We start from the raw sequence: 71,756 nt of genomic DNA on the forward strand, positions 1-71,756 counted from the left end.
GAAACCTCGCTTGGAGGAACCTTCTTCCACTTACTCACCGCCTCACAGCGTGAGTGACGTCCTTCTCGCCCGGTAGCTCCGCCCACTTAGTCCCCGCCCTCTTGAGAGGGGCGCGCGCGGGTGAAAGAGCGCGCGAGCGAACGCCGGTGGGGGGCGTGGCCGCGGCGCTGAGGGGGCGTGGCCGCGGCTATTTGACCCGCTGGCCGCTCGCGCCCGTTCTCTCTCTTTCTTCGTCTCCTCGCCGTTCCCCCTCCTCCTCCTGTTTTTCGCCGCCGCCACCACCGCTGCTCTTGCCGCGGCCCCTGCGCGCCCAGCCATGCCCAACATCGTGCTCTTCAGCGGCAGCTCGCACCAAGATCTATCCCAGCGCGTGGCCGACCGGCTGGGGCTGGATCTGGGGAAAGTGGTGACGAAGAAATTCAGCAACCAGGAGACCAGGTGAGGCGTTGAAAGCGGATTGGGGATGTTGGGGGGGGGGTGGATATGTGGAGGAGGAGGAGGAGAGGCGAGCTGGCGTAGGCGGCTCAGCGCCTCCATTGCAAGCCATTTCCTGTGCCCCCCCTCCCTGAAAGCAACAACAACTGAGGCCCTGAATCCCAGCGTCGTGGGTTCGAGCCCCACGTTGGGCAAGTGACTCCTGCATTTGCAGAGGGTTGGGCTAGATGACCCTCGCGATCCCTTCCAACTCCTGCGTTCGCCCTGACTGGGGGCCGCGTAGAGAGGGACACGGGCGGGAGAAGATCTTCCTGTCTTGAGAAAGCGAGGGGTGAAAGGACGGCCATAGTGGGATTGTGGGGGCGTGGGGATGCGGGAGAAAGAAGCCCCTTGAAAGCTTAAGCGCGCTTTCCTCTCCGTTGCGTGTTTTGTGTGTGTATGCAAAGTATGGAAAGGCTAATGCGAACTGGACACTCTCCTGTTTGCTCATAAACCTGCGCGGGAAAAGGGCGTCCTCTGTGTCGCAGGATAATTAATTGTTCTGCCCTAAGCGGGTGGTTTAATATATTTGTCTGAGGCCTACAAACTAGATAATAGATACTGTAGATAGATATCTGAGGCCTCGAGTGTATGCTTAGCTCTGGCCACGCTTTCATTGCCCCGTTTTAGGAAGAACAAAACAAAATGTACTCTTGTCGCTTTTCTCTCTGCATGCTTTATTTCTCAGGGCCCCCAATTGTAGATTCAGCAGGCACTTGTAGCCAGGTGAAGCTACTCAGAAGCGTCTGTTACATATGCCTTTGCATGTGGTTTTCTTTTTCTTCCTTTGCTTTTATAGCTTAATGTTTGGACTAGAGGTGGTGATGAGGATGATTTACATTTGTCCATAGTGGGGATTTGAGGCATGCATTCTGGGCCTTCACATCTCTAGTTTACACATGAAATGCCTTATTCACGTTTTAAAACATAATGTGTGAATTATTAGCCTGTTGTTTAGAATGATTGCACCAGTTCTTGGCTCTCTCAAAGTGTGCCTAAATGCAGAATCTGAAAGTCCACATGCCTGGTTGTACTATTAACAAATTCTGAGTAACTACCATATCTTAGTAAGAGTACCGTCACTTGTTAATCTGATTGTGAGTCTGCACTTCACCGATAATCTGTGTTTGCCTGTAAGCATGTCTTGAAAGCCTATAGGCTGCCCTTTTCCTCCACTCTGACAACCTTGATCGTGACAGGACAAAAGAGTGTTTAAAAGGCCCTACTGATCATAAATAATCTAGAGTTAAGGCTGAGCAGTGAGGTGGCCATGTTTGCTTACAATAACTGCCCTAAATTGTTAAAGAGAGACTAAAGAGCTCCCAAGGGATCTGTGCAAACTGACTGAACAAGCAGTAAAATGGTAAATGCAATTTGGTGTAAACTAGTGTCAAGTACACACATTGGTGCCAAAAAATCCTCTCCTTAATTTCATATGCACTTATAAGGTCTGAACTGACCAAGAATGAGACCTTGGGGTCTTAATAGATAGCTTAGTGAAGATGTTGACCCAATGTGCAGCAGCTGTGAAAAAGGCAAATTCTGTGTTAGGAAATAATTAAGAAATCAATTAAAAACTGAACTGCCAATAGCATATTGCCATTATGCAAATCTATGGTGTGGCTGTGTACAGTTCTGGTCACCTCCCCTCAAAAAGGATATTGTAGAGTTGGAAAAGAGCAACCAAAAAGAGATGACATGATAGAATTCTATAAAATTTTGCATGGCATGGAGAAAGTGGATAGAGAAAAGTTTTTCTTCCTTTCATAACACTGGAACATGTGGACTTCTGACTAAGCTGAACATATGAAGATTCCAGACAGATAAAAGAAAGTGGTCCTTCATGCACCTTTGGTCCTTGAATATGAAATGTGGTTTGATCAGTCCAATAACACCTTTCATATTCCAGGACCAAAGCTGTTTACGAGCTGTCCTAGATCACACATACATATCCTATTCCTCTCTCTTTCCCCTAACTCTACTCTGACGTAGAACAGTCTGTTTCTCTGTTGCCTCTCATAAGACATAGGAATGTGGCTGTTTCTCCTTGAGATGGGAAAGTTAATCACAGCTTCTATAGCCTTTCCTGATTGTCTTCCATTGTAGAGTATCCAAGATCTCTTGCCTGAAGTGCTATCTCATTTTCCCAGCACTTTAGAGCCTGGGTAGATATAATTATTTCTGTCAGATACCGCTTACCATTTCAGATGAGTCTGCCATGTAGTTGTGGCTGGTAGAATGTCACAGGAACAGAAAAAAAGATTTTCTGCTGCATGCATACCAACTCAAGAATGCTTTCTAGAATCAGGGTTTGGGTTTGGTTTTTTTTTGTGAGGGGTGTCTGCGTTGTTTGGCTTAGTTCATAGAACTCTTCGCTAATTATACCTTGGCAAGAAATGTAGCTAAGAGGCTTCTCTAAACTTGTTAAGAGACTAAAATTGGACACTTTATAGATGAAGACTCCTATAGAATCATAGAGTTGGAAGGGACCCTCTGGGTCATCTAGTGCAACCTCCTGCAACACAGGAATCTCAACACACAAGTCCTCTATCCAAATTAAAACCATACTGGACCCTGCTTAGCCAAGTTTTTATTTAAAACAGGAAGCAACAGGATGGGCAACTCTATGGTTTTCTTCTTTGTAGCAGGGCATTCTTCCCTGTCATCCTATATTCTTTGTCCCTAGGCCGAATCCCTAGCATCTCCAGTTAAAGGGTTGGGTAGCAGGTGATTCAAAAGGCTTTAAACCTGAACAGCCATTTCCAGTTAGTGAGCAGTGATGTGCCAGGTGAACCAAAATATTGTAGCTTATTCATGCTGCTGTATATAGAAGTACACACGAGTTTATTTCAGGGAAACTGAACACTAAGTTATGCCTGAGCTAGAAGTGAGATGCTACTCTGTGCAAGAGCTGTGGTGGTTGGGCTGTATCCCTTAGTATATACCTAACTTGGGTCCTTAATTAGTGCACTAATTAAGGACCCAAGTTAGGTATATACTAAGGGATACAGCCCAACCAGTCCCTGTGAGGGACAAGGGATACAGGGAAGTCCCTCCCAAGATACTTAAGCAAGTCTTGGTTTAGGGATAAGTATGCCTTTCTTGTACTGCTTGTGCATGAAAGCAAAAAAAAACATGCTCACAATAAGTCAAAGGCACAAAGAACTTTGTATCTCATTGATGCTCCACTAGAATGGAGAAGTGACATCAGTTTAAGCAGGCATCCCCAAACTGCGGCCCTCCAGATGTTTTGGCCTACAACTCCCATGATCCCTAGCTAACTAGTGGTCAGGGATGATGGGAATTGTAGTCCAAAACATCTGGATGGATGCCTGGTTTAAGGAGTTCATCCTACGGAACTGCAAACATTCACGTTTAAAATGAATAGCACAGTATGGATGCTATGACTCTCTTGCACTCCTGATTGTAACAGTTCATGCTTGGAAGTAAGCCTCATTGACTTCAAGCATACAAGCTAAACATTTTAACCTTAAGCTGTCCTAAACTGACTCAGAGGACCACAGCAACTCTCTGTTGTTGCTGCTGCATTCTCTAATTTTCCAGCACGTGATCTGGCCTGGGGCTTAGAACAAGCACTGTGTGCACTCTAATCGCATCTGCTTCACGTGTGTAAACAAAAGAAGCTTATTGCTTGTGTTTCTTTACACACACACATACACACACCCCACCAATGCTAGTGATGGCTCTTGGTGTTATTGGGTTAGTTGTGAAAACAAAAAATAAAATAACATAAAGTTGAAATAACTGAGCTAAAGTGCAAGTTCCTTCATTGATTTGTTTCATTGATTTAAATTTGTGTAAAACTGATTTTAGTCCCTTTGAAGTTTCATTCGTATAACTGCTTTTTGCTGCTCAAGAGCTAAGTTCTATTTGGCTATTTATTGCTGTCCCTTGTTTCCTGGCGGGCTGTGCCACTAATGCTAACACAGGCAACGCATGCATGCATGTGGGCTCGTTGCAGCACATTCCGCGTACACGAACAGGTTCTAACTATGCATTTAAGCTTGTTGCTGCGAGACAAAATCGTAATTCTTAATGTCTCTTGTTTTGAATATATTTGATTTCCTGGCATTGCAAGTCCACATTCAGTCTTTCATAGAATCATGGAGTTGTAGAGTTGTAGCGGACTCCCTGTAATGCAGGAATCTCAACAAAAGCATCTGGTGACAAAGGGCCATCCAACCTCTGCTTAAAAACCTGCAAGGAAAGAGACTCCACAACTTCCCAATTGACAGCTCTTTCTATTTCCTGCCACTAAAACAATTTAGCATTTTTAAGTTACTGTGATTCTCTCCTCTCCTTTCTGATGAGATATATTTCTTTAGCAGCTTTTTTTTAAAAGCACTTTGAATATCTTCTCATTCAGAATGGGACCTAAATAATAATTGAGAATGTTGAAAAGACTGCATTTGCTTGGGATGGTGGTTGTGTAATCCCATCGGTGTGCTCAAAGTGCCATTTTAACTTTGCAACTATCCTGTGTTCAAGTTAGTCTGAGAGATACTACCGGTATCTTAGTTGACCAGCTGTTTGGATTGCGGTTTCCCCACATCCAAGCACAGCACTCAAGCACTGGATCTATGACCAAGTTGACTTCAGATATTTGAGCAGGCTGAGAGCAAAGACTTGACAGTTTAGTAGGGAATGATAAGGTGCTGATCTGTAGCAGGGGTGGGTGGTTGACATTGTGCCTTGGAGTGCCTTGTATGTCATCAAACACACGTTTTTCTGCCACATATTCACATGTCAGGAAGTTGCATGTGACCTGGACAATAAATGCAGTGGCTCACATACGTTAACTCCCCCCTCCCCCCACAAATATAGCATTTAAATGCTGTGTGTCTGTCCCTTTAAATGTGTGTGAAGCATTCCGTGTTTTCTGCCAACAACATTTAGAGCTGCAGCCACCCACTGTGGTTGGAAAAACAAATATTGCTTGTGCAATTTAAGTGAAAGTATTCTTGTTTTTGAACACAAGCAAAATATGAGTTTGGCCATCCAGATTAATATCCCAACAGGCCTCGCAGCATTCTTTTTTGTTCAGTGCTTATTGCAACAGTATCGCTGGGAGTTTGCAAGTGTGTGCTCAGCATTACGCATTAATAGAAGTGAACAATTAACCAATTGGCTCAGTATTAAAATATGGTAATCCTCTCCCAGAAAAGCCCTGAGGCAAATGCCTGTGTACATTGATAAGCCTTGCCCTGAGGGTCAACAAACTCTTGTTCTGTTGGACCAGCGTAGGGGGCAAGTTCCAGAGTCAATAGGCTGCCAGCGCATCCAGCCCTCCTAAGCTAGGCTGCCAAAATTGCACATAATTGCATTTGAGCTGTTACGTTCAGGCGCAGTAATACAATGCATACAAATTGAATGGCGTGGTGTACATCCCAAAACTAGGGGAGGGTATGTGGGGATAGCATTTCAGTGAGAAATATTGGTATTACAGCAGTACAGCATTAAATGTAAATGGTTACATGGTGTACAATGTGAAAGTTGCATTTCCCAATTAAGCAGAAGGAAAGAATCTGCCTTCCCTATCCAGATGCAGCCCATAAATAGGTGATTGGTGCTGCAGCAGAGGTTGTAGGGCTCTGCATGCAGGCCCAGCCTGGGAAGTTCCTGCTTTCTTGTTCCATTCCTTCTCTCGGGCCAAAGCAGTTGCTTAGCTTACTGCAAAAAAGGCACAGCTTATTGCCTGAGTTTGGAGCGTGGTGAAGTACAAAGATTGCAAGCTTAGTGGACGTAAGTCAAGGATATCAAGTGTAAGCAAACCTTGGCCATCACTACATTCAGCTTCTCATGGCAGTGAGTCCCAAAAGTGCATTGTTTCTGTTTGAACCTCTTGTCAATCACTGTGTGGATCCTGAGCTCTGGGATAATAGGTGTAGTGAACTCTCAACTCTGCCCATGGTAAAGGAGCCTCAGTCCCATTTGCCCCAAGCAATGGTCTGAGGGCAGATAATACAGCAAGTTGCTGAAGCAGCTGTTGTTGTTAATTAGTTAAATTTCTTACCCACCCTTCAGTAAAAGGTTCCAGAGCAGATGATCACAATTTAAAAATACGAAACTAAAAGTTTCAAATAAATGATAGTCAAGAGAATAGGGTGGGTTCTAAAAACACCCACTGGATTCCATAAGCCTTTGTGGATGGACCACCCCTGCAGCATGAAGTAGCCACATTCAGCCTAAACCTCACCAGGGAGTGAGCCATACATGACAGCAGGCTCACAATGAGGCCCTCCCTCCCATCCATTTTGTGGCAATGACCAGGTCAAGCTATGTCCAGCTACATGCACCGTACCAACAATGGACTGAGATATCCCCATGGTTGTCATGGAGGCCACGAAATCCTGCAATTATTGGATATTGGAACAGCGTTCGGAATTCCCATTGTTCTAGACGTGTTTTGTGACGGAATTTCGTTGGTGCAAGCAGTTTCTGAGCTCTGGGTGCAGTACTGCGCCTAAGATTTCTGATTAAAACTGCAGAGTGGAAGGAAAGGAGGGGCTTTTTCTGCCTCCCCACTCCCAGCCACTCTCTGAAGACTGGAGAAGAGACCCTCTTAAGAATATTAGGGGGGTGGGCAGGGGAAGGACTAGACCAGGGACGTCCTACTCCCAGTAGACTGCGATCTACTCGCAGTATTAAAAAACTGGTAGTGATCTACGCATTGTCATAAAAAAATCTAGCAGTGATCTACCCAAAGTTTTTGAGCTTTCTTAGGAAGCAAGAGTTGTTTAGCTTTTGTAGGAAGCCAAAGTTGTTGTTGTTGTTGTTGTTTTGCTTTTTTTGCTTCTTCTAAGGAATCATAGAGTTGGAAGAGACCACAAGGGCCATCCAGTCCAACCCCCTGCCAAGCAGGAAACAGCATCAAAGCATTCTTGACATATGGCTGTCAAGCCTCTGCTTAAAGACCTCCAAAGAAGGAGACTCCACCACACTCCTTGGTAGCAAATTCCACTGCCAAACAGCTCTTACTGTCAGGAAGTTCTTCCTAATGTTGAGGTGGAATCTTCTTTCTTGTAAGATCGCTGGGAGATCGCTGGGGGGGGGCAGAGATCAACCAGGATCTACCAGGAACACCCCGTGATCTACCAGTAGATCACGATCTACCTGTTGGACATGCCTGGACTAGACCCTGTGAAAAATGAACATAATATCTTAGCGCTGTTCATTCATTTTCAGCTTTGTATTCTTGTTATAAAAAAGTGTGCCTAGACATTCCATCCTGTAACCTAGGTTTAAGGTGCCATTTAGCTCCTGGCTTTCATATCTCAGTTTCTAACACTGATATTGAAATTCCCCAACTTCACATCTGAAACTGCCTCCACCAGCTCAGCTAGGGAAGTTGTAGTGCAGCAGGCTGGATAGTATACTTATCAACCTCCCTCTTCTGTCTCTAGCCTGACACCTCAAGCCATCTCCTTGAACTCGGACACAGTTCAGATTGGACTTCTGAGGAGAGAGATGGCATTTTTATGAACAACTAGTGTCATTCAGCCCGTTCAGTAAACGGGCGCTAGCCGGGCGGGAACGGAGGGGAAGCCCTGGGACCGCGCAGGTGTCGCCTCCGTCAAGTGCCTGAGGCCCACTGGCCCCTCCTCCGCCTCCTCCCACTGTCCCGAGTGGTGACGGCCTCCTCCACCTGCCTTCTCCTCCTCACCTGAGGAGAAGGAAGAGGTCTCTGCCGCCGCCTCCCGCAGCGCACCTCAGTTAAGCGCGCCGCCCCTTGCTCTCCTGCCGCAGCTCCCGCTCTCACCCCACCCGCCGGCGAGCGCCTGAGGCCCACCGGCCCCTCCTCCGCCTTCTCCCGCTGTCCCGAGTGGCGAGGCAGGAGAGCGAGGGGCGGCGCGCTTACCTGAGGCGCGCTGCGGGAGGCGGCGGCAGAGGCCTCTTCCTTCTCCTCAGGAGAAGGGAGGTGGAGGAGGCCGTCGCCACTCGGGACAGCGGGAGGAGGCGGAGGAGGGGCCAGTCTCTGCCCTCCAAGTCTCTGCGTCCAATCCCTGTGTCCGTGGGGCACATGCGCAGTAGCGCAGACACAGGGACTGGATGCAGAGACACAAGGACTTGATTATATAGGATAGCAAGCCTACTCCTCTGACCTTGACAGGTGGTGCACCAAGTACCCAGGTGGACATAAACTGAGCTAGCTTAATGTCACTTAGATCATCCAACTAGGTCTCAGTAGTGGTGGTAATAGTAGTAGTAGTAGTAGTAGTTGTAGTTGTTGTTCAGCTGATCTTCCCATCTGTGTACATTTGCTCACCTCTGTACCTTCCCCATCATGGAGACAGTAGCTAAGCATGTCTGGCTCAGATCAGCACCAGGCTAGATCACCTGGGAGTTCTTTAGCATAAGAAATGTCCTGTGGGCTGAAAAGAGAACCCATGGGCCTGTGTGGTGAGTGGGTCTGAGAGAGAATTGTGCCTAAATTGTTTTAGAATACTTGCATGAGGACCTCTACCCTTTGGACAAAGAATCATGTTGCCACACTGAGCCACATTCGATAATGTTCTCTCTAGGACTTGGCGTGGGGGGGGGGGGTTCGGCTCTTTTGGATACTGTGGATCAGGTGTCGGCAACGTTTTCCGGCTGTATGCCGGATCATTGCCACTGACGCTAGTCCGTGGGCCGGACACATCCTGGACATGCGCAGAAGCAATTTCCAGCTTCTGGGTATGGGCGGCGCGGCATCGGAAATCGCTTCTGCGCATGCCTGGACATGCGCAGAAGTGATTTCTGACATCTGGGCATGCCCAGATGCTGTTTTTGGCGCCACTCTTCAAGTCCGCCGGTTTGGCGCGGCGTGGGGACTTGCCGAGTGGGCAGCTCGTGGGCCGGATAAACGGCCTCCATGGGCCGGAGGTTGCCAATGCCTGCTGTAGATTAAAGGCCATGGCCATGTCCACAAATGAAACTTACATTAGCTGTTGGGCTTCACACCTATGAATCAAACAAAATAAAATATAAGTGTGTTATTTCTGTCATAGGTGAACGATACTCATAGTGCATTTGAGTCAAAGGTACCATGGCATAAGGAGGGTATAGCTGAAGTAATGATTTGTGTAGCTTTGATTCCATTTGGAATGTAATATTTTTTGGGTGGTGGGGATTTGTTGTGATAATTGTGCTGAAGTCCCTGCAGTGCATTTTATAAAATGGTGCAAATTCAAAGTGAAATAAGGAGGTTTAAAAGTGCGTCTTTGTGTATAAAATCTCAGCTGTCTAGTGGTTTGGGCACTTTGCACCAGTCACCCTTCGAACTTGAACCGAAAGTTCCAAATGGCTGGATTTAATAAATTGCATAAAACAAACATTGTTCTTCTGGGGGAAGATATAGCTTGATTGCCCTTTTATCCGTATCACCACAGCAGAATGATGTTTAACCTTGCAAGGGGGGTCGGAGAGATGGGGTGGAATCTTAATCGTTAACTAGTAGTTTTTTGTAACAGTGGATTTTTTTGTAACTAGGTAAATGATGCAAACTCCTGGCAGAATCAAGCCAAAATTAAGCCCTTTTATGCTCAACTGATTTCAGTGGGAATAATGAAGCATGTGCTCAACTAATCTTACGCTCTTGAGGCCCTGTCTGCACTATACAAAGTAGTACTGCACCACTTTAAATAGTCATGGCGTCCTCCACAGAATCCTTGAAACTGTAGTTTGCTGGGAAGCTGAGAGCTACACTTCTCAGAATGGCTTAACAATCAATTCTTCTTCCCAGGAGCTAGTGAGTTGAGACTTAACAGTATGCCAAGTAGTACAACACCCTATAAAGGCAAAGCCTGTGGTTAAGTCTATGATAACGCGTGAAGCCTCTGATCACATTGCCACAACTTGTTGGTTTTTAAGGACCCCTCTTGTCTGAAAAGCAATTTTTGAGTTTGGCGAGTAAGCCTGTGTCTGGTACATTATCTGCAGAGAGCTAAGCTGCTTAGTTACAATGTATTGTTTAGGAACAGAATTTAAGTATTACTTGTCTGCTTTATAGACTTAACATGCCCGGTCATGTCATCGTTGTGTCTCCATCTTTCTTTCCAGTGTAGAGATTGGTGAGAGCGTAAGAGGGGAAGATGTCTACATCATCCAGAGTGGTTGTGGTGAAATAAACGACAATTTGATGGAGCTTCTCATCATGATCAATGCTTGCAAGATTGCGTCGTCCTCCCGAGTTACTGCAGTAATCCCATGTTTCCCTTACGCTAGGCAAGATAAGAAAGACAAGGTAGGTGAGCGGTGGTTACTCTCTGAAGGTGCTTATCAAAATAAGAGTCATCCTCTCCTGCCCCTGTACAATTGCCCTGATTTGCCAAATTATGAAATGTTTTTAGAACCTTTGGCTCTCCAGATGTTGATTGGCCCCAGAAAGCAAGGCCAATGGTTAGGGATGAGGAGTTTAAGTTCAGCAACATCTGAAGGGCCAAATGTTCCCCACCCTCCGTTTAGACTAGACATCCCCAAACTGCGGCCCTCCAGATGTTTTGGCCTAGAATTCCCATGATCCCTAGCTAACAGGACCAGTGGTCAGGGATGATGGGAATTGTAGTCCAAAACATCTGGAGGGCCGAAGTTTGGGGGTGCCTGGTTTAGACTATTATGAACAACCTAGTGTAGTTAAACCTGCACTATGCAGAATTTTTAGTTAGAAGCAAAGTTTCCAGTGAAATTGGTCAACTTTGCTCCCAAGTAAATTTTGATCTTAACTGGCAAAGAGGATTCTTCCTCCCTAACCCATCATGGTGCCCCTGAGATCAACATGGCATATTTGGTAGTTGATACGGCAAATATTAATGTTGCAAATGAGAGCTGAGCAAATTCTACCACAAACACAGTTGAAAAATCCAAATGTAAGTACCTGTGGGTGTGATTGGCATAAAAATAGTGCAGCATAGTATGAAGCAAGGAATTTATTACTGTATGCAGTATAGTTCTCATTATTTTTCATGCTGAGATACCGATAAACAATTGTATGCATTCATGTCAATGTTACACATTTGCTTTAAAAAAATCAAAAGGATGCCTCCTAGCAAATCTTCCTATGCTGTGTCTTCTGCCTCAGTTTAATTCTTTAACTCAATTATGTTAATTGTGCTGTTTTCCATACTTTAGTAATGCATTCTTTTAATTATAGGCATTCTTGGGCTCAAGTGTTTGGCTACCACAATTTTTGCAGCTGCGAACAAATCAGTTAGAGGCATAACACATTCTGAAAAATATTGTGCTTAGACAACCACGTGAGATTAGTTTTGGGACTGAGAGATAAGTTATAATTAGTTCTAACCACACTCTTGGAATGACAGGGCAGGGAATGCCATGGGAAATTGCATCTCCAGTCATGATTTACCATTATAAATATTATGCAACTTGTTTGGAGTACAATACCCCACATCTTTATAGTGATCCCCCCCCCTTTTTAAATTAGATAAACCTGCTTCATTGTTCCATTTTGGAACGTTTTATTCTATTCATATTAGAATATTGGAGAGCTGATCATTCTTCCCCAGTAATGAAACTTATTTCTACTTAAGATCTCTTACAATAAGACGACAAGTTTTTGATAATGACCCTTTTGCTGCCTTAAAGGTTGGGGGGGGAAGATGCTGATCCAGGTGATCTCAGAGTTCCATTTTTTACTTTTATCATTTCGTATCTTAAAGGGAAGTCACTGAGGATGCAATATTCTCTTTAGTTCTTCAAATCATATGCAACATCCTTCTTTCAATATGTCGAATCTTACTACCTGATATTTAACCCATATACACATTCTTTTTGCAACACTAAATTTTTCACCGCATATGAAAGAGGTCAATGGGGATTCTGATTAAAATTATTTTAAAAATTTATCCTATTCTTGCAGATGAGAGAACAGGATTTGCATATTTCATTAATTGACTTTTGTTGTGTTTTCCTATATAGGACCAAGGTAGATGGGTAAGTGGTACTTTACAGCTATCTTGATTTAAAATGTACCATGGATTATTAGAATCTCGGCTGACCCATTTTGATCTCAACTTGTTGAGTTTAAATTGCATAATATTTTACTACATTTGAGCAAGCTCTGCCTCCCTTATCAAGAAAGGGGGGGGGACTGGGATTTTTGCATTTCCAGATAACATTACTACTTTTTGCCAACACAAGAAAGTTCATACTGAAGTTTATATCAGACCTTTTCCAAAGTAAACGAAAAATTAAGTAACTCAGAGCAGGAAAGTTTTAAATCTAAGCCACTATTTAAGACTTATGTGTATATATATATATATAGGATATTCACCACACATGCAGAGCAAATTCCTTGATTATTGGAGCAGCAGCATAAATTATTCACAGTTTTGAAGGAGAAAACTGGAAATTGGGTTGTGTAGGCATGACACACACACACACACACACACACAAACACACACACACACACACACACACACACACACACACACACACACACACACTAGAAACATATAAGCCAAAAAGTGTGGTAGACAAGTTCACCTGTCCAGACCCAAAAGTTGGGTATGGTTCTATAGGATGCTGAGAAAGTAACTGGAAATTTCCAGGTTTCAGATCTTCTAAAAATATTGATGTCATTCTGAAATATTTGTTGTTTGCGTTACATAAAGGAGCTGTGACTAATAGCTTTGTCTCTTGCTCTTCATCCTAAAGTGTAATTTGTAAGCAGAGAGCAAAATGTCCAGTAGTTAACTCCTTGAAGGTTCAAGGATTTGGTTTTTAGAGGGGTTTTAAAAAAAACCCCAACTGATTTCCAGATTTTATTCACGAAACATACAAGCCAGACCAGCACTTATGAATGGTTCTTCTGTTGGCTCATTGGGTTCCCTTTTGAAGCATTGATTTGCCCCAATCAGAAAAAGAAATGCTAAGTGGAAATGTTCGCTGTATTAGAGAAGGAACAACTTTTCCCCCCTCAAAGGTATTTCCCTGTCGGTCAGTTTAGCTAACAGCCCTCAAATTTTGGGCCTTCTTCCGTGGTGTGTGACTTGGCTTGTTCACTTGGGTGACTTGGGTTTACTTGCTAAGCTGTTCCCTGCAGGCACCTTTTGTCATGGTGCTCTTGGATTGGAGGCATGTTGCAATCTAGATGACGTGGAAGCCAATTGTGCAAGTGTCTCCTTGCCCAGTGTTTGTACTAAAAGGCGATCGCCAACATTGAACCCACTTGCCCTTTTTCTCCTCCACCTGCGTATCATCCAACCTTGAAGAGCAGGTTTTTGGGGAGTTTGGGGCAGAGATGGAGGAAAAATAATAATAACAACAACAACAATTTATTATTTATACCCTGCCCATCTGGCTGGGTTTCCCCAGCCACTCTGGGCGGCTTCCAACAAAATATTAAAATAGAATAGTCTATTAAACATTAAAAGCTTCCCTAAACAGGGCTCCACTTCAGATGTCTTCTAAAAGGCTGGTAGTTGTTCCTCTCTTTGACATCTGGTGGGAGGGCGTTCCACAGGGCGGGCGCCACTACCGAGAAGGCCCTCTGCCAGGCTCCCTGTAACTTGGCTTCTCACAGCGAGGGAACCGCCAGAAGGCCCTTGGTGCTGGACCTCAGTGTCCTGGCAGAACGATGGGGGTGGAGACACTCCTTCAGGTATACTGGATCGAGGCCATTGAGGGCTTTAAAGGTCAGCACCAACACTTTGAATTGTGCTCGGAAACGTACCGGGAGCCAATGTAGGTCTTTCAAGGAAAGAAAGGAGAAGACTATTGTGCAAGTTAGGCTGACACAAACTGGATGCCGCCCAGAGCGCTTACAATTTGGCAGCATCAACAAGCTGTTATTTGAAGTAAATCTTATGCTGGTGTGTGGATGTGGTTTTCTGAATATTCAAAAAGTGACAACATATTAATGGCTTCACACGGGAGACACCTTAATCTTCAGAAAGTGTTAATGACCAATTTTTCTCCTTGCTAATGAGAACCAGATAAATAGCTTGGATGTGACCTATCTACAGTTGGGCTTTGAGAGGCCAGAACATCCCATGAGGCAAAGTAAATACTTCCTACTAATTATCAGAGATGCCGTATCTGCGCTTGTCACACTGGTGTCTTAACAAGACGTAGCTTTTGGACCAGTGGTTGGGGAGATGGGAATTGTAGTCCAAAACATCTGGAGGGCCGAAGTTTGGGGATGCCTGCTATGCAGTCCCCCGTTCATTCATTGTGAGAGGTGTAAAACTTCTGGGCAAACTGCATTGCAATGAATGTGTACCATATGGCAGAAGCAGTTGGTGGATTGTGTCATGCGTGTGACTCTGCTATGCGTAAGGGGAAGCTGATTGCCCCATCTCAGTTAAATCTAACATGTAATCTAACAGTAATTCATATACATCTTTATTAAAAGCAGTTTGCAATGCATTAAACAACAGTTTTAATGAATAAACAACAACCCACACCCAAAATGAGCTCAGCCCCAAAACATTGCTGTCTGTGTATCATCTGTGCAGGTAGTGGTTTCTGTCGCAGTTCTTTCTCAGTTCTGTTGTTCTGCAGTTACTTTTATGTTCTGAGTGTCTCTTCTTTCTCTATCCCCTCTCGTCCATTTTCAGCCTTTTACAACTCTCCTTTCTTCTCCTGACTTTTCCCACTTCCTGCAGGCATTGCAACTGCTTTGCATCCTGAGCATTTGCATTTGTGTTGGAATTTTAGGACTAGCTTCCTAAAGTGAAATGTAAAAGAAGCAATCAAAAAGTTAGGGGCGTGGGGGTACTTGGAAGAATTGACCCTTAGTGGAACAGTTGCATTTCAAGTATTTTCAAGTGCTACATTTTAGCAAGACGAATTTCTGTAGTAGCAATACTGTATGTCCCATTCTGCCAAAATATTGCATGCTTGGTGAGGCAAACCTTTTACAGAGGAATCAACTTGTGACTGTGTTTTGCATCAAAAAATGGGGTGATCTGGAATGCATTCCATTCCCCCCCCCACACTTCTTAGTGTTTTCAAAGTATCTAAATGCCATTTTGGAAAGGCCTACTTCCCAGTTAAATCTGGTTCCTCATTCCTATGAGCTAAACTTCATCACATGGGGAAATGATGTCAGTGTTTACTACTTAAGAGGGACGACTTGTTCACACTGTTCAGTTCCAAAATACATGTTGCCTCAGTAGCCAAATGTTTCCAAATACACACTTGCTGAGGCAACACTTAATGTAATGTGGGGGAGGGGGGGCAAGGGTATAGGACCATTTGAAATTGGTTGGGGCGCTCGCCGCCATTAATAATACACCTTGAAAATTCTGCCCTGCTGGTTTCTCCCCTAGTTGTTCCGGGTACCTGAAACCAGATTTCCTTTTGGGGTGAAGGAGAATTTTTAAAAATAAGATTTTAAGATCTTTCATAATACAACACAATGCAATAACTAATCTAAACAAGAGAGAGAGAGAGAGAGAGAGAGAGAGAGAGAGAGAGAGAGAGAGAGAGAGAGAGAGAGAGAGAAGAATGCAGAGTCCTCTGTCACAAGTAGGTCTCTTGGGAGTCTCACAGCCTCCTCCCCTGGGAGATCTTTGGGGACCTGTGGTCTTCCGGGTGGATAGTTCAGTTGTTTATGGTGTGGTGCTGATAATTCCAAGGTTGCAGGTTCAATCCCTGTATGGGACAAGCTGCCTATTCCTGCATTGCAGGGGGTTGGACTATAGATGATCCTCAGGGTCCCTTCCAATTCTGTGATTCTATGAAATCCAATCACCCCCAGCCAGCATGGCCAGTGCTCAGGGGTTAAGGGAACTGGAGTCCAATAACATCAGTTGGGCCCCAGATTTTCTACCCTTGATTTAAAAAAAAAAACACTGTTGAAGTGTTTGTAGGGGACAACTAATGGGATGAGCTGATCTCTCCCCTGCCCCCAGATTATCTTCACAAGGCAAATGGGGTTTGAGTGCCAAGAAAAGCAGTTTTGGGGGAGGGAAGTTTCAGTGGAACAACAGGAAAGGCAGAGAAAAGTGGTTCATTGTGTGCAGGGTCTCTGCTGCAGATTGCCCCCCCCCCCAGTTGTTTTTCCTTATAAGAAGCTGTGGTTTTCAGCATGCATTTGTGTACAAGGTGGAGTTTGGCCCTGACTATATTAAACTAGTTTGGATGTCTGGAGTTAGCAAGTGGCTTAAAAAATATCCAAAGAGGTCTAAAACAGAAGCCCTTGCTTTTAGAAAAGCCAAACAATTGTGTCCAGAGTCCTGGAGTGGATCTACACTGACGTGTCTAACATTCTTAGGAGGGCATTGGGTATATCGTTCTAAAATGTCACAGGGCATACTTTAAATTTAAATCGTTTTTCTTACTTTGTTGTTGGTTTATATTCGTCAAAACGCTGCTGGTGGCTCTGCAGCGCCCTCTGGTGTCACATTTTAATAACGCATTAAGAACGTTAAAAGCAACGTGTAATTTTTTTCTCTGCGTTACCGCAACCCTTCCTTAACCCATTCCTACCGTTAAAAACATGAGTGCATATCTGCCCCTGGGTTGGGACAAGAATTGAGCGCAACAGCAGGTAACATTTGAAGTGTGTGAAGAAAGTGATTTGAATACTTGTTGCAAGCCTGAAAAGCACACATTGGGGACTGCTTACCTGGTGCCAATGTCTTCCTGATGCCAATGAGAACTGAGAATGCTCAGTGGATACTAAGAGCTGCAGGATGTTGAGTGTAAGGTATATAAAAAAGGCAACTGGAAGGGAGGCTAGAGGTGAAGGTGTGGCTGGCAGGCTGGAACCCTGAGGAGAAGCACTTCTGTTAGGATGAGGATACAGCTGCAACATTTTGTTTTATATAGAGAGATGCATAGATATTATAAGAAGTGTGGAAGAGCTCTGATCTCTGTCCACTTGCATCGCTTGAACCGAGAGACCTTATGACTTCCTTCTCACCTGCCCCACAACCCCAAAGTTCATAAAACCTGTCTTTTGTTCCCTCCAGAGCCGCGCTCCCATATCTGCAAAACTTGTCGCCAACATGTTATCAGTTGCTGGAGCAGATCACATCATCACCATGGATTTGCACGCTTCCCAGATACAGGTAATGAGGATTCCTTTTTCTCTCCTTCCTGTATGCTGCTTCCCTTTGTGTGTTTGTACTGCCATCAGGAAAATGTGTTGGGTTGTGTGCAGCTACGTAGGTCTGTGTGCAAGCAGAATAAACACTTGCTCTTCTGCTCCTCCCACCTCCAGCTGTCCACTGCATCGGTTGTGCAGTGTTTTTTGTTTTTTTTTTGGAGGGGGGGCATATAGGAGGCTGTAAATGGGAGGAGAGGAAGGTGAAATCCCATTGTGTGAGTAGAAGCTTGATTCCCCCCTTTGTTCTATCTGTCTACTAAAATTTGTGCCCCACCTTTGTAAACAAAAAGTCAGCTTGCTTGTGGAAGCATTAAAATGATAGTTTGAATGCTCACAGCATGTCTCCAGTGCCTACTTAAAAGTAGGCAGTATGGGCCTTCTCTAGGGATATTGCTGCATCATCTGAGTAGCACAACAGGCAAAGACCCTTTTCCCTCACCCGGCTGATAACAAGAAGGGTTTCAGAAGCTGAGTGCGGTTCTTTACTCGGTTCAAATGGACAAGCAATTCCTGAGAAAATATTTGTTCCAGACTGATTTAGGGCTTTAAAAACTAAGGCCACCAACCTGAGTAGAGCCTGGAGACAAGTTGGCAGCCCGTGAAGAGGATATATTCAACTGTCATCATATGATCCACCCTGCTAGCTGCTGATGGCACGATTGTTGAGCATCTGGACCAGGGGTCAGCAAACTTTTTCAGCAGGGAGCCGGTCCACTGTCTCTCAGACCTTGTGGGGGGGCCGGACTATATTTTGGATAAAAAATAGGAACAAATTCCTATGCCCCACAAATAACCCAGAGATGCATTTTAAATAAAAGGACACATTCTACTCATGTAAAAACATGCTGATTCCCGGACTGTCCACGGGCCGGATTTAGAAGGTGATTGGGCCACATCTGGCCCCCGGGCCTTAGTTTGGGGACCCTGATCTGGACCTTCAAGAACAGCTCTGCACTGCAGCGATCCATATGTTGCAGTTGACTCTACTAAAACTGAAGCCAGGTGTAGTGATTTCCTTTGGGCAATCCTGTGGTCTCCAGGGTTGCTTTGAAGCATCATGGGCTTTGTTACAGCAGTGGTCTGTTTAAATTCCAGGCTGGGGCATTTTAAATATGTAACAAGCAACTGCTATCTCTCCAGCTCTCTCTCATAAAGCCTCAGGTTGTTGACTGTCAGCTGTAGACAACACACACACAGTCTTGGAAGTTTTCTCAAGGCCAAGTAAGACACCTGCTTTTTGCTCCCATGGGCTTCAAACTCTTGAGTTTGCTGTGCATGTGAAGGGGGCGTAATCATGTAGGAAGGTCCAAATGGCTTCTTTCATTCTCAGAAAGTGACAGCTTTTTCAGTAGGAAGAAAGAAGTGAAGAGCAGCTCCCTTAAGTGACAGAATCAAGAGAGGCAGAGGACCAGCCTCGATGCTAATGAGAATTGGGATGCAGTTTATTAAAATGAACACCACCCACCCTTTTGGAGTCACTAAATTTAGTCACTGTCACAAAGCTGTGGCTGTTACATGGCTGCTTAGATGCAGGCTGAAATGTATTCCATAAGCTTTTTTCTTGCAACTGTTGGGGTGTCCTTGCCTCTCTTGTTTCAAGCATTTCAGTGAAACGGGCATATCAACAAGAGTGTTAGAGGCTAGACTGCATGACTAGCATCTCATTTAAAATGGTCAACCACAGCCATTTAGATGTTGCGCTTGGACATATATTGGAGCAAAGGTTGTATGTGCTTCTTCCCATGTTTGGACAGTATTTGCCTTTTGTTTTATATACTCTCATCAGGGTCGTGCCTTGTGTCACCCCTCACCAGCCCTGCTCCACACTTCCCTCAGGTGCTTTTGTCTGGCTGGAATGTGTCCTTGTTCTGGGACAATACTGTACCTCTAGTTTGTCTGGATAAAGATGTGTGAGCATATGGGAGCTTCCAGCTTCTACATGGCTGAAGTGTTGCCTGCGGTGCAAAGATAAGAGTCTCATCCATTGCTCTGCCCAGTTTCGCTTGTGACCCTGCCCACTTTTTTCACTGGTCCCACTCAATACTGGCTTACAATCCTCAGGAAATTACCTAGTGGCTGTGGCAGAGAAAGCTCCTCATTTGCTTATTTTGCATGAGTTTTTGGCAGTTGTTAGCCTACCTCTGCAGCTTGTTAATCGTATGAAAATCTGTATCTCCGTAAATTAATACCTGGCTGCCTCCTTTCTTGCAATCTCCAGGGTTTCTTTGATATCCCAGTGGACAACCTGTATGCAGAACCAGCTGTGTTGCAGTGGATCAAAGAAAATATTGTAGACTGGAGGAACTGTGTCATTGTCTCACCAGATGCAGGAGGAGCAAAAAGGTAGAATGCAATCTCCAGCTAACCTGTTGTATTATATAGTTTCTGACATGCAGAACCCACCTTTTTTCTGTTATGGAAGCCAAGGCAGCTTACATCCTTAGCTTCAGAAAAGTGCTGACCGCAGGAGCCTTCTGACCATATGCTGGGAGGAACAATCTCACCAGCATTCCTTTTACAGCGCAGAAACCACTTTGGCAATTGATGTTTATCTAAGTGATTGATAGGTTGCTTAACTTCTGTAGATGGAACATTTTTTTAAAAAAGGAGTGTGTTCCAAGCAGTTCACTGGCAATCTTACCTTCTTAAAATAATTTCTTTGTCCTGCTGGATCAGGACAAAGAGCCATCTAGCCTTGTTTTCACAGTGGCCAACCAGATGATTTTCAAGCTCTGAACTTTGCTTGGTGGGCAAGGCCCACTGAGTGCATCAGCTCCTGAATGCTAGGGATGCTTGTGTGAGATCCCACAGGAACATCCCAGTGTAGGAAAGGATTTAGACATTGGGAGAGGATATATTGTTGTTATCCTTCCTTGCTCACGCGAGTTCAGCAGAGTACCATCCTTTGCAGCTTAAACTTGGAAGCTAAGGCAAGGTTCATGTAACCTCCTAGAAACAATAATGCAGAATGCTTTAAGGCATACTGGATTTTCCCTGGTACTGCCTATTTCCTCCCCCTTAAAAACAACAATCGCACACACAGTTTTGTGAAGTGGTAAAAAATGTATTTACTTAAATAACCTCGGTCTTGAAGAAACAGTTAACAGTAGCAAAATGAAGGCACTTTTATAACGGCTATCTAAGTTACAAATGTACAAAATGTAAGTTCGAATATGGTGACTGGGCTGCAGAGCTCAGACATGCATGTGCCGTCAGCTTGAAGAAAGAGGAGGATGCCCATATAGGCAGGATGTATGGAGGGTTACCGCTTACTGCCAGAGCAGACAAAGGAAGTGATCTCTGGCAAATTTTACAGGAAAGCTCTGTGAGCCTCAGCCACTTCGTGTGACCATCTGGCAAAGCATGAAAGTGTTGGTTTGACTGCAATGATGTCCCGCATCCAGAACTGGAGTGCTGTGCGGGGCCTTTACCCCTAAGCAAGTTGGAAAGCCTAAAGCTCTTTCCATGCCAGGCAGGTCTGCTTGGGACCTGATTGGCATTTTGTTTGCTTGTTTATGTTTATATACCACCTTTTCCTCCAAGGAGCTCATGGTGGCAAACATGGCTCACACCCTTTGCATTTTATCCTCACAGCAACCCTGTGAGGCAGAAAGGCAGTGTGACTTGCCACCAAGTCATGGCTGACTAGGGATTTGACACACTAAACCCCTCTAAATCCATACTTGCAAAAGTTACCACTGTGACATCTGTAGAAACTGCTTTCAGCTGCCCAGTCACCAAGGCAAACGTGGATTAGGCCTTTGCATTTAGGTCTGGCCAGGCACCTGAAACTCGGGCACACTATACTGAAAGCACAACTCACTGACAGGAATTTTGCTTCTGGCTGATAGAGAACCACTAATAGTGCTTTTCACCCTGCCCCTAATAATGGTAGTGATAAACTTGGGATTGTTGTTGTTGTTTAGTCGTTTAGTCGTGTCCGACTCTTCGTGACCCCATGGACCATAGCACGCCAGGCACTCCTGTCTTGCACTGCCTCCCGCAGTTTGGTCAAACTCATGTTTGTAGCTTTGAGAACACTGTCCAACCATCTTGTCCTCTGACGTCCCCTTCTCCTAGTGCCCTCAATCTTTTCCAACATCAAGGTCTTTTCCAAGGATTCTTCTCTTCTCATGAGGTGGCCAAAGTATTGGAGCCTCAGCTTCACGATCTGTCCTTCCAGGGAGCACTCAGGGCTGATTTCCTTAAGAATGGATAGGTTTGATCTTCTTGCAGTCCACTTGGGATTGTACATACTCTAAGTTACTCTGGATACATGCTGCCCAGCAGCAGATGGGAAGCCAGTGCAGGTCTTTTCAACTCCAGCATCGTGTGTTGGTGGTAGTCTGTGGGTTACCAAAGCCTCCTTGAGAAATTAGCACTCTGGTTTTATTCAACACAGGCAGCAACGTGCTGAGTAGTCCCAACCTCCCTAGCCTTTGTGGGAAGAGCACAGAGGTCCTCTGTGGTCATGGGAGTCTTCACATACCAGAAGGCTTCCATCCACAGGACACGGAATCCTGCATGACTAGGATTCTGGGTCACAAGCAAGCTTTTACAGGTTCAGCCATATGCACAAAGACTTGGGTGCTAGAGGCAGGCGAGGGCTGCCCATCATGTGCATTTTGCCAGGAGAGACGTACTTAACAAAATTCTGCACTCTAATGAGCAAAGATTCTCTCTCGCTATCAAGCGTACCCATTATGCTAAATTGAGACAGCTAATGTGATCAAATGCAGCTAATTTTTAAAATGCTCCATCAAGCAAATCTAAGTCCTGATTATAAATGTCGCCCTGCCTTAAATCGAGGGGAGTGGGGGTTGAATTTTGCTTCATCTGCTGCTGTTGTAATGTTTTTATAGGTTCTAAAAAATTGAGTTGACTATGTTTTGCTCCCGCTTGATGCAGAGTCACTTCAATTGCTGACAGACTGAATGTCGAGTTTGCCCTGATTCACAAAGAGAGGAAGAAGGCCAACGAAGTGGACCGGATGGTCTTGGTTGGGGATGTGAGCAACCGCGTAGCCATTCTTGTAGACGACATGGCAGACACATGTGGCACAATATGTCACGCTGCAGACAAGTAAGTAAAAAACTGAGGGAGACCTTCATGCTGAAGAGAATCTGGTAGCAGCAGAGGTTTCTTTTGGGGGGGGGGTATGGGTTTCATTTTAGTTCAGGAAAAAGAGATCTTGCCCACACAAAACATTGGTTTCTCTGCCTGCCATGACTTAAGTATGTTTTTATGGGTATCTTCAATCTTAATTGAAATACACCGTTTTAGGAAATACCCTGTTAATTTACTCTACGGAGCCTACCTAGGTATATAGATGAAATTTGCAGCCAAGTCATCGTAACTGTGCAGGATGGGCTGTAACTGGTTTTTAACATTGTGATATGTTGGGAGGAAGAAGCAGCCAAGATAAGTGAGCAAGCCCCAAAGCCTCTGGGGCTCATGCAAGCAGGAGGGGCATCAGGGCTTCCTGCCTTCACCCGAGCAAGCAGGCTGTGTCTTTCCTTCTGGGGTGGTCAGTTGCTCCAGGTGGAAAGATGCAGCCTGCCCTCCTGGGTGAAGGCAGGCAGACGACAGGTGTGTAGTGTTTGGGGGAGCCACTTGGGGCTATTGCCCCTCTGGCAGCTGGGCAGGCCCTCTTGCTCCTCCTCCCCTGGCACGGGTGCAGCCATGTGCACACATGAACCTTGGAGACAAGCTCCGCCACTAGAGCATGGAGCCTGAGAAGCACGTCTCGGGCTCTGTGCGTCTGTCTGCCTTTGCTCGAGTGGGTAATTACTCTTGTAGTTTCCTGAAACTTGCACTCTAGATTCGTGCTGACATTCATACATCTCCCACTCTCCCCCTTCCTATGTTTTATAGATTAGTGTCTGCAGGAGCAACTAAGGTTTATGCTATTCTCACTCACGGGATCTTCTCTGGCCCTGCTATTTCACGGATCAATAATGCTGCCTTTGAAGCAGTCGTCGTCACCAACACAATCCCACAGGACGAAAAAATGAAGCATTGTCCCAAGATTCAGGTATGGTGCGCTGATTTACAGCAGCAGTTCATCTTTTTGAGCTTTACATAACAGTTTTACAAGCCACATTAAGGGGATAAAATAGTTGTGTGCCTGGGGACACCCCCCAAGATACAGTGGTGCCTCGCTAGACGAAATTAATTCGTTCCAGGACTTAATTCGTCCTACAAAAATTTCGTCTAGCGAGGCACCGTTTCCCATAGGAATGCATTAAACTGGTGGCGGCAGGCGCTTTCCTGAGCCAAGAGAGCAAGCGCTGCTGCTGCCAACGACAGAGACGGATCGGACGAAGCTTCAGAAGCTTCGTCGGATCCGGCTCTGTCGGGCGGGGTGGGCGAAGGAACGATCTTGCGCCTTTCCGCCACCGCTGCCAAGCCCCATGCCGGCTTTTCGCGGCGGCGGGGGAAGACCTTCCCCCGCCGCCGCCTCTTGCCTGCCTCCCCCGGCACGGAACACAACTTCGGAGGTCTCCGAAGTTGCGTTCGGTGCCAGCTTTTCGTGGCACGGTCCGATGCTCCACTACTCCCTCCCCCTGCCCGACAGAGGCAAATGCCGGATCTGTCGGGCGGGGGGAGGGACAAGCGGCTCTGAACCCCGGAGCCGAAGTGCGGCGGTGTGGGGGTGTTTTGCCGCCTGCCTTCCCCAGGCCAAGGGGAAGGCAGGCGGCAAAAAGCCCTGGCAATTTTTCGCTGCACGCTGGACTTTGCAGTCGGAGGTTTGTTTTTCTATAGAAAACCTCGTCTTGCGAGGCAACCTCCGATCGCAAAATCCATTCGTTAAGCGAGGCACCACTGTAGATCTTTTTGAGGGAGGTGCAATGAGGTGCTTCCTCACCAAGGCCAGATTTGCAAAGAGGGAAGTTGCACTCAAGTCTGGCTCGTGAGGCAGCTTCATTGCATGATAGTCCAATGCAGCTTGTTGTTTCATCCCATGACAGCATCACAGCCTCCTAGGCCTGGGCAGAGCATGGTGTTAGCTTCACTCGGTATATTGCTGCACCTGAGTCCTTCTGCTACCAGCGTGCCAAGGGAGAACAAGCTGCGTCCAGGCAGGGGGACTCAGTGAAGGGGGACTCCCTTGTACAGAGGGAGCAACATGCTGCATCGATGAGGCACAATACAGCTTGTTCCTCCCTCCACTTCTTCAAACTGCTTGGCTGAGGAGTGTGCCACTGCCCTTGCCTCAGCTAAGCAGTTTTACGGAGTCCCTGACCAGAAGTGCAGCGAGGTCTCTGTTAAACTGCTCCCCAGTTGGGGGAGTCCCAATCCTTCTCCTGCTTGCAAATGAGCAGGAGAAGGATTGGGGCTACGCAGGTGGGGGCTTCATGCCCTCCCTGGAGAAAGGTAGCTTGCCCGTGCAGGGCAGAGGCAGCTTTCCGAATGGAGCCTGAGTGCACTTGGCTGCTGTTACCTGGGATGGTAGGCTATGGCTGCACGCAAGCTGGAGGGGCGGGAGCAATGTCGCTCTGCCCCGCAGCACTGGGAACAACCTGTCATCCTGAGCAGCGGCTGGGGTCAATGCAGCTTGTTGTTTCAGCAGCACCAGACTACGATGTTGAAAACCCGATACCACGTCCGCTGGTATCGGCCACAGAGGGCTGGGCCGGTGAGGCTGCAGCAGGCTCCCTCCGCTCCTGTATAAATCCTAAGACTTGGCTTGGAGACTTGGAGAGAGATATAGTTATGGTCAATTCTACATTCTGAATACATATCAAACATGCTAAATCAGGTCCTAATTGATTTATGGCTTGTACTAGGCATCCCTGGTGACTCACCTAAAAAGCCTCTGCAGTGCCTTATTTGGGAAATGATTGCTTAAAACACTCTTTAATAAACCCCAAAGAAAGAAATGAGTAAGGATGCTGGGGCCCTAAATAAAGTTTACTTGGTATTTGTTTGTCTCAGGGGTGTAGTCTGGAGGCACATGAGACCAAGCACCAGCAGCATTGCGTCCTTCGATGGCACCTGGGGCAGACATGTTCACGGAGGCTAAACAAAACCCACTGCGCCAACCCAACCCTTGCCACTGGGTACAGTGCATGGGGGAGCCTGGCTGGCTGACACAGCCTTTGGTGGGCACTTCTGGCTCTATGCCCCCATCCCACACTGCACCCCTTCCTTGCGGAACACCACAAAACAAGTCTGGTCAGGGCATGGTTAACGCGACAAGAGAAATACTAAAAATTAATACTACAGGCCTTGGAGGGAAAGTGTTGTAAATATCAGTTCTCACTGCCCTCCAGTGGCAACAACTCTCATTGCCGTTATGCACAGTTTCTGTCTCTTACCCACATGTCATCAGTAGGGCTGGACGGTATATCACAACGTTGAAAAACAGATATCAGCAGCTAAATATGCTGATATATCACAATGTCTGTAATATATCTCTGCTGCCTCCCCACCTTAGGAGAGGAGGAAGCAGCCAAGATACATTGCCCAGCCCTTAGAAAGCCCCCATACTGCTATGGCTCATGCAAGCTGGAGGGGCTTTCTTGAACTGCTCAGCTGGGGGCAGGCAGGAAGCCTCTTGCCCCCTGGCTGAGCAAGCCCAGATAGCACTTCAGCTCACAGAGCGGTGCTTGCGCCTTCTCAGGTGCAATGTATTGCAATATGAACCCATACCACTCTTAGACAATTTATGACTGTATCCTCTACTAACTCTAGTCATCAGTCTGCAGAATGGCTGTTTTTGGAGTCTTGGGAAATGTGAAACTTAATCAAGATATTCCAGCGTATCTGCAGGGTCTTATGAAAAGAGCTAGTACAACAACACTGATTGGCGACTTTCCTCCCCCCCCCCAAAAAAAAAAAACACAATTGAGGTTTTGAATGAGACTCACTTTGGCATGTCCAGATAACAAAGTACACCACTATCTTTTCCTTGTAGGTTATTGATATTTCTATGATTTTGGCTGAGGCGATCCGAAGAACACACAATGGCGAATCTGTGTCGTACCTGTTCAGCCACGTTCCACTATAACTGCAAACCACCTTTGGCATGCTGCATTCGGGGGGCGGGGAGACACAATCAGATAATGCAGCTCATTATGAAGAAAAATGTCTACGAAAAGCTTCAGCTCAACCACACCTACGTTCCCTCTTTTAATATGGACAATAACTAAACCGGGCAAATATCTGTATTATTTTTGCTTACAACTTTTTATAAATTCTCTTTGGATTTTTAAAAAGAGAAAACTATGCTTTTTGCCTGTGATTTATTAAGATGTGCATATATCATATGAGAAAAAACAGTGAAACAATATTTTTGCTAAGGCCAGAAGTTAGCTCGGGGTTCGTAACCTGAGAGGCATGCACTTGCTGAGAGTTAACTGTGCCACACTTAGAACAGAAACATTTACAGATTTAGATTAAATGGCCCGCAAAATTCCCTTCTGACAAAATCTGTCTTAAGCTTGCAGATGGTTTGTGGTCGGGTAATAATTTTCTGCACCTCTTAAAGTGCCCCTGGCATTATGATGAACGTAGGCTGCCCTCTCATCCTGAGAAATCACTGCACCAAAATGCTTCTAAACAGCTATGACCTGGGATAGCATAGTACAGTGCTTCATGGGTTGCTGAGTTATGGCTGCTCTTGCAGCCATAGGAAACAGCCTTATTAGTCCATCCCACTCTGCATTGTCTAGACTTGACTGGCAGTATGATAGCCAGAGTTTCAGACTGGGCATTCCCAGTCCTACCTGGAGATACCTGGAACTTCTGCTTGCAAAACTACTGCTCCACTAAGCCATGACCCTTCCCCTCTTTGTGTCTCAGCCAATGAGGTACCTCAATCTGGAGGAGCAACACATGCTTAGCTCACTGGCTTGGACAGCAAAGGACATGCAGTTCTTTCAAAATGCACCCTTCTACCCTGCACACATACACAATCTGTAATAAACTGTTACTTCCCAATTCCAGCACTTTATTTAGTGCCTGGCGCTTCAGAATACTTGAGCCAAACCCTAAGGCAATGTATCAACTCTACAATTTTATTATTTTTATCCTTAAAAATAAAACTTTGTTTTATTTTTGCCATTCTGTGCTAGTGCCTCTGGGGGCCCTTCCCATGTTAATTCTGTGACACGAGAGCTGATGCAGTACAGCTGCCTTTGGCACCACAAACCCCAATATCACAAGTATTGCCTTGAAAAGCTTGGGGCAATGCTGACACAAGGAGGAGCTTCGAATATGGAGCTTCCAGCTGACATTACCTGAATGGTGTGGGCAGCGCCTGCAACAGCTTCTGTGCTGTGAAGGGGGCCAGAGTCTCTAATTCCCAGCTAACATTTCATTTTCAGTGCTAGTCTATGTTATAAAAGGGACCAATCCTAAACCCTCACAATAAGCCTCACTTAAACTCTTAATAGTTGTTGTGCATTAGGGAAGTCTGTTTGAAAAGTGCAAACATGAGCTTCCTTTTCTTCCAGTAATCAGTTGTCCATTTATTATGCAGAAGGCAAAAAGAAAGACATTTAAAAACATCTGCCTTACTGCATTTTCCTTGTATAAAATAAAATTTGGTGTGGTTTTCTTTGCTTTTCTTTCCAAAACCAAGATTCCCACAAGACCACGTGTACTCCCCCATCTGCAGGGGAACTGAAACAATCGTGTACAAAACTTGGTTGTGCAAATTTTGAACTGTTAAAACTGATTGCTAAAAGTTTATCAAGACAGCTGCCTAGCTTGGCGTTTCTCATAACACAGAGCCAAATCTATGTGAATGAAGTAAGTGGCAAAAGGTAGCATTTCATGGATGCAATCCCTTTTCAAACCATAACTGGTGGTCTTGTTCCACAGCCCCCAAAAAGGGACAATGATGAAAATCTGTATGGAATTTTAAAATGACTTCCACTTTCTTAAACATTCACATATATTTCTTCTGTAATGCTTTTTGCAACAAGAAAACAGAAAAGACTTAAAAGTGTGTAAAGTTTAAACCAAAAAGCATTTTCAGTCTACATCTGCTTAACTAGCTTTGGATTTAAAGTCTTGGTAATAATGTTTTTGTCACTTATCTTGCCAAAGAATGTTTGATTTGATTCCTTAGTTCTTTGTATTGTTTATTCAATCTCTCTCTTTATCCACCAATACCAAAGCTGGAATAAATGAAACCATTTTCTTTCAATATCTGATAAGTTATAGACTGGGTTTGTTTCAAATGACATCAGGAAAGGTTTGCCCATTATTGTGTTTTAAGTTTCTCAATAAATCTCGAAACAGCATTATACTCACCGACTGTTAGTTGTGTCCGGCTCTCTTATTTCATTCAGGAGCAGCAAATAATGCGAACCTAAATGGATATAAATAGACACATTCACATTCTAAGCGACTCTGGTCACAGAAACTGATACAAAAATATTATCAAAAGCATGTTCAAGAAGCAGTGACAAGCTGAAATGTGTGCAGCGGAGGGCAACCAACATGATCAAGGGTCTGGAAACGAAGCCTTATGAGGAATGGTTGAGGGAGCTGGGTATGTTTAGCCTGGAAAAGAGATGATAGCCATCTTCAAATATCTGAAAGGCTGTCAAATGGAAGATAGTGCAAGCTTGTTTTCTCCTGCTCAGGAAGGTAGGACCCGAACCAATGGATTCAAGTTACAAGAAAGGAGATTCCAACTGAACATTAGAAAAAACTTTCTGACAACCTGATTGACAGCAAAATGGATGGTGGTGGACTCTCCTTTCTTGGGAGGTTTTTAAGCAGAGGTTGGATGGTCATCTGTCAGATTCTTTAGCTGAGATTCCTGTATTGTAGGGGGGTTGGAGTAGATGGCCCTTGGGATCCCTTCCAACTCTAAACTTCTGTGTGAAACCAGGCACTGGGTGCTTTGTGGTATCCTGCCTGAACACCTTGCTTTGCACCCCTTGCATGCTAAATATAAAGTGGATTGTGCAAACCACACTAACTGTGGCTACAAGCACAAAAACAGTTTTGCTAATGAAAAGTACTTTTTTATCGGATGAGTAAACTCATAAATTTTCATGACCTTGTTAGGGGTTTTTGCATGGGATGTTTCTCATTCTGAGATTTGATTTGAGTTTAAAAATCTGGTTTACTTTTTATTTTTGAATGCATATTCTTGTGCCGACATGCCAGAGAGCAGATGCACATACTTGAAATGTGGCAATACTGTTAAGCATGGTCAAGCAGTCTGAATATACAAATCGGCACACACGCGCACAATGTTGCAAGTGAACCCATTATTTCTGAATTACGGTAATAAAAGAAGTAGTTCTGAGTTGTTATCTGTGAGGGGTGAGAAATCTCTACACAGCATTCCTCATGCAGGAACTGACATGCATTTCCTAACCAGCTGCCCCATGCCATTCCCATGCCTGCAAATACTTTGACAACCTAGTGCACACGAGTCATGTGGCACAGTCAGTTTAGGCATGTTACAAGACAAATCTTTTGCAAATTCAGTTCAACAAGGGACTTAACTAGTTTTGCTTACACTGTAGAACAGCATCTGCTGGTAAAATAACAGATACTTCTAAAATTTGGTGGGTGAGGAGGGCAAACCAGAGATACACAGACTCCCTTTTCCAATGCCTTGCTGGGCTGGCACTGACAAAAGTGAGACTGGAGAGATTATTGCCACTGTTGCTTTGCTTCTACATGCTGTGCAACAAACCTCTGCTACAGCTTGTGGTTTCTGTGAGACAAACTATAAGCCATGGTTCAACTTTACTGAGCTAAGTTGGGCTGTGGCTCCAGCCCAGGCATCCCCAAACTGCGGCCCTCCAGATGTTTTGGACTACAATTCCCATCATCCCTGACCACTGGTCCTCTTAGCTAGGGATCATGGGAGTTGTAGGCCAAACTATCTGGAGGGCCGCAGTTTGGGGATGCCTGCTCCAGCCTATTAAATATTTTCCAGGACAATAATGCCTACTCACTACAAAGAGCTGATAACCCACCTACTCTCAGCAGCCAGAAGCATCATAGCTAGGCACTGGAGATACCTGTCAGGAGTGAACATGGACCACTGGTATCAAATTGTATGGGAAACAGCCTTACTAGAAAAGCTAACCAACAAACTAAAACTGACACAGGGACAAATAAAAGAGGACGCCTTCACCCCGGTATGGCCTCCCCTTTGTTACACACACGGCGCAACAAGGAGCTACTGACAGCATACGAATCAATGTGGCTACCTTGACCCAACAACACCCCCCCCCTCATGGAAACAAATAATGCAGTCAACTAAAGGCAACCAAGCATGCCCTGCCAGTGAAAACTAGTAAATAAATAGAAAAGCTACCCAAATGGTGCTGGGAGGGGGGGCGCACACATACACTAAGTACTAAAAGAATTCAAGTTTACCACCGCCCTCTCTCCCTACTTTTCTTCTCCCCCAACCTTCTATTGTATACAATTTTCACGTCTCACATTTATGAGAAAATGTAGAAAAAGACCCTATGACCTGAAAACAGGCAATGCACGTACTTTTGTAACCCGAGAAAATCTTTAATAAAAGCTATTTCTGAAAGAAATCTGTTGGGGTCAGCACACTTGTACGCTCACACCAGGCCATAGTTTGAATTCGCACTGTGCACAAACCATCTCAGGAAGTTTGAACTTGGAGCTGCTGCTGGTTTTAACTATGGTATATCAAGGCTGTATTCCGCTGTCAGCCAGTTATCAAAAGCCCTTTGCAAGTGGTAAGCTCAGGTTTCTGGCAAGAGTGGTCTGTGTCTCCCCCCAGGCAGCCCATTGGAAGAGAGAGAAGAGGGGGTGGCAGAAAGACCACTGCAGGCAGATTAAGTGGCAAAGTGGGCAGATAAGGACTAAGAATGGCTGAGGACTAAGAAGAAAAATGGTGCCAGGAAGAAGAAGCACCACTGCTTGTTGCCCTGGTCTTCTTTGGGAAGAGGGGTGGGATATAATTTCATCCCCATTATTTATTTCATAGGTATTATCTCAGAAGGCTGCCCTTCTCGCAGCCTCAGAACTTACACAGTTGTTGCAATTCAGAGCTGTGCTCTATAGAGAAAGTTTTACCTTTACTGGAGTATTTCCTCAGTATCATAAATACTGGCTTCATAAGACGAACTATTATTGATGTCCATTGTAATCCTTCTCAAATCAGCACATGATTCTGTAAGAAACACGATTTACAGGTTTTTATACAAGAGGTGTCACACCTGCATGACTATCGCATGGAAAGAAAGCCTAGCTTGTAAATGTCTCTACAACTTAAGTTTCATTTCACGGAGAAGTGAAACTATAACGATGCTTGCTAGCTGCTCTAAACACGGAAGGGGGGAAGGGAGGAATAAAATAATGGCAAGCATGTGAAAGGAAAGAAGACTTGGCAGTTGAGATCTCCCTTGCTTTCAGTGGGGTTGTTGTTGTTATACAGTAGTTAGTTATTGGCAGTATCAAAGATTGGCCAAAATCCAATAGCACATATTTTATCCACAAGCATTGAAATACTACTTGGATGCTTGACTCAGGGACAAAAGGATTAGGGGCAAGACGGATTGGTTGTCCAGTTACACACTGTTTTATATAAAATTTGCCTAGGCTAATTGCTCTGAATGAGTGCGAAGTTATCATTTCTCAATGATACGACACAGCGGAGATTATTCATCAACTAAATCTTACTCAGCATAGTTCCACTGAAATTAAGGGACCTAACTTAGCCACATACATTAACTACAATGGATCTACTCAGAATAAAAGTTAGCAGATGAACACCTCTCAGTACAATTTATATTCATATTACCTATGTTTTATAAGCAGGCAAAACTATGGCCTAGATCTCCGTGAAATCATAAACCTGTGTCTGGGTTGTACCACTTCAGCCTGCACGTGGGGGGGTTGTAGAACTGTATGCTCCTCACTCAGCACGATGCAGTTACGATCTAGATGTCAGTGGGGAGCGTTCTAGCCTATCCATCTCCCTCCCATGCTGGGGAGTTTTATTTATTATTCTTATGTATGGAAGAACATTTGAGCCTTGTCTCAACCTGCATTCTGAAGCACCCCGGCCCAGATACACTTTCATTGCAATGGCAGGTTCGTGCTTTGAAGACAATGTAAGATATATTTTTTAAGAACCAAAAAAACCCAAAACCCACACTATTTTTACCTTTGAGGAAGTGAGCATTGGTGACAGCTGCCTCACGTATTATTAATTTTGCAAGTTGTCTCCTGGTGAGAAACGAAAAAAGTACCCAAGTAGGTGACAGAATCATTCACTTGGTGAATTCTCGTGCTCACTCCCTGTATTTTGTACCTGACCTGAAGTTGGAAGGGCTTATTTCATGGTTCTCTCAATCTAACACAGCACTCCGCAAAACCCTTCATAGAATGGTAAGTTCAATTTTTAACTGTATTCTTGAAAGCATTTGTATCTGGAAGCAGCTCTTGAGTGCAATAAGTATTTTTGAGAATTGTATCATTTTCTTCTCCATTCCTATCTGCTACCTTCTGTTAAGGTGTGTATTTTATAAACATCTAATGAGTACTAGTGATCTTTAAAACAGGAAGTTAACATATAAGTTAGTTGGTTTGGAAAAAATGACTTTCCAAACCAATGGTTAGGGACCAGAAAACTTCAGAGGCTAAACCTCACATTTATCTCTGGAGAAAAATTACGGAACATCCCTTTGAACTCAGTAGTAATTGAGGATAACAGCCTTAGTCTCATCTAGATACCAAAAGGGGTCAAGTGAGTTGTTAGTTAATAATAATGTGTTGTGTGGCTTTATTATAACTTGTGATTCAGTCAGCTGGAACTGGGCAAGAAGAGTGAGACAGATACAATCCTTGCAAGAAGACGGACCTGTTGGATTGGTCTCTAAGCCCAAAACTTTGCTAGTTTGATGGTCTACAACAGGCATAGGCAAACTCGGCCCTCCAGATGTTTTGGGACTACAACTCCCATGATCCCTAGCTAACAGGACCAGTGGTCAGGAATGATTGGAGTTGTAGTCCCGAAACATCTGGAGGGCCAAGTTTGCCTACACCTGGTCTACAAAATATTGTCGCTGCAGCTGGCTTTATCTTACTGACATGGCTGCTTCTATTATAAACTGGAAGGGGCAATAAAATCACCCTACAACAGGGATGAGAAACCAGTCACATCTGGTTGGCCACTGTGAGTGCAGAATGATGGACTAAATGGGCCATTGGTCTGATCTAGTAGGCTCGTCTTATGTCTTTATGTTCATCCATCATCCCTGACTATTGGCCATCTGGCTGGGGGTGATGGCAACTGGAGCTCAGCAACATGAGGAGCACCTCAGGTTTTCCATTCCTGCCCTAGAAGAACCAATGCAGATGTGAAAACAAACTTTAGCTGCTTCTATGGGGGAGTTCCCAACTGCACAGTTTGGACTGGCTCTGGCTAAGTCAAGCATACAGAGGTTAGAGCAGCCTTCACCAGTTGGCTGGGGGTGATAGGAGTTGGAATCCAACACATCTGGAGCCCAGTGATTTGATACATGAAAACTCGGCTCCTTCTCCCTTGCCCCTCTGTATGGCCAGTTCCTTTCACTTCTACTGTTCCTTATTTTTGCAGCTCCACCTCATGCTCCCATTAGGCTTCCACTTCCTCCACACATCTCTACTTAGTTTAAATTGGATGAGAAAGCAGCAACACAGCTTTGCCTGCTCATGCACTTTTACCAAAGACTTTGCTTTGCAGAACAGTAGCAGGCAAAGCTTCTTACTGCATGGAGACATGCATTATCATCTGCTAACACCTGCAGGCCAAGTCACTGTTAATAGCAGTTGCTAATTTTGTTTGGGGAAAAAAATTAAAGGGGGTGTCTGTCTCCTCACTTTCTGAGCCTCCTGCAGTTCTGAGTTGGAATCATTTATTTTTCCAAACTGTCAAAATACAATTATAAACATTATAATAGAAGTTGTGTTGAATCGTAAACATCACTCGTTATCTCATTCAGTGATTCCTGAAAGCGAGGAAAGTGCTTCCGTCTTGACTCAGCCTAATATCAGAGTTGTTGGCTCAAGCCCCATGTTTGGCAAAAGGATCCTGCATTGCAGGGGGTTGAACTAGATCAGGCATCCCCAAACTTTGGCCCTCCAGATGTTTTGGCCTACAACTCCCATGATCCCCAGCTAACAGGACCAGTGGTCGGGGAAGATGGGAATTGTAGTCCAAAACATCTGGAGGGCCAAAGTTTGGGGATGCCTGAACTAGATGATCCTTGTGGGCCCTTCCAAGGACTCAGCTACACAGCTGCAAATAAAAAGTTGTAAAGTGCAATATACAAATGTGGCACTAGATGGCGACAGTGAGTTATGCAAAATTCAATGTATTTTTCAAAACTTTTTTTAAAAAAATTTCCCCACATCGTTTTTTACCCAGTTCTACCCAACTCTACAGTTCTATGAGTCTACCACAGAAACAATTCCATATTTATTTTATTCTGACATATTTCTAAAATGCACTCTCCTGCTTCCTCCTCAGTTCAACAGTTAGTTCGTCATTGCAAGAAACTGATCACACCATGAAAAGAGAGGGGCAATACTTGTGCACACCTATGGGCATCCAGGTAAGCACCTGCCTTCTGACATGACAAGCTGCTTAACTGAGCATTCACATTTACTAATCCACATTTCCCTCCCTGTGCAGTTAATTATTTTTCATAGTGTTCTGGGCTCTTTGCAAATCTAATTAGAGGTTGAATTGCAAGATTAGTTATCAATACAGTCATACCTCGGTTTAAGTACGCTTCAGATCGAGTACTTTCAGTTTAAGTACTCCACAGACCCGTCTGGAATGGATTAATCCACTTTCCATTACTTTCAATGGGAAAGTTCGCTTCAGGTTAAGTGCGCTTCAGTTTAAGTCAGGCACCCCCAAACTTTGGCCCTCCAGATGTTTTGGACTACAATTCCCATCATCCCTGACCACGGGTCCTGTTAGCTAGGGATCATGGGAGTTGTAGGCAAAAACTTCTGGAGGGCCGCAGTTTGGGGATGCCTGGTTTAAGTACTCCGTGGACCGTCTGGAACGGATTAATCCACTTTCCATTACTTTCAATGGGAAAGTTTGCTTCAGTTTAAGTATGCTTCACGTTAAGTGCAGACTTCCAGAACCAATTGTGTACTTAAACCGAAGTACCACTGTATTCAACTACTGTATACAGTAAAATCCCAAAATCTAAATCAAAAGGTTGTTACCCAAATAAAGACAGCAAGGGCAGGTGCTTAAATCAAAGGTAAATCATATGAGCAGCAACCTCATTAAAAACATAGATTTAAAGAGAAAAGGCATGGTTTGGTGTTACGTATGGAATGTTGCCATATACCCAAGATCACTATTTATTAAGGGCAAATTATTTCCCCCCATCTCCAATGTGTTATGCCCAAATTGGGACAAACTATTATGAATTTAAGCAATGGTTTGTCCAGATAATACAAAATTAAACCATAGTTTACAATTCTGGCTTGTCTAAAGAAACCGGGGTGGGCAGCCTTATTCTGTCATGGTGGGTGAGCGATAAATCTGTCAGGGGCCACATGGTAGAATCCAGAGCTAAAAAGAACCATGATCATCCATTCTCTCTCTCTCTCTCTCTCTCTCCCTCTCTCTTAATCCTTGCCAAACATCTGAGCTTATTGCTTGCAGTGGCCTTTTGAAACTGGCCACCCTGGGCTACAAGCTTCCCCACTTCTGGAATACGTCATAGTTAAAACAAACTGCAGTTCTTGGTTCAAACATATTGACCCAGTCTACCCATAACTGTGAGATAAATTATGCCATTACCCAGATGTACTTGTCCCCAGCAAGGAAAGTGTGACCGCTTTGCTCCTTCTCTGGTCCTGGGCCTGTTACCATGAACTAAACCATGCCTTGGCTTAAGCTGCCATCTGACACACAGACTCATCCCAGGCAAACAAGCTGTAGCCAATGTTTGTTCTATGGCTTACTGCTTATGGTTTGTCTAGGAGAGATTCACATGACACACTGCACAATGGCTTAGCTCATTGCAGCAGCAGCAGCAGTAGGACTGGGGGAGCAAAACAGCTGCAGTATCCAATCTGTGAGCCTGCACACCCATGCATTCTCACTAAGCAATGGTTTGGCTTGGTGTTGCCTGTGAACTGAGCCAAGGACAAGCTGCAGTTCATTGAAATGGAGGCAGGTACTTCCGATCTCCTCCTTACAGCAACATCAAAGGAAGAGAGAAGAAAGGAGAGCAGAGCTAACATACTGTGGCTTAGCGTTTTATATTCTTATTTTTATTATTTCATTTATGACTTGCTTTCTATGAAGCATCTCAAAATGATTTAAAATATGATTAAAACAATTACATATATAAATCAATTCAAAAACAAAAAAGATATATACAACCATTTTTAATTTAAAAAAATACATATATAAAATCTATTTCAAATCCAGCACAGATAGTTCTATGTTCTCTTGCTTTTAGAAGCTAACAGTGGACCACTAGGGTTTTATTAAAGAAAAGGTAGACCTTGAAAAGAATAGGTAAACCCTTTTTTTTTTCTGACCACATGCAACTATTTTTTTCCCCCAAGTTGCACCTCAGAGCTCTGGACGTGCAACAGATGTGTGTATTTTGATGTGATTGTCGTGACCAGTGACTGGATAGCAGCTCTCTCCTAACATACTCTCTCCTAATGTCTCCAAAGTGTGTTTTAGATTTTGTAAAACCACGAGTAGCTCTTGAAACAGAAAACATACAAGCTCTCCCTCCCTCTCATATAGCCTGCCATTCAGCAAAATGATTTTCCTTCCCCAGGCGCAAAAGGGATCACACTAGTCAGTTTCATCACTTTGTTGACTACTCTGAGAAGCAGCTGCAATTAATAATTCTGAAATGGGAGAATGCTCCTCTCCAACATTACATTTATAGTGGCACCGAGGGTCCAGACTAGATGTTACAGGGCAACTGCATGCATTTTAGGCAGGGTGTTTGCTCTGTTTGCACATGAAAAAGGACTGAAATGGGAGTGAAACCCACCTCTCCCATGCTTTGCCTTGTGTACTCCATAGCACCAACCAGTTCTCTGCTTGACTCATCACTTCCATTTGAAGCCAGGCTGCAGAAGAACTACATAATATTAACCAAGTGCAGTGACATAAGGCAAGAGGAAGGGCTGGCTTTGCTTCCCTGTGCACTCCTTTCTATTAAAAAAACAACCTCTTGCTTTATAAGTGATTGGAAAAACAAGTGTGGAAAAGTGCTTCCTCTTGTCTGCCTTGAATTTCCCACCATTTTGTTTCTCTGGGTGGCCATAGTTTCTAGTATGATGAGAGAGGGGTAGAAATCTGATCTCTGTCCACTATGGTATGTGCATCCTGTAGAAATTATCTGAACTTTATAAATACTTCAAGCACAGCCTCTCACACAGCAGGAGCCTGCAATCTACGTACGTTGTTTTAGTGTGTGTCTTTATGGTGCTACAACACTCGCTGTTGCTTTTGCTACCAATATTGAAATGTCTAAGAGAAGCCTTTTAAGCAGAGTTTGTTGTGACTGCATTTTCCCTTCTGTCTAGGCAAATCACCTACAGCACACAAGCAGTTTGCTTTTCTCCATTATGTTCATTACGTTCCTGTTTCCAAGGATGGTTCCAGCAACACAATTCCCCAAAACCTTGCCTTGCGATATGGTTTCTGGTAGCGAATATTTGCTAGCAAACTGCAGTGAGCGTGGCCTCGTAACATTCCCAACATTCCCACAAGAAATGCCTGCCAACATTACTAACCTGACACTCGCCATTAACCACATCCCAATGATTGCCCAAAGCTATTTTGACAACCTCAAGAATCTTCTGGAAATTGATTTCAGGTGCAACTGTGTGCCTCCTATGTTGGGGCCCAAAAACAAGGTGTGTACCACGATTCCCCAAATCAAACCTGGCAGTTTTGCCAAACTCCACAAACTAAAATCACTCTATTTAGATGGAAATCGACTATCCGCCATCCCTCTGGATCTGCCTTCAAATTTGCGTCTTCTAAGTCTCGAAGCAAACCACATTTTTAGCCTCAATAATTTGTCAGGACTTAGCAACCTAGAAAGTCTCTTCCTTGGTCAGAACTGCTATTACCGCAATCCTTGCAATGTTTCCTATAGCATTGATGCAACAGCATTTCAGGCCCTTGGGAAGTTAACTGTGTTATCCTTAAAAGCTAATAACATATCAAAAGTCCCAGAGAATCTGCCATCCTCCTTAATGGAACTTTACCTTTACAATAACGTAATTCGGAATATTAGTGGGGATGATTTAGCCAGCCTTCGTAATTTGAAAATCCTGGACTTAAGCGGCAACTGCCCTCGCTGTCACAATGCCCCCTATTACTGTGTGGAATGTGAAGGTCAGGCAAGTATTTTTATCAATTCCAGTGCTTTCGACTCCTTAACACAATTGGAAGTTCTGCGGCTGCACAGCACCTCCCTTCGCAGAGTGGATCCAAAGTGGTTTAAGAATACTATGAAACTTAAAGTGCTCGATCTCTCACAGAACTATTTGGCTAAAGAAATTGAGTGCGCTCACTTTCTGAAGTATCTTCCTAACCTTGTAAGCTTGGATTTGTCTTTCAATTTTGATCTGGGGTCATATCCCCAAAATCTGAAGCTACCAGACACATTTTCTACTCTTACCGATCTTCAATTCTTAGGTTTGAGGGGTTTAATTTTCTGGGAACTGAATAACTATACTTTAGGCAATTTGATTCCTCTACAAAATCTTAACGTGCTGGATTTTGGGACTAATTTCATCAGGAATGTTGATGTGTCTAAGTTCAAAAGCTTCCCAGCTCTTAAAGTTATAAATCTTTCCTTCAATAAAATATCTCTCATTTCAAGTGGATCCAGTGGTAATTTAAACTCTCTTCCAAAGCATTCATTAGCTGAAAGTAATAGTGTTGTGCTGAAAGATATGCATTACTTCAGATACGATGAGTATGGCCGAAGTTGCAAGTGCAAAGACAGAGAGGCTGCTTATCCATTGCCTTTTGCCGGTGACACTTCTTGCAGCAGCCATGGAGCAATGCTGGATTTGAGCAGAAACAACATGTTTTTTATCAAGCCCTCTGATTTCAAGGACCTCACTTTCCTCAAGTGCCTCAACTTGTCTGCTAATGCTATGAGCCAAACTCTCAATGGAACTGAATTCAAATATCTTTCCAACTTGAAATACCTGGATTTTTCTAACAACCGGATTGACTTGCTAAATTCAAATGCCTTTAAAGAGCTGGAAAAACTAGAAGTTCTCGACCTCAGTGATAATAGTTACTATTTTAAGGCGGAAGGCATCACTCACATGTTGGGCTTCATTGGTAATCTTATTAATCTCAAAACGTTGTTCATGAACGGGAATGAGATTTCTACATCCACTGATAAAGGGATGGCAAGCAGTTCACTCACAACTCTGGAATTTAGAAAGAATCGCTTAAATGTTTTATGGCAGGATGGGAATGAGGAATTCTGGCCCTTGTTCAAGAACCTGACCAGCCTAAAGACTCTTGACGTTTCTGAAAACTCTCTAACCTTTTTACCTTTAGGCGTGTTCAATAACTTGCCTCCCATGCTCGAGGTGTTCATATTGGCAAGTAACAAAATGAAGAGTTTTAATTGGGGAAAACTTTACCTTCTGGAAAACCTAAAAACCTTGGATCTTAGCAACAACCAGTTGACTACAGTCCCCCGTGAGCTATCCAACTGCTCCAGGGGCCTGGAAACCCTCAACATGCAAAACAACAGGATTAGAAAACTGACAAAAAACTTTCTTCAAGGTGCCTCTCAGCTGAAACATTTGGATCTCAGTTTTAACAAAATCAGAACACTTAGTAATTTCAGCTTCCCCAAGAACGTTATTGACAAGCTAAACACATTAGTTTTACACGGTAATCCTTTCCGATGTGACTGTGATCTCGTGTGGTTTGTCTCATGGGTCAACAAGACAAACGTGACTATTCCTTTACTAGCAACAGATGTGACATGTGCAGGCCCAGGTGCATGGAAAGGTAAAAGTGTGGTTTTCTTGGATCAGAATACCTGCGAGCTGAACTATTCTTCGATCCTGTACTTAATTACTGTCTCAGTCATCATGTCTCTGATGCTGGTCACAGTAATGAGCCACTTGTATTTCTGGGATGTGTGGTATATCTATCATTTATGCACTGCCAGTTTGAAAGGATATAAACGCCTCTCTTCATCCAAAGCTATTTACGATGCTTTCATTGCTTACGATAAGAAAGATGCAGCTGTAAATGAGTGGGTCCTAAAAGAATTACTTGAAAAGCTTGAAGATGGCAGAGAGAAACGATTCAAGCTATGTTTGGAAGACAGAGATTGGCTACCAGGGCGGCCAGTCCTGGAAAACCTTTCTGAGAGTATACAAGAGAGCAGAAAAACTGTATTCGTGCTAACAAACAGGTATATCTCGAGCGGCAACTTCAAGACAACCTTTTACTTGGCACACCAGCGCCTTGTGGATGAAAAAGCTGATGTAATCATCCTGGTGTTCCTTGAAAAGGTTTTGCAAACCTCAAAGTATCTCCGCCTCAGGAAAAGATTGTGTAACAGGTCCGTCCTTGAATGGCCAACTAACCCTCAGTCTCAGTGGTATTTCTGGCAGTGCCTGAGAAATTCACTAGCAGCAAACCATGACTTGAGCTATAACAAGCTTTTTAAAGAGATGGTATAGCTTGGTCACATTCTACAAAAAAGTTCTGTAGGTTAAAGCCACACTGAACTGAATGAACGGAATGAGGCTCAATCTCAGCCTTTGCACCGGGCGAAATTTTTAAACATTTGATGGAATAGCAGCAGCTCATGGAACATTCAACACCTACTGCTGGAATATAGGAGGCTTAGCTTATTTGAGAAAAGTGCTGCAAAGGAAGCCTAGTTTGTCAACTGAACTTTTTAGATACTAAATGTTGGGATATGCTAGGAGGTTGTGGCAGATTTGTATATACAGTGGAACCTCGGTTTATGAACACCTCGGTTTATGAATTTTCAGTTTATGAACGCTGCGGACCCATCTGGAACGGATTAATTCATTTTCCATTACTTTCAATGGGAAAGTTTGCTTCAGTTTATGAATGCTTCAGTTTATGAACAGACATCCGGAACCAATTACACCCATGCTTCAGTTTATGAACGCTTCAGTTTAAGTACTCCACGGACCCGTCTGGAACGGATTAATCCACTTTCCATTACTTTCAATGGGAAAGTTTGCTTCAGTTTATGAACGCTTACTCCGCGGACCGTCTGGAACGGATTAATTCACTTTCCATTACTTTCAATGGGAAAGTTCGCTTCAGTTTATGAACGCTTCAGTTTATGAACAGACTTCCAGAACCAATTGTGTTCATAAACCAAGGTACCACTGTACTCTTAAACATCTGAGGTGGGAAAGATAAATAGAACAGTAGCTATAAGCTTCTGAAGCCACTATTTATAATTCTTGTATATACATATCCTTGAGAAACTAGAAGATGCATTATTACTCAGACTGAAAAGTGTATTAGGCAGTGTAGTGCCTAGGTAACATTTGAAGCCATTGATTTAAATCTCAAGTCATTTTATAAACTCAATTGGGGGCACTAAGCCAGGAATAGGGACCTCTCGCCTAGGGACCAAATGTGGTGCCCTAGCCTTGAGAGTCTCTCCAAGCCATGTTCTTAATCAGCCCTCCTCCTTAACCAGCCCTCCTGGCACCTTCCTGGAGTATTTCCACCTGCTTGGAATGGGTTCTTGAACTCTGACGCCGCCTCTTGCTTGCTCGGATGGAGGCTGGATGTGTGTGTTATGCTTAGGAGCTAACCTACTGTTTGAAAGGTAGAATTTGCACTCGTTGCTCTGCCCAATTTTGCCTCTGGCCCCGCTCACCAAGGGCACACAGCCCCCAGAACATTGCCCAGAAGGGAATGTAGACCTCAGCCCTCAATTAAGATAATCAAGGCATGTCCACCTAAGCTCCTATATAGGCCTCTTCCCAGAGGGGGCTACTTCCAGCATTTCAGACCGCTAGCCATAAGAGAAACAAAAATGGTGATATGTGAAAGCAAAAATAAGACATAAAACAGAGTGTTTTGTTTACATATTCAGGTGGCCTGAGAGTACCTATTCACCATGGTCTAATCTTGTGCAATCAAAACAGAAATATTTTAATAATATTTATGAACATTTTTAACTCTTTGATATGACGGCATCTATAACAGTTAACAAAAAACAAATAATTTTTTTACCAAATTACTTCTCTTAATGGCTTAGATTTGCAGCTTTAAGATGAGAAAATATGCCACATCAAAAGTCAAAATATAAAATTTGAGGTCCTCTTTAAGTTTAAGGTCCCAAACCCGAAAGGTATTCCTCCCCTCCACTGCAATTGGCATTGATCCCAAAAGTGATTTGAGATTAACAATACTGTTCTATCTTACAGGGTTTGGATACAAATTCTTGATATAATTATTTGGAATGCTTATACTAATGTAGAACCTAACAATAAGAAGCTGTTTAATTCACCACAACGGATTATCAAAAATAACTTTTAAAAGTATCACTCTTAGCCAACCATCTTAGTTGCCGATGACATTTGGACAATCCACATCAGAATCTGGAAGATCTGGGTCCAGAACACAAATACTTATTTTCAACTATGCTGAGCTGTCCAAGAGTTGTCCAAGACTAGAAATAGTATATCCCTTTGTGCCATGAAGCAGTTCTGTGGTACTACAAACTGCTACTGCTTTTCTGTCCCCAGAGTGGCTTCTATTTGTGTGTGGAAATATCTGCTTGTTGTGGAAGGTAATGTTAGCATTGTTAACAGTGTTTTACTTAACTATGTTGTGAATACTCTTGTGTTAGCTTTCAATAAACTTTATCTTAACCTCTTCCTGGTTGCAGAAGAATAAATTTGCAGAACTCCAACCATCCATGGGTATGTTAGATGAGCAAAAAGCTATACTCCAATTCCCTAACAAAATGCAAATCCTAAACACATCTGCTTTGCAATTCTATAAATGCTTACCTGGGAATAAATCCCACTGAATTTGGTTGAGGTTTACTTCTGAGTAGACATTATTAGGATTGCACTGTAAGTGTACTCACGATACCTTTCAAGCATATTCAGGCCACATTCTTTCCCTCAAATAATTCTGGGTGTTGTTGTTTACTCCTCCCTGAATTACAATTCCCAATAACCCTCAACCAATTGCAATGCCCAGTTTGTAAAGGGTTACTGGGAATTGCTTAGCAGAATTCTTTAGCAGAAAGAATGTGCTTCATAGCTTCAGTCTCTTTCTTGCATCCTATACATATGGGAAAATATATTTGTGCAATACTGTGTATCTCTCACGTTATGGCAAAATTTGCCAACAGGGGAGGAAAAAACCATGAACTAGCGTAATGAAATCTCTCCTGCCAAGTTTAAAAACTTTCTTATTCTGCTGGGTTTCAAGTCTTGCTTTGTTTTGCCTTGAGGGCTTTGGGTTTGTGCTGTTTTCTCAGGCACTTCTTGCTCCTTTGATTCTGCTGCTGCTAGTACAGTGGTACCTCAGGTTACAGACATAGGCGTACCCAGGGGGGCAGGGGGGCAGCTGAAGTGGAAAAGGGCAAACGGGAGACGTGCTTTGCTTTAGCGAGAGCCACTCGGTCTCCGCTTACTGGGGGGGGGACAGAGCTGTAACAAAAACACATCAAATAAATAAAGCAAAGTGGCTACCGGTAATTAAGCAGTTATGACAATGGAGCAGATATCCCCTTTCAGGCAAGATTTGATAGCTCACCACTTCACCCTATTGTTCTTCAGTGGGAGTTGTTAATGAGCATTCAGGGATCGCATTAAGAGTTCTATTGGCGATTTAATGAGGGTGCAGAGGATTCAATTTGACTGAGGTGGCTCTACAAGGCTAAAAGGAAGTGAATAAGAAAAAAGGGGGGCTGTAGCTTTGATAGACACAGTGATGTTTATAAAAAACAGTGGTGTTCCAGTCTGCCCCTCCTCCTGCATCTGTATACTGTAAATCAGGGGTGGCCAACTTCCAAGAGACTCTGATCTACTCACAGAGTTAAAAACTGGGAGTGATCTACCCCCTTTGGGGGGTTCAGGTCAAAGCTGTTGAGTTTTTTTTTAAGGAAGGGAAGCTGTGTTTTGGCGGGTTTAGGTCAAACTTGTTGAGCTTCTTTTAGGAGGGAGGGAGGCCCATTTTTGTTTAGGGCTTCAGGTCATAGTTTTTTAGGGAGGAGGAAAATTTTGGGTGAGCTTTTTTTAGGGGTGCCAGTGATCTAGCAGTGATCTACCACAGACATCCAGTGATCTACTGGTAGATCACAATCTACCTGTTGGACGTGCCTGCTCTAAATCAAGCAGAGAGAAAGCTGCTTACAAGGCTCCTGTACAGGCGTACCAGTATCTTCCTCTTGCTGCAGAGTTCCAGCATCACAGCATCACCCAGAGGCACCCACAAATGTGAGTTATCCCTCTCTCTATTTCTTCCTTCCTTCCTTCCCTCCCTCTTCCATCCTTAATAAAATACTTGGGGGGGGCAGATAATCCCCACATAGAAAGCCCATCAACATGGGGGGATGACTCTTTCAAATACGGTATTTACCAGAAATTGGGGGGGGGAGGCACCTAGGCCTCTAGGAGTTGGCTGCTATGCCTAGGACAATTCAAGAACGCAGAATGGTGCATATACTATGGTAATATATCAATAGAATCACAGACTTGTAGTCGGAAGGGACCACAAGGGTCATCTAGTCCAACCCCCTGCAATGCAGGAATTTTTTCCCAAGGTGGGGCTTGAACCCACGACATGGTTGAAATATTATGCTGATATGCAGCAACGCCTCGGAGCCGTCGTAACTGCGGCCGTGCCTTGCCTTGCCTCGTCCTCGCCCGCCCTGCCACCCACTCTCGCCTGCCCGACCATCCCGTCCTCTCCAGCCAAGCAGGGTAGCCACCGCCGCTGCCAGCCCCAGAAGCACAAAGTGGCCGCTGCCGCAATGTCATTGGGCCCACTGGCCCTGTAGCCCCACCCACGTTCCCACTTTGTGGCCCCACCCCTGAACGACCATGGCTTGCCCCCCCCCTAGTTTTGATCCTGGGTACGCCCCTGGTTACAGACGCTTCAAGTTACAGACTCCGCTAACCCAGAAATAGTATCTCGGGTTAAGAACTTTGATTCAGGATGAGAACAGAAATCGTGCTCCGGTGGCGGTACGGCGGCAGTGGGAGTCCCCATTAGCTAAAGTGATACCTCAGGTTAAGAACAGTTTCAGGTTAAGAACGGACCTCCAGAACAAATTAAGTTCTTAACCCGAGGTACCACTGTATACTTATCTAATATTTTAGAGTCGAATTGTTCATTTGAATCAGTCTTATATGGTCAAGTGCATCCGCTACTGATGTGCGCCTGGTACATTCTTTTTCTTGATAGCTGTTTGCAAATTTGGTAGGGGAGCAGAAAGACATGTTTATACCTAGGTAGAGGTTTAAAGCATCAGGTGTTCTACATTGTTTTAAATGTATAGTGCTCTTTTGGGGGGGGGGTTAATAAATGAAGTGCCGATACCAGTGCTTTTTGTGGGGGGTACTCACCATGAAGGTGTTACAGTAAGTGCCACACTTTTAACATTGGGGGGAAGGTGCTGTGTATCCTTGAGTATCCCCAGAAAAAAAAAGCACCGGCCAATACTCACAGCTTGGTAAAAGTGTTGTAGACACCGGCACAAAATGGCTGCTATGGAAATCAAAAAAGATATAATATTCCACACTGATGAGTACTTTAACAAAAAAAAGCCCTGTATATATGGATTATTGTATTTCCACTTCATTAAAATTATTCCAAGTTGTAGCACAACAACTTATCATGTAGACATGGCCTAAAATCAGTCCACCTTGTGGGTTTCACCTGAACAAGAGTATTATTTTTTTAATTTATATGGGGATACTTGACACTTTGATCTTTAAATATTATTTTAAAGAAAAGATAGAGACCAGTATTGCGGGGCCAAGTCTGTTTTCAACCTTCTTTCTCTTCTACTGATCTGGAAGGCAAAATCAGTTTTCAAGCTCTCAAACCAGTTCTCATCTTGAACTCCAAGCTGCAATATGGGACTCTCTTTTATTTTCCTTATCTGTCTGTTTTCCTTCTGCCAGTCTAACTTTCTCCCTCTATCATTATCCTCCATTTGCTCTTTCAGCACCATAACAAGAAGAAAATATTGTCGTTGGTGACACCCACCTTTGCTTGAGCTTTGACCCAACTGTGGGTCAAAAGAACCCACATATTGAAGGTCACTATTTGAGATAACCTAATTCTGGTCATTTTCAAGCTCTCTCTGGCCTATAAACAACTTTTACTGTTTTTTCTTAGTCATGTAGATTAACTTCTTCTCCTGCTTTAAATTCAACCAAAAGGTGTTTTCTGTCGCTAGTACAGTGGTACCTCTAGTTATGAACTTTATTCATTCCAGAGGTCCATTCTTAACCTGAAACTGTTCTAAAGGGGCCTCTTGCTGCTGCCGCTGCGCCGCCAGCACACGATTTCCATTCTCATCCAGGGGCAAAGTTCTCAACTTGAGGTAACTCTTCCAGGTTAGTGGAGTTTGTAACCTGAAGCGTTTGTAACCTGAGGCGTTTGTAACTTGAGGTACCACTGTATATGTGGCCGGTTTGAGGAAGCTGGCCAGTGCATTTTAGTTAACAACCAAAACACAGATTGTATGATACAGTAGTCACATTTCCTGCTCTGTACCAATCCTATGGTCTTGCTATGCCAGCAGTCCATTAACAATGACTTAACATCAGCATTTCCTACTCTACATGGGATCATCCACACTCCTTTGGTCCCACTGCCTGTTTAGGGAAGTTTTTAATGTTTGATGTTTTATTGTGTTTTTAATATTCTGTTGGGAGCTGCCCAATATTCTGTTGGGAGCTGGCTGGGGAAAGAGAGCCAGATGGGCGGGGTATAAATAAATAAATAAATATATTATTATTATTATTATTATTATTATTATTATTATTATTATTATTATTATCCTACCCCTGGGGAGCAGAAACTACTCTGTAGTGCTCAATTGGCACAGACTGCTATTTGGGATTTTCCCGGATTGATGTTTGCTCTGATTGAGCACTAGAGAGTAGGTTTTCCCTGAGAAAGAAGCAGAGCAAGAGGTAAACCCAGGCTTTCTAGGCACCGGACAAATGGAAGTGTGGATGAGCCCTCTATCAGCAGTTATCAAAACTTTTTCACCCACAAACCACTGGAAATTTGCTGAGGGGCTTGGTGCTTTTTCTGCCTGTTGCAGCCATTGCAATGTACTGCGCTAGATGCTGCGTGGTTTTTAATTACATTTTTATTGCGTCTGTTATTATATATGGCATTTTGCTACCCTTTGAATAGTCATAAATGCAGTAAACAATGAAATATGTATGTAAACTGCTTTGTGAGTCATGTGAGTGAAATGCGGCAAAGGAATCTAATACAGTAGATGAAATGAAATGCAATTTAAAAAATCAACATGAACATTTAATGCAAAGGATGTGCCACCTCCCATCTTCAACCATAAATCCATAGACACACCTGAAAGAAACTTGTGGGCCACTGGTTCGTCCACAGGCCACATTTTGGGAATGCCTGCTCTTTAGTGATCCTATCATCTCACCATGTCAGCAGCAACATAGTGCAACTGGGATCCTATTCACTCCTTGCAGCAAAGTTGAGGAAAATACAGTAGCATTCCAAGGACACTTCCACATGGCAGTTTATTGAGAACGCAGGGCTCCTTTACGCATGACTCTCTTTTTTGCAGCATCCTCGTCAAAATGCCACCCAATATTTCCCTCCATTTAATCTGCTGGATTTAAACAAAAACTTTATGGATTTTTGACAGAAACGGTAAATCTGGCCTAATGGGAAAACAATGTGGGGTGGTATTTTGAAGGGGACAACATCATGTGGCTGCTGTGCAAATCGTTCACGCATGAGCACCACTGAAACCACAATAAACTGTCATGTGGAAGTACCCAGAACTACAGCAATTCTCCCAGCCACTCTCATCTGCATCCACATCAACACTACCAGCACATGTCAATGCAACTTCTTGTGTGTCATACATGGATGAAGTCAGGGTGATAAGAGAACAACCATCACAATCACAACCACAAGGCACAACTAACCCAACACAAGGATGCCAAAGTACCCTCTGTAACAGCAATTGCTAGGGAGGAGGCAGCAAGATCTCAGAAAACAGTGGGAACTCTGCACCCATGCTTTTGAACCCTGTCATACACCCCCTCTCACATAGTAGCTGCAAATAACCAACAATCCCCTTCTGAATGGCCAGCACACAAGGAAGGACAGCTGGATAGGTCAGTACAGGATCCAAATAACTTGGGAGAGAGCGTTATGTGGTATACAGCACGTCTAGGCTGTCCTAAGACAAGTCCTAGCAAGGGAGAAATGCCACCTAAGCCAAAGGGGCCTTTTTTGTCAGAAAGGAAAAAGAGTAATACAGTAATTATTGTATTGCTTATTGAATACATATGTTACCCTTTCCTCCCCAAGGAGCCCCGGGGGGCAAACAGATCATAGCTGCCAAGTTCTCCCTTTTTTAAGGGAAATTCCCTTATGCTGAATAGGCTTCCTCGCGAGAAAAGGGAAAACTTGGCAGCTATGAAACAGATGTACAAGTGAAGAACACAAAGGGTGCCTCTAAAACAAATTAAAACATCCTAAAAGCCATTACAGTTGAACACGTCTAAAAACAGTCATGGTTAAAAACATTATAATGGGCAACAAGAGAAGCCACAGCATAGCTGCTCACAGGCTGGAGCACTGGAATTGGAAACAGTTGTGGCAGGTTTGAACCCAGCAATGAAGACAGTAGAATTAAGGTTGCACACTCACCTTAGGTATGCCTGGCTAGGCAGCAGCACTTGTGCCAACGGAAAACAAGGGTGGGTTCAGGGAACAGGCAGGACTAGAACCACCCAGCAGACAGAAAAAAGAACATGCTGTAGGGTCCTTGCCTTCCTCTCCATTGCACACCAAGGGGTTTGTGAGGAGGCTGTGATCACCACAGGACGTTAGAGGGGCTAACTCAGGAGCAAAGGCTGGAGTTTTCATCCACAGGTGCACCTGAGAGAGGGAGAAGTGTATGGACCAATAGCCTGGCTTCCATGTGACCTCAGTTGCCTTTTGTGTCAACCATTGGTTCCTTGATTTGCCTATGATTGCTAGATATTGCCCCAGCAGAACTTCTCCTCCCCACCTGCTGGCTCTGCTTGGCTCTTCACACCAACAGGAAGCAGGAGGCTTGTTGAAGCCCCTCCTCCCCTTACATTAAGCCATTTAGCTTCCCCCTTACAGTCTCAATCTGAAGCCAGCTGCAGTGAGTAAGGACTAATCAGGGAGGAGAGGAAATGCACAGCTGCCAAACAGCATCAGCAAATCAACAACAGGGGAAAGCTTTTCTTGACCTGTTGCCAAGGACAGGTCATAAGGTTGCTATAAAGGTCTTGTCCTAGGGGTGACATGCCACATAGCAGATTGCTATGCCCCAAATTACTATTGCCTAGTTCAGAGCTTTCCAAACTGTGTATTGGCTGCAGTATGTAGGTGTATCACGCAAACGCTCCCCATGCTCCTCTGGGGCTGGAAAGGGGTTACTTTAACCTCCAGTTTGCTAGTAAAATGGAATTGCTATACCAAGAAAACTGAATCACTGTGTCATGAAATGATACATGTCTAAAAAGTGTGTCACCCATATGAAATGTTCAGAAAGCTCTGGCCTAGTTATTATCATTACCCCACTTCCCCGCTTGTGTGTTCTAACTCTGCATGATATAAAGCCACAGAAATGTAGTTCAGCGCCAGGCAGCATACCTAAAGATCTACATCGCATTCTGCTGCACCTATGGATCTTGCCACCTGAGGCAGTTGCCTCACCTTGCCTCATTGGTGGGTCGGCATTGCATGTCCATTAGAGTGCTCAGTCTTCAGAGTTTCAGCCAGTCTAGGACAGGAACTTTATGGTGCTGTTTGGCATCTGAAGAGGGAAGGAGAAATGTTTTAGGAGGATGGAAAGGAAGAAAGAAAGAAGCTTTTGTACGACTTCCGGTCGGGGCGCGCTAGAGGAGAGCTGCCGAAAAGCGGAGCTCCGCGAGGTCTCCGACTTTTTTAAAGTCAGTGACGGTCGAAAAGGGGGGGTATAGCGCCAAAAACCCACCCCAGAGAAGGCGAGAGTACGGGTCTCTCACCGAGTGGAGAGAAAGGGGAGAAATGGCGTAAAAAGGCGGAACTTCGTCCCAGCACCAAGGGTGGAGGAGACGGAGAGGAGCCATACGCCATCGACTCAAGACGCACTGACGAGGCGCCTCAAAGCTCGAAATAGCCAGCGCCCAGGACATCTCGACCAAAGGTAATTTAAAAGATACCGACCTGTGAAATTGAAACAGCTTTCGAATTTGCATGCTGCAAGCTTCCCAGGCGGAAAGAAGGGTCGGGGAACTATTTTACTACCGCGGAGGGATACTGCTTACTAGCGGAACTCCTTTTAAATATATTTAACACAGAAAGAAAGAGCATACGTTACAATTAAAGGGCCGAAAGAGAAAGGGGAGAGAAAAGAAGTTACGTGGCCGATCTCCAGAAGGGGGGAAAGAATCAATCAACGCTAAAGAGACAGAGAGATAAAAATAAGTTTTCAGGAAAGAAAAGTTAAAGGAAGAAAAGAGACAGAGGGAGGAGAGAGGGGGCGAAGAACACCGGCAATTGGGAGTAGGTGTCCGGGAAGCGCAAACTTAGAAAAACTAGGTAAGAGAAAATGGCGGTGGAGAACTGACTAATGAAAAACCATCTGCTCAGCCATAATTTCCGCCTTCTTTACGGAAGATAGTAAAAGGGGGGGAAAGAGGCAATAAGTACAAAGAGCTCAGAACAACGACACCTGCTGGCGAGTCAAAGAAGGTGGAAAACCAGGAATAAAATGCTCTTTTAAAAGATCTGACCCCACCCCCCCTCCCCACCGTAGAGACTCTTTACATATAACACCTACGCCGCTTTGAATTGCAGGAGGGGAATCCCCAATACCTTGAATAAAAGAGATAAAAAGAAGAACAAATTACAAACAAAGGAGCGACATATTAAAGATATAATAGAGACATTAAGACAAAATCTGGAAAAAGATGGGAAGTAAGAGGACCCAGCCCTCAACGGACAGAAGACACTCTGCCCAATATGACAATAATACTTTGATGGACATAAAAGAACTCATCACTGAGATGAACAAATCGCTAGGGGATAAATTAGACGCTGTAGAAACAAGGATGGAGGCAGTAGAAACAAAGATTGAAGACAACTCAAAGGTGATACAGGAAATGTCAGGCCAAATTAAAGAACTATATGGAAAGAACAAAGAGCTAGACAAAGCAGTAAAAGATCTGAACACCAAGATTCACAAGCAAGAAGATTCCATAAAAAAAATCATAACAGCAAACAAGGAACTGAAAGAAACGCAAGAGGATGAAGAAGTGGAACGTCAGAACATAAAGAAAATGCAGGAAGATCTTGCAGATCAAATTGCTCTGCTAGAAATGAAACAGAAATCACTATGGTTGAGGATGAGAGGAATAAAGGAATCTCCAAACGAACAAATCGACGAGAAAATTATAAGAGAGTTGGCTGCCTGGCTTAAAGTGAAAGAGGAAGACCTTGCCTTTGATGTGGACAAAATTTATAGGATACGAACTGATAAGTCAAAAAATAAGAGAGGACCGGGGGGATTGCATGGTGATCCTGAACTCCAGACTTTTAAAGGATAAAATCCTCCAGAAAAAGAAACAAGAGGAACTGATAATTGAGGGCAGGACAGTGGCCATCTTTAAAGAAACGCCCAAAAGATTTGTTCTTAAGAGGGAAAAATACAAAAATTTAACAGAGGTCTTAATTAAGAAAGGCATATGGTTCTTCTGGGAATACCCTGAGGGTCTGACCTTCTTCTACAAAGAGAGGAGAAAAACGATTAAGACGAAAGACGACGCTGAGAAATTTTTAAGAAGATTGAAAAATGAACTAGGAGAAGAAGAAGAGGGGGAAGGAAGCATTGAGAGCTGAAGGGGGGCGGGTGGAGAGGTAATGAAAATTTGAGTTAATTTAAAAATGTTCTTTTATGTATTATAAGGAGGGGGGGGGGAATAAAAGGGGTTATAGACCTGAATTCAATTGCGCCAGATAGGGGACCCGGGTTTTTTGCCTCTATTCTCACTTTCTGTTTCCTTGGGGGAAAACCTGCATAAACATCTGTCTAGGAACTGCTCTTGATTTAAGAAAAATTTTCTGCTTTTAGAAGTAGCCATTAAAAGCCAATCTTGAAATTGAAGTGTATTGAATAAAGAATAAAGAATGAGATTCAATTTGATTTCGTGGAACGTAAATGGTTTAAACAAGAAACGCAAAAGAAATAAAGTAGAATATCTGTTGAAAAAGGGGGCCTGGGATATAATCTGCATACAAGAAACCCATATTTCAAAAAAACACGAAAGAATTTTAAACAATGGAAGATTAGGAAATGAATTTATTTCAGCTGACAAAAAGAAAAAAAGAGGGGTAGTGACATATGTGAATCCAAAATTTAAAGCAGAAAAAATATTTCAAGACAATGAGGGAAGAATAGTAGGAGTAAGAATTAGACTAACTATTGGAGAAATTATAATAGTAAACATCTACGCCCCAAATGGCTGTAAGGTGGGTTTTTTTAAACAAGTAGAGAAATTGATAGGAGAGAATGTGAGAGAGGAGGAGATTATATTGGCAGGCGACCTGAATGGTATCATAAAACCAGATTTGGACAGAACAAATGTGAGTAGAAAAAAAGGAGGAAAGCTGCCGGCTAGCTTCCAACAATTGACCACAAACTATGATATGAAAGACATTTGGAGGGAATGGAACCCAACTGGGAGGAAGTTTACACATTATTCGGAGTCAAAAAAAATCAGCAGCTAGAATAGATGCAATTTGGTCAACTAAAAATCTAACAAGAGGAATAATTGATTGTGACATATTGCCAAAATCAATCTCCGATCATAACCCAGTTATGATTAAATTAGAGGATCAAAGAGAGAAAACAAAAAGATGGAGATTAGATGAAAACATTTTAAGAGATGAGGCCTTTGTTGGAAAAATGAAAAGCGCATTGAAAGAATTCTTTGAAATAAATGTTAGAGATGAGACAAAATTAACATCAATTTGGGATGCAAGTAAAGCATTCCTAAGAGGCCTTTATATACAACAGAAAGGTAAGAAACAAAAAGAAAGGAGAGAAAGAACAGAGGAGATCAAAAAGAAAATTGAAGAAAAAGAAAAAGAGCTTGGGAGAAATCCGAAAGATGGGAAATTGGTAAGTCAGATAAAGATACTCCAAAAAGAATTAGAAAATGTGGTAGATCAAGAATTGGAGAAAAAATTTAGTTGGTATAGACAAAAACAATTTGAACAGGGAAATAAAATGGGGAAATTCTTATCTTGGCAATTAAGGAAAAAACAAAATGAGAAAATCATAACAAAAGTAAGAGAAGAAGGAAAATGTTGGACAAAGATTGAAGAGATACAAAAATGTTTAATTGGGTATTATAAAAAATTATACAAAGGGGAAGCCGGAAAGGAGATGGAAATTAAAAATTATTTGGGGAAGTACAGGGGAGAAGTATTAAAAGAGGAGGAAATAAAATTGTTAAATGATCCGATTTCGAAACAAGAAATTACCTGGGCGATAAAAAAATTAAAATTAGGGAAATCGCCGGGAACAGACGGCCTGGGGAGTCAACACTATAAAATTCTAAAAGAAGAGTTAATAGATATTTATCATAAATTAGTGAATGAGGCACTAGAGAAGGGAAATATACCTCAGTCATGGCAAGAGGCCTATATAATCCTACTGCCAAAAGAAAAAGGGGAGGAGATATTGGTCTCGAATTTCAGACCAATATCGCTTCTAAATGTGGACTATAAAATATATGCGAATATATTGGCAGAGAGATTAAAAAGAGTTTTAAACAGAATAATTAATCAAAATCAACAAGGTTTCTTACCAAAAAGGAAAATTGCAAATAACATCAGAATGCTTCTAAATATATTTGAATTTTTAGATTGGAACCCAGGAAAAAAAGCTGCCTTCGTATTTTTAGATGCTGAGAAGGCTTTCGATAGCCTCTCATGGGATTTTATGAAAAACATAATGACCAAAATTGGAATCAAGGGGAATTTTGCGAAAGGCATCAATGCTATATATAAAAATCAAACGGCCAAATTAATTGTAAATGGAAGAATTTCGGAGGAGTTTGGAATCGGAAAAGGAACGAGGCAGGGCTGCCCGCTTTCGCCCTTACTGTTCATAATGTCTATTGATTGTTTATTAAATGAAATCAAAGATGAGGAAGAAATTAAAGGGATAAAGGTGAGAAAACATATAGTTAAAGTGAGGGCGTTCGCGGACGATATTATAGTAATGCTAGAAAATCCAGAAGAAACAATATTGAAATTAAAGAAAAAATTAGAAGATTTTGGGATTGTCTCAGGTTTTAAAGTAAATGTGAAAAAAACAAAAATTATGACAAAAAATATAAGAAAAGAAGAGATAGGAAATTTGGAAAAATTGACAGGCTGGCAAGTAGTTAAAAAAGTGAAATATTTAGGCATAGAAATGACCACGAATAACATAAACCTATTTGAGAATAATTATTCAAAATTGTGGAAAGAGATAAAAGTGGATTTGGAAAGGTGGAAAAATTTATTTCTAACAATCTCAGGCAGAATAGCAGCTATAAAAATGGTGGTGCTGCCTAAGATCATGTTTCTCTTCCAAACTCTTCCGATAGTGGGGAAAAAGTCGATATTTGAAGAATGGCGAAAAATTTTAAGCAAATTTATCTGGGCAGGAGGGAAACCCAGGATTCAGTACAAATTATTAACAGAAATAAAAGAAAGAGGTGGCTGGGGAGTTCCAGATTTAAGGTTATACTATGTGGCTGCGGGTTTCTGTTGGATCAAAGAATGGCTAACCTTGGAGAATAAAGAATTGTTGGAGGTGGAAGGTTTTCGTAATATCAAAGGTTGGCATAATTACTTATTAATGGAACAAAAAGGAAACAACAGAGAATTCACAGACCACATAGTTAAAAAATCATTATTTCAGATTTGGCAAGAGTTTAAAAATTTAGTGGAACCACAGAGTCCCTGGTGGGCATCCCCCGTGGAAATGTCAGCGTTGAGACCTAGTTGGGGAGATGGGAAATGGCCAACATATAAAGATCTGGTAGTGATGGAGGGAAACAACCTAAATTTAAAACCTTATGAAGAAATAAAGAAATATTGTTCCAGCTGGTTACAATATAACCAAATACAAAGTATATTTAATTTACATAAAGCAATCGGCTTCTCAGGTAAGGAGTCAAAATTACAAGAAATAATAATAAATAATGATAAAAAACCATTAGGCAAAATGTATAAATTTTTATTAGATTGGGAATTAAAAGATGAATTGACAAAAAAAGTAATGATAACCTGGGCAATTGATATTGGAAGACCAATTCAAATTAGTGAGTGGGAAAAATTATGGAGAATAGATGCTAAATTTACTGCATGCATAACAATTAGAGAAAATATCTTAAAGATGTTTTATAGATGGTACATAACCCCGGAAAAGATTGGGAAATTTTATAAATCGGGAGATGGTAAATGTTGGAAATGCCGGGAAAAGACAGGTTCCTTCTATCACTGCTGGTGGACATGCCCAAAGGTGGCAAAATTTTGGAATGAGGTTTACGAAAAATTAAAAAAGATGATGAAATTTACTTTTGAAAAGAAGCCCGAGTTACTCCTCTTAAGTATGGTCCCATTGGATTTCCCAAAAGATAGAATTAACATCTTATTATATGCTTGCGCAGCTGCAAGAATCTTAATAGCAGCAAAGTGGAAAGAAGAAAAGACCCCGACAATCCAAGATTGGCAAGAGAAATTAGTAGAGTATCTAAAATTGGCAAAACTAACGGCGATAATAAGAGAGATTCCTAGATGTAAAATAATAGAAGAATGGAAATATGTGCAAGAGTTTCTGGAAAAAGAGAATTTAGAAAATAGATTAGTAACGTGCATAAATTGAAGTTATAAAAGGTGAGAAAGAATATATAGATGAATAGAATTTTATAAAAAAAATAGGGGAAAGGAGAAACGGCAGTTTATAGGCTGAGAAGAAGGAAAGCGGGTAGTAATTAGTAGGAAGGTTAGCCAATACTATCATGTTCTTTTCTTGATACTGTTCTTTTTTTTTCTTTTTTTTCTCTTTTTTATTCTCTTTCCCCCCTTTTTTTCCCCCTGTTTAACCCTCAACTTATCTTCTTATTTTTCCCTCTATCTCCGGTCTTTTCTCTTTTTAATTTTTTTGTTGTTGTTATTATTATTATTTTTTGTGAAACGTTATATTAAGTTGTATGAATGGAATGGATTATATATGATTTATGATTTATATGATTTACAAGAGTTATATGATTTATATGTACATAATTTTTCTCTCTTTTGTTTCTTTTTTTTCTTTTTTCTGCTTTTTTCTTTTTTGTGGAGTGAGTGGATTTAAGATTTAAGAATTATGATCTATCTGTCTTTTAATGATATATGTTCATTTTAAAGTTTCAATAAAGTATTTTTAAACCTTAAAAAAAAAAAGAAGCTTTTGTACTTTCTCATCACCTCTCTGAGGCCTTCTCTTACTGTGCTATTATGGTACTAGTGGGCTCAGATTTGTGGTTGTAAGCCCTGATCCCAAACAGGATGCAAACTGCCCCACAGAATGAAGCATACACTGAATTGTAAAATGCCCATTCCAGCTCTTTCTTTCTTTCTTTCTTTCTTTCTTTCTTTCTTTCTTTCTTTCTTTCTTTCTTTCTTTCTTTCTTAGTTTATCATGAAATTACCACTTTCTGCTTTACCAGAAACATCCAGAAGCAGGAGCATCTGTAGTCACATGTGGTTCACAGGATAACCCCAGTTTTTAATAGCTGTTGGCTGCAAAGAGGGTAGGGAGAACTGATATGAAACTAATTTCACCCGGCTTACTTTTTTGTTTTGTTTATAGCTTTGGGGAATTCCACATACATTTTCACATTATGTTTTTGTTTGTTTGTTTGTTTGTTTGTTTGCTTGTTTGTTTACCTGATCAATGCACAGAAGCATTGTTAAACTTTTAAATCTGCTTTAGGAACAGATGAAAAATCAGAGGTATTTTGACAAATCGGGTCCTCCCTCCAAGAGAGGGCATGCATTGCGGTGGGACCCAGCAACCAGGCCTAGGTGTTGGGGCGGGGACAATTGGACCAGCCACAACACCCTATTGGTGGTCCATCAGACAGGGCACAATTGGGCTGAGGGCATGCCAATCAAAGAGTCTGATGGACCACTATTTAAGCGCTGCACATGTCCATAGAGATCCTTCTCTGGCACAGTGCATCGGAACACCCGCCCACCTCTCCCTAATTTTAGGGCTTTCGCTTGACCTTGCTATGCCGTCGTGTGTAGTCTGCTGTTGGGGCAGGGGCATGGCAGGAATTTTCCTCACTTGGCTGATTGGCTGGTGCCATTTGGGTTTCGCCTGCCGTGTAGCAATTTGTCACAACTTGTATGGTTTGCGGATAGGCTCTGGTTCATGCTGATAGGGGTAACATGATCCCTTGCCATCCTATCCCCAGGTATTCCTCCTAAAGGAATCCATTGAACTTCAGGATGGTATTCCCCCAAGCAGGGTTGTTCCCTCTACAGAGTTCAGGGCACACATGGGGGAATCAGGGCCTGGCGGCTGTCAGGACCCCCCACCAGGTGTGGACCTGGTTGCTGACTCATGGTGCACCCTGAGTCAGTGCTACATTAGGTAGCTTTGGGAAGCAGAGCCTATGCAACCACTCACTTGATTTGTAATCAATAAAGTTGTGGCCTAAATTCTGCCAAAAACCAAACCAAAATGTTGAGTCATGCCTGGATTTATTTCTACGCCTAGGTTCAAGGGTCTCCACATGCAATCACGTGGACACGAGACTAAGGAAGGGTTAGCTCCTTTTAACTCACACTGAGCGTATACCAGTGATATCATGTGAAGAGAGCTACACATTTCTGTTTCTTATTTTATTTATTTCATAAAATTTATGCACTGCTTGATTGTAAAAAACAAACAAAAAGCAAGGAGAACTCTCAAAGCAGTTTACAAAAAGTAATGATGTCAAGTGGGGCCGGTGGGTCTGGTTTGGCCAAAAGGACCACATGTGTCAAATGAGGAAGCCTAAGGGCTCTAATCGTGCCTGTAGGCCAGAGGTTTCCCACCAATAGTTTCAACATTCATATTGATAGCGGGACACATTTTTCCATGACGGTGCATTTTCAGGAGAACCATAAATATGCCCCTTTTATATCTAGTGTTTAGTTCCGTTCCTTGCCATGATTAGATCACAAAATAACCACCACACTTCAGTGTTTAAAGCCCCCACTCTCCTTTTAGATTGGTGAAGATGCCTGCCTAAAAAATGCCTTCTTTTTTATTTCACTGTTAACTGTCTTCATCATACAGCATTCTTGTCCTTCCCTACAAATGTAAATGTAGCATTCACTTTTCATTAAACTTGGCCTAACCACTGGCCTATCTGATCACTCTCGCATAACTGATGGAAAGCTACAATAGGAATTCTGACATGCAAAAGCTTTGCCTTATGTCCAAAGCTGGCTAATTATGGATTAAAGCTGCTCAAATTTTTATGCTGCTCAAATTTTAAGTTTTGGAGGTAAAATGATTTGTGTATCAATATTTGAATATAACAAATACGTCCTCAGTCATGCTCCCTGTAGGTGGCAGCAGTTCGTTGCTACTGAAATTAGATTTCTGATTTAAACCACTGTAGTTATGAATTTTGCCTCCTCTCTCTCTCTCTCTCTCTCTCTCTCTCTCTCTCTCTCTCTCTCTCTCTGTGTGTGTGTGTGTGAGAGAGAGAGAGAGGGGGGGGAAGGGGGAGAAACAGCATCAGACTATTAAAAGATAATGAAGTATTTGAACATTGATCTGCTTGAAATCTAAAGTAATGAATTTATTAAATAAGTGACTTTACGATTGCTTGCTTTTATAATAAAATATTATCAGTCAGACAGCATACAGATGCTATTAGCAAAAATCCACACAGGAAATGAAACAGAAAATCTGTATGCAGATCAACTAAAAGCCACACTTCATTTGACCTAAGGGCACTTCCAGACAATGGCTTAATATTGCAACTGAGTCACCAAGATATCACAGAATTAAAAAATTCCTTCAGTAGCACCTTAAAGACCAACTAAGTTTTTATTTTGGTATGAGCTTTCATGTGCATGCACACTTCTTCAGATATACTGAAACAGAAGATATCACAGGTCACTGACAACAGTGTGTGTGTGTGTGTGTGTGTGTGTGTGTGTGTGTGTGTGTGTATATATATATATATATATATATATATATATATATATATATATATATATATAGCATGTTGTTTATTTCCCCAACAAAGGGAAAATCCTGATTAAATTGGGGGGGGGGAATACAGGCTGACATTTTGATGCCAATAACATCATATGACCCAGCAAAACAAACATGGATGCCTGTGGAGCCCCCATCTCACAATATACACCCATCCAGAATTGCTGTTTTCTTCCTGATTCGGTGTTTAAAAGTAAGTTTTCCTGGGGAAAGTGGTGGTAAAAGAAAAGGGGGGGGGCTTAGAGATGGATCTGGAAATGACAGGAAGGAACAGTATGCTAGTATACCTCCTCAAATTTCATCATGTGGAATAGAAGCACAAAACTCCAGAAATTTTCTGAATTAACAGTTTTCAAACTGATCCCCCCCCCCCCGGAAACAATTTGCATGGGAATGAACATTCAACTTCTACAAGAGTCTGACAGATTGCCTGAGATGGCTTTTGCTTTGTGTGAAAGTTCACCCAAAACATGTAAAAATTATCAGGTAAGAATGTCAGGAAAATGCAGCCAAATTCGGAGTGCTTTCGCGTGGCAATTTCTTGTGGAGCGCTGCTTATTCCTGCATGTTTTGCACAGCATCGAACCACATTCTAACCAGCTGAGCTATCTAGACAGAATGCACAACTGTCATTGTGAAAATTATGTTCCATGTTATTTATTTATTTGTTGTTTGTTATCATGAAAAGGGGACGGGGCAGGATATGGGATGGCATTTTGATGACGACGTTATAATGTAGATGTTGCAAAAAAACCAAACCCATGCATGCAGACCCATGCATGCATCCAGAAACGGCAGTGTGAGAGTAACCTGGCTTTTGCCAAGTGCCAAGGAAGACAGCTTCTACCAACATACAGTAGGGCAAAGAAGGAATGGCTGTCGTCCCTTTGAAAGTATAGAAGCCAGTGCTTACTTGAATGTGAGCCAGTCAGTTAGAGAGGAGTTAGAGAGTCAGTTAGAGAGGAGCAATTTCATAAAGCTCTCTGGACACTACAGGAAATGGAGTATTTTTAACTTCTGAGATGTCCAAAGTCACCAAGTTCTCACCACCCCTTTGAAGGGTGGCCCACAGTGACCAAGCGCAAGACTGCCCCTGCAAAATGACTCCCCTTAAAGTTCAGCCGGATTGTTATCAATGGCTCATTATGAATAATGAAGAGGGAAGAGACAATGCTCAAACACAGACACAGTGACTCTGACCCGCAATCAGCAAAATTCTCGAGGCACATATTTTCTTTATCACCCATATAAATCTAATGTGACCTAAGGTCACGACCCTACATGGGGTAGTGGAGCTAAAGGGGAGTCCATGCTGGCTTCCTCCTATTTTATCTTTATGGTGTGGTATGTATGTATATATAAAAAAATATATATCAGCTGCAGCCAGACCTGCTGAAGTACATAGTAGTGTGTGATACCACACATTCTGCATGGGTGGAAGAGGCCACGCATCAGCTGGCAACAGGCTTTGTCAGCAGTTGTCATATGCCGCAGCTTCAGTCTCTGCCAGTGACTGGGGTCTTTGGGAGACTTGGCTCAGAGCTAAGCTTCTATATTCTTAATTATAGAAATTTAATAAATAATTATTACGATACTATGGGGGCGCTTATTGTTTTTGTTTGTTGCTATGGTATGTTTTTGTGTTTTTATATTTTATAAATGTTACGTACAAATCTTTACACACACACACACAAACACACAAAAAATATTGTGTTTTATATGTTATATATCCAATATATTTTATATTGCAAGCCATCCTCAGATGAAGGGCAGCATAGAAACTTTATAAATAAATAATAATTACCATCTCCTCAGATGCAGGAAGTACAACTTGCACACATTTCACATTGCCTTTTATCGGCACCAAAAGCGCAGGCCTCTGGGGAGATAGGTAAAGGTAAAGGGACCCCTGACCATTTGGTCCAGTCGTGACTGACTCTGGGCTTGTGGCACTCATCTCGCTTTACTGGCTGAGGGAGCCGGCGTATAGCTTCCAGGTCATGTGGCCAGCATGACAAAGCCGCTTCTGGCAAACCAGAGCAGCACATGGAAACGCCGTTTACCTTCCCGCTCTGCTGTATAACTACTTGCACTTTGACGTGCTTTCGAACTGCTAGGTTGGCAGGAGCTGGGACCAAGCAACGGGAGGTCACCCCGTCGCGGGGATTCAAACCACCGACCTTCTGATCAGCAAGCCCTAGGCTCTGTGGTTTAACCCACAGCGCCACCCATGTCTGGGGAGATACATTTCCCTATTCTGGACATTAATGGCATCCATCCATAAAAGACGGCACGACTTACACTGCCTGCATTTTGGCACACAATTAACATCCCGGGCTGCTCTCATTGTATGGCCTTGCAAGTCACGAAGTGACTCAGCTTAGTTCCCTACAGATAAAATGGGAACAACAACAGACCTTTTGTTCCTGTTTCAAAATCAAGCTCAGAAATGGGTGGCATACCTATGATAAAATTCATTTGCTTTCAAGGCACATGTTCCCATGCCTTGTCAACTTGATCCATGAGAAATTAAACATGCTGAATAAATGGTAAATAGGATGATGAGGAAGTACCTACAAGACCATGAATGACACATGCCAACTGACGGGAGAGAGAAATAGTAATAATAGGAATCCTATATGTATGGGGAGTGACTTCCTTCCTTCCTTCCTTCCTTCCTTCTTTTTTCTTTCTTTCTTTCTTTCTTTCTTTCTTTCTTGTGCATGAATTTCTAAAAAATATGCTTTGCTTTACAACAACCCTGTAAGGTAGCATACTCTTACAATCCCACATTGTGATGGAAGAGCTGAGGCTGAAAATTAATGACTTGCTTTCAGGTCTCCTACCAACTCTGTAACCAAGGTAAGGTTTTGAACCAGGCTTCCTCACTCATAGCTCATATTCTTCAGCACCACTTTATTCCAGCTTTCACCATCAGACATGCCCCCTGTCGTGTTGCATGAAGTAAGTGAACAACATGGGAATATGTGCTTTGAAAGAATATATATATACGCTGTCTATCTACAAAGCGGTTACGTAGAAAAGAATGTGATCTGTAGGAGGCCTTCATCAGAGCCAAATGCCATTGCTGTGTAGTTGGTCAGGCAAGGGGCAGCCTTGTGAAGAAATGTGTGGCGTTGCTTTGTCAGCATTGCTGCAGGACAGCTCCTCTGTGTCAGACAACTGCATGCATATCTCTGAAGAACTTGCTGTATGTGCAGTCTGTGGCTGCTGTGAAATTTGGGGGTCCTCTTTCTTTCTTTCCTACTTTATAGGGTGTGTATGAAACTGTAGCCACACACAGTGAAGCTAAAGCAAACCCCATTCTATGTGCCATTTTCTTTTTCCAAAGGGGGTTTGCTTTGGACTATGCTCTCCTACCTGGGGCTTCTGTGTGCATTGTATACTGAAACTGAAGCAAAGTCAGCCCTATCTTTGCAAAGATACCAAGCTAAGTATGCTGATGACAATGGCCCATTCTTCTCCCCCATTGTTCTTGCTCCATAAACTCTGAATGTTGACAGTGGATTTGTCTTTATAATCCAGTTAGCTCTGTTTACACGCTAAGGTGTGGAGGAGATACTCAATTCATTTTCTCATGTGGCCCTTGTATGCAGTGCAACAGATGCAGTGCGTATCTGCATTTTTAGCCCGCAGAAACAGGAAGCAGGCTTTGTGGATTCTACTTCTCAGGTGATCATTTTTGGTCCCAGGAGGACTTCTGCAAACCAGTCATTTCTGAAACCCATAGAGAAGGCAAAAGTCTGCTCACATGCATCTTTGTGGATAACTCATGTTGTTTTCTTTTTCCTTTATGAAAGCTTTGTTGAATATGAAGAACAACACAATAACTTCATACTTGGCCAGAGATGTGAACCCAGGTCTCCCTAGCCTGCAGTACATTAGAATAGTTTACAGTGGTACCTCAGGTTACAGACGCTTCAGGTTACAGACTCCGCTAACCCAGAAATAATACCTCGGGTTAAGAACTTTACTTCAGGATGAGAACAGCGGCACCGGGAGGCCCCATTAGCTAAAGTGGTACCTCAGGTTAAGAGCAGTTTCAGGTTAACAACAGATCTCCGGAACGAATTAAGTTCTTAACCCGAGGTACCACTGTAATGTATACTGAAGTCACCCGCCCTGCCCTGTCTCTGCCCTCAGAAAACTTCTTCATGCTGCCATCAATTGCCCAGGGCCTTACAGATATTATCTCAAAAATCATTATGGCAAACCCTGTACAGTATGTCTGTGTCATGAACCCATTGGGTTTTTAGTTTTTTTTTTTTTAAAGGAGCACAAAATGCATTTTCCCTCCCTTTGCTGTTTATTGTATTAACCCCACCTTCTTTTCTCCCTGGGAGAAGGGAAGGGCAGAAAGTAAAAGTAAGAGAACATGCCTGGTTCCCACAGTCCATCATTCACTGTGGATCTGGTGCACAATGTTATGAGGCTCCTGCTGTCCCACTGACTTTTACCAACTCTTTGATGATAATAATAATAATAATAATAATATAATAATAATAATAATAATAATTTATTTGTACCCCGCCTATCTGACTGGGTTTCCCCAGCCACTCTGGGTGGCTTCCAACAGAATATTAAAATAATGTATTAAATATTAACTGGTAGTTGTTTTTCTCTTAGACATCTGGTGGGAGGGCATTCCACAGGGCGGGTGCCACTACCGAGAAGGCCCTCTGCCTGGTTCCCTGTAACTTGGCTTTTCGCAACTAGGGAACCGCCAGAAGGCCCTCTGTGCTGGACCTCAGTGTCCGGGCAAAACGATGGGGGTGGAGACGCTCCTTCAGGTATACTGTACCGAGGCCGTTTAGGGCTTTAAAGGTCAGCACCAACACTTTGAATTGTGCTCGGAAACGTACTGGGAGCCAGTGTAGGTCTTTCAAGACCGGTGTTATGTGGTCTTGGCAGCCGCTCCCAGTCACCAGTCTAGCTGCCGCATTCTGATTTAGTTGTAGTTTCTGGGTCACCTTCAAAGGTAGCCCCACATAGAGTGCATTGCAGTAATCCAAGCAAGAGATAACTAGAGCATGCACCACTCTGGCGAGACAGTCCACAGGTAGATAGGGTCTCAGCCTGCGTACCAGATGGAGCTGGTAAACAGCTGCCCTGGACACAGAATTGACCTGTGCCTCCATGGACAGCTATGAGTCCAAAATGACTCCCAGGCTGCGCACCTGGTCCTTCAGGGGCACAGTTACCCCATTCAGGACCAGGGAGTCCTCCACACCTGCCTGCCTCCTGTCCCCCACAAACAGTATTTCTGTCTTGTCAGGATTCAACCTCAATCTGTTAGCCGCCATCCCAGACTTCCCAAGCCATGTCTAAGTGAGTCACAGGTAAGCCGCGGAAATGTCAGGGAAGTAAATGAAATACCCACCGATGTGAACAGATATCCTTAGATGCTCTGCAGTGCAATATGTAACTGGCTGTACAGGGTGAAGGGAGGGAAGGAGGTTGCTGTTTTCTAAGTCTCTCACAATCTCTGTCAAGAAAGAGGGGATAACCCTTTCAGTCAATAAGTGAGCATAGAGGTCGTCCTGGAGTGACAGAAAATTTTCACAACAATGTGGCCGTGAAGGAGTTTATTCCATCTTGTGTTATATTTCCGAATAATAATTGACACGGTGTCATTCCAGGATATTTTGAAGCAAAACTACACATGGGAGTTTCTCAGAAAGAAAGGTGTTTGGATGCAATTAGCCATTCCCCAACCTGAGGCTTCCTAAGTATATTGGACTATGACTCCCATCCCCCTCAGCCACTGATGAATGGGGTAGCGGTCAAAACAAAACAAAAATGATCTGAATGGCACCCAAAGACTGACTTTGAGTAATTCAGTTCAAACTAATGGAACCTTCAAGAAGAAGTGGATTGTGGCTTCACAGCGTTCAGTTTCTTTCATAAATAGAAAACTAAAAAAGCTTCCCTTGCTTTTTACACAGTAAATACCAGATATATCAGAATTACTTATTAGCTGGCACATTTAAAAAAGAACTCTTTGTTGGTCCTCTTCCTACACTGGCCAAGAGTTGGGGGGAGTGAAATAGAGCCAAAAATAGATGAGATAGGCTGGGAACAGTTTGTCTGAGCTCCACTTCTTCCTTCTTTGCAAGCTGTGAAATTCCCACTCTACAGTTTTTACAAAGGGATTGTAGAGAAAAAAGGGGGGAAACTTATTTTTTCTGATTGCTCTGAGTTTGGAGATTATTTTGCATTCCAGTACTGATAATAGAGTGGACAGAGTGCACTGAAGAACTATGGATGGAGGCTCGTAACATTATACAGGAGGCAGCAACGAAAACCATCCCAAGGAAAAGGAAATGCAAGAAAGCAAAATGGCTGTCCAACGAGGCCTTACAAATAGCGGAGGAGAGGAGGCAAGCAAAATGCAAGGGAGATAGGGAAAGATACAGGAAACTGAATGCAGATTTCCAAAAAACAGCAAGGAGAGACAAGAGGGTCTTCTTAAATGAGCAATGCAAAGAAATAGAGGAAAACAATAGAATGGGGAAAACCAGAGATCTGTTCAAGAAAATTGGAGATATGAAAGGAACATTTCGTACAAAGATTACCATAATCAAGGACAAAAGTGGTAAGGACCTAACAGAAGCAGAAGACATCAAGAAGAGGTGGCAAGAATACACAGAGGAATTATACCAGAAAGATATGGAGGTCTCGTACACCCCAGGTAGTGTGGTTGCTGACCTTGAGCCAGACATCTTGGAGAGTGAAGTCAAATGGGCCTTAGAAAGCACTGCTAATAACAAGGCCAGTGGAAGTGATGATATTCCAGCTGAACTATTTAAAATTTTAAAAGATGATGCTGTTAAGGTGCTACACCCAATATGCCAGCAAGTTTGGAAAACTCAGCAATGGCCAGAGGATTGGAGAAGATCAGTCTACATCCCAATTCCAAAGAAGGGCAGTGCCAAAGAATGCTCCAACTACCGCACAATTGCCCTCATTTCACACGCTAGCAAGGTTATGCTTAAAATTCTACAAGGCAGGCTTAGGCAGTATGTGGACCGAGAACTCCCAGAAGTGCAAGCTGGATTTCGAAAGGGCAGAGGAACCAGAGACCAAATAGCAAACATGCGCTGGATTATGGAGAAAGCTAGAGAGTTCCAGAAAAACATCTACTTCTGCTTCATTGACTATGCAAAAGCCTTTGACTGTGTCGACCACAGCAAACTATGGCAAGTTCTTAAAGAAATGGGAGTGCCTGATCACCTCATCTGTCTCCTGAGAAATCTCTATGTGGGACAAGAAGCTACAGTTAGAACTGGATATGGAACAACGGATTGGTTCAAAATTGGGAAAGGAGTACGACAAGGTTGTATATTGTCTCCCTGCTTATTTAACTTATATGCAGAATTCATCATGCGAAAGGCTGGACTAGATGAAACCCAAGCAGGAATTAAGATTGCCGGAAGGAATATCAACAACCTCAGATATGCAGATGACACAACCTTGATGGCAGAAAATGAGGAGGAATTAAAGAACCTTTTAATGAGGGTGAAAGAGGAGAGCGCAAAATATGGTCTGAAGCTCAACATCAAAAAAACCAAGATCATGGCCACTGGTCCCATCACCTCCTGGCAAATAGAAGGGGAAGAAATGGAGGCAGTGAGAGATTTTACTTTCTTGGGCTCCTTGATCACTGCAGATGGTGACAGCAGTCACGAAATTAAAAGACGCCTGCTTCTTGGGAGAAAAGCAATGACAAACCTAGACAGCATCTTAAAAAGCAGAGACATCACCTTGCCGACAAAGGTCCGTATAGTTAAAGCTATGGTTTTCCCAGTAGTGATGTATGGAAGTGAGAGCTGGACCATAAAGAAGGCTGATCGCCGAAGAATTGATGCTTTTGAATTATGGTGCTGGAGGAGACTCTTGAGAGTCCCATGGACTGCTAGAAGATCAAACCTATCCATTCTTAAGGAAATCAGCCCTGAGTGCTCCCTGGAAGGACAGATCGTGAAGCTGAGGCTCCAATACTTTGGCCACCTCATGAGAAGAGAAGAATCCTTGGAAAAGACCCTGATGTTGGGAAAGATTGAGGGCACTAGGAGAAGGGGACGACAGAGGACAAGATGGTTGGACAGTGTTCTCGAAGCTACGAACATGAGTTTGACCAAACTACGGGAGGCAGTGGAAGACAGGAGTGCCTGGCGTGCTATGGTCCATGGGGTCACGAAGAGTCGGACACGACTAAACGACTAAACAACAACAACTGATAATATTATTGTTATTTTAAGTTGTTGATGTATTTAATTGTGTTTTATTACTTTTAACAAGTTGCTTTGTTGGTAAGCAATGGAGAGCAAGTGTATAAGTGCATTCTTTACCACACTGGGCAAAAGATTCCTGCATTGCAGGGGGTTGGACTAGATGACCCTCGTGGCATAGCTGCCAAGTTTTCCCTTTTCTCGCGAGGAAGCCTATTCAGCATAAGGGAAAATCCCTGTAAAAAAGGGATAACTTGGCAGCTATGCCTCGTGGTCCCTTCCAACTCTACAATTCTATGATTCTATGATACCTTGGCCTTTGACACCTGAGATGCATGTTTTCATGACAGAATTCATCTTCTACTTGCCACTATAATTTGTTTTAATTGCTTTTAATACTGAATTTTTAAATTGTAATCCACCCTGGATCTTGCTGGTGAAGGGCAGACAGTAATAATAATGATGATGATGACGACGATGTCTTCTACTGTGAGTTTCTGCCTTTCCTAAGACTATTAGAGGCACAGTTGCTCCAGATAGAAAGGAGAGCTGGGAAGCCTTCTTTAACCTTTATTGTTATTGAACAAACTATTGTGATCACTTCAATCATCATAGACCCAGGGTATTCCCCCCCCAAAAAATAGAAATATAACAAAACGTGTTGTCACCCATTTTGTCACCCATTTTGGGTGTCATGAAACAGCAGCAATTTGTTTGTTATTTAATTTGTTATTACTCTGTTTTTACTGCCCAGGGTAGAGAAAGGAAGGCACTGCTGGGATTTTCTGCCTTTGCTGCCGAAAAGAAAACCTTGGGTGGGAGCTATAGGGCACCATTTACATTTACATCTCAGTTAGTGAATTGCATTGGGCTGGCCCTAAGCTATGATATTATTTCCACATTCACTTGTCTGCAAATAAAAAATATTTTTAAAAATCTTACACATCTAGCATAGAAGCCTCGAAGGTCCAGCAGAGCAGTGGCACAGAAGTAGGCAAGCTCCCTTTTTGGTGAAGTGCATCACTCCTTTTGAGTTTCCACTTATGGGACTCTTTCTATGTTACTAAAAGTTTGCACACATCAGTGGCTTAAAACACAGCGAGGTCATTTCCCCTCACAGTGTTTCACGTTGCATTTCACACTGCTGTACAGGAAATTGGTGGGGTCTTAGGGGCCAGAATCTCCATGCACCTGTAACCCCCAGCTCCTATTCAATGAAGCCCTCATCCGCACATGCGCAGTCGTCTGCACATGTGCAACAACAGATGCCCGGAATGTACACACCTTCAGCTTAGCCGCAATGTTTTAAAATTGGATGGAAGCTGTCTTGAGGGAAAGTGGATCACTCAACAAAGTTTCTCAAGAAAGTACAGGATATAGATGGATTGTAGCTAACGTCATGTGCCCTCAAACAGTGGGAAGGTGCCAGAGCTGGAGTAAACAGAGAAATTTGTACACAGCTGAAGGCAGGAGTGGCAAAGGTTGCTGCTGCCCTTTGGGACTGGCGGCAGGCAGAAGGCAGGGCGCTCAAACAGCAGGTGGAGCCAGAAGCAAGGACAGGCAGAACACATTAACTATAAGTAAAGGTAAAGGGACCCCTGACCATTAGGTCCAGTCGTGACCAACTCTGGGGTTGTGGCGCTCATCTCGCGTTATTGGCTGAGCGAGCCGGCATACAGCTTCCAGGTCATGTGGCCAGCATGACAAAGCTGCTTCTGGCGAACCAGAGCAGCATACGGAAACACTGTTTACCTTCCCGCTGTAGCGGTACCTATTTATCTACTTGCACTTTGACGTGCTTTCGAACTGCTAGGTGGGCAGGAGCTGGGACCGAACAACGGGAGCTCACCCCGTCGTGGGGATTCGAACCACCAACTTTCTGATTGGCAAGCCCTAGGCTCTGTGGTTTAACCCACAGCGCCACCCGCGTCCCTATAACTATAGTTATAGTTAACTATAGTTTTGTCCTAATCTTCCTCACTGTAGAGTTCTGCAAGGGCAACACTAAGACCAGGGGACCCCAAACTAAGGCCCAGGGGCCAGATGCGGCCCAATCGCCTTTTAAATCCGGCCCATGGATGGTCCGGGAATCAGCATGTTTTTACATGAGTAGAATGTGTCCTTTTATTTAAAATGCATCTCTGGGTTATTTGTGGGGCATAGGAATTCGTTCATCTCCCCCCCCAAAAAAAATATAGTCCGGCCCCCCACAAGGTCTGAGGGACAGTGGACCGACTCCCTGCTGAAAAAGGTTTGCTGACCCCTGACTAAGACTAAGGAGGAAGATGTTTCCCAGGGCCACTCCTGGACAGGATGCAGCTAAGAGTGCAGGCAGGTAGGGGCTGACTGAGGGCAGAGTGTGAGCTTGGTGGGGCAGAGCCTAGCTTCTCCCAATGGATCAGTCTCTACTGAGGGGTTGCTAACCACCAGTTGGGGACACCCACACCCACGGCAACTTTTTTTCCCTGTCTCCCCAAACCCAAATATAGTGTCATGGAATGGTTGGATGTAGAGGAATGGTGGGTCGAACCAGCTGGGGAACCCCCAAGGGAAGAAGGCTCAGAGCCCAGGGAATGGTGGTGGGACAACTATGAATGGTCAGGGGGAGAAGACTGGGAAGAGGAGGTGTCGGAAGCTGAAGGGGTAACGGGGCTTGGTGATCTGGGAGGGTCTGCGGCAGAGGAAAGTCCAGAATCAGAGGCAGAAGCTGAAACAGGCAGGTGGGATGAGGGAGGTCGAGGCAGAGATGAGCCAGGCTGATGAAGAGTCACAGGTGTCCCCCCCTCCTGCTGCGACAAACTCCCCTCCCCACTTGTCTCCTGGAAGAGGCATGAAAAGGGTGGAGGAGAGGTTGGATAATCGCAGGCACAATATCCGACTGCTAAAAAAAGCCCTGAAGAGGAGGGGACTTAGAAGGCTGTGGGGAGGTGAGGACTTTTCAGTCTCAGCAACTGATCCATGGGGCAAGACCTACTAGGGATGAGCTGCCATGCTCATTAGGCCTGACACTCCATCAAGTCTGTGCAGATCATGTTCTTGCTAATAAATAGTTAATTCCAATTAGCACTGTGTGATTTACCGCCGACTCACTCCTGACAAGTAGGCACAGGGCTGGCCAATACTTTTCCACCTCAGATGTTCTTCATGGATCAGCTAATGATGGGGGTCTGTGTGCCTGTTTGTGTTTGTGTTTGTGTTTGTGTGTGAGAGAGTATGGGGTGGCCATACCCACTTCTAGTCACATCCACCACTAACATGCTGCCCCTGCAGGGTTGGCCAAAGGTGAATGCAGCCTTCAGGCTAAAAGCTTAGCCACTCCTTTTCTAAGGAATTCCAGAGGTCCATGGAATGCTGTTTGAGAACAACGTTTGATGCCTGCAAAATCACAACAAAATGTTGTTGTGTTTTCAA

At 43.4% G+C, this 71,756-nt stretch overlaps 2 protein-coding genes and 1 long non-coding RNA gene across 4 annotated transcripts; 2 read left to right on the top strand and 1 right to left on the bottom strand.

The window, feature by feature from the left end:
• Positions 1-205: 205 nt before the first annotated feature.
• PRPS2 (phosphoribosyl pyrophosphate synthetase 2) lies at positions 206-28,820 on the top strand. 2 transcript variants are annotated; one of them, XM_035114295.2, is made up of 8 exons: positions 206-438; positions 10,537-10,720; positions 12,412-12,426; positions 17,415-17,513; positions 19,770-19,894; positions 22,460-22,633; positions 23,426-23,585; positions 26,472-28,820. In XM_035114295.2, the coding sequence occupies exons 1-8, from the start codon at positions 317-319 to the stop codon at positions 26,562-26,564; spliced, it is 972 nt and encodes a 323-aa protein (XP_034970186.1). In that variant the 5' UTR covers positions 206-316; the 3' UTR covers positions 26,565-28,820. The 2 variants fall into 2 exon arrangements, with proteins under 2 accessions (XP_034970186.1, XP_034970188.1); XM_035114297.2 differs by lacking the exon at positions 12,412-12,426 and having other exon boundaries at positions 207-438.
• A 2-nt stretch (positions 28,821-28,822) lies between these two features.
• LOC118084646 (uncharacterized) lies at positions 28,823-32,734 on the bottom strand. Its single transcript, XR_004692539.2, has 3 exons — positions 32,685-32,734; positions 31,592-31,688; positions 28,823-28,874 (listed from the first exon to the last, which is right to left on the bottom strand). It is a non-coding gene; the product is annotated as an uncharacterized LOC118084646 (long non-coding RNA).
• Positions 32,735-32,831: 97 nt separating this feature from the next.
• Positions 32,832-43,434, top strand: TLR7 (toll like receptor 7). The gene is made up of 3 exons (XM_035114294.2): positions 32,832-32,908; positions 35,031-35,115; positions 38,093-43,434. Exons 2-3 carry the CDS (start codon positions 35,071-35,073, stop codon positions 41,243-41,245), a joined length of 3,198 nt encoding a protein of 1,065 aa, XP_034970185.1. The 5' UTR covers positions 32,832-32,908; positions 35,031-35,070; the 3' UTR covers positions 41,246-43,434.
• The last annotated feature ends 28,322 nt before the right edge of the window (positions 43,435-71,756 follow it).

Source organism: Zootoca vivipara, chromosome 4 (genome assembly GCF_963506605.1).
Source record: "Zootoca vivipara chromosome 4, rZooViv1.1, whole genome shotgun sequence".
Lineage (NCBI taxonomy): Eukaryota > Metazoa > Chordata > Lepidosauria > Squamata > Lacertidae > Zootoca > Zootoca vivipara.

Coding starts and splice junctions, on each gene's coding strand:
- PRPS2 (XM_035114295.2), top strand. CDS start 317: ATGCCCAACATCGTGCTCTTCAGCGGCAGCTCGCACCAAGATCTATCC. Junction 439..10,536: donor TTCAGCAACCAGGAGACCAG/GTGAGGCGTTGA, acceptor CTTTCTTTCCAG/TGTAGAGATTGGTGAGAGCG. Junction 22,634..23,425: donor ATATGTCACGCTGCAGACAA/GTAAGTAAAAAA, acceptor TATGTTTTATAG/ATTAGTGTCTGCAGGAGCAA.
- TLR7 (XM_035114294.2), top strand. CDS start 35,071: ATGAAAAGAGAGGGGCAATACTTGTGCACACCTATGGGCATCCAG. Junction 35,116..38,092: donor GCACACCTATGGGCATCCAG/GTAAGCACCTGC, acceptor CCTTCTGTCTAG/GCAAATCACCTACAGCACAC.